Genomic DNA, 72089 nt, shown 5'->3' with positions numbered 1-72089 from the left:
AGAGTTTCTTTTTGCCTTTGGTTTTCATCTTCATGCGGGAGTCACTCTTAGAGTTCGTCTTCGTCTAGGTTGTCTACATGGGTAGATGAAAAAGGCAGATCTTTAGTTCTTAGTGCAGGTCATCATCTTCGTAGGTAAGATTAATGCTTCTCTTTCCTTGCATGTAAAGTGAGTGATTATTTAGGTGTGGACATATGCAACGTCGTCTTCATGGGTAAAGATCTGCTTGACGACGTCTATCTCTATCTCATGAGTGATTCTTTGTGTGTGGACACACTCCTCATGAAGGTACCGCAGACTTCCACCCGTCTTTAGAGCAACACACCACCTTGCCTTACACTCAAAATCCATAGCCAAGTCGTTACCTGCAAACAAAATACAAAAATGCAGGAGTTAAATCAGGTCCTCATGTAATTTATATAGAATAACAATTTTCAAATTGATAAAAAAAAAAATAGAAGAATATCTCCTCGCATTTTGAATTGAGACATGGTTCCACCTTGCTCTTTATTCCATTTGTTTTCCCAGACTCCTTGATTCCAAAATCTTATTAGTAAAGAGCCACAAGAATACCATGCACAATCTATACCACAAGCATGTCATATAGAATGTAATAAAGTCATAAATTATGTAATTAACTACTAAGTTTCTTGTAGAGAATTTCTTGAGACACTCCATCCGACATCGATTGACCCAGCCCCAACTAGTGAGGAGGAGGACCTACTTGATGAGGAGCTACGAAACTATGGTTAACCAGTGGCAGATGATAAAGGGGGCCCATCGCAATCATCTTCTATGGATGAATCCACGCAATGAAGGAGACCCTTCTCCACCTCATACAATAGTGGATCTCGTCGATGCTAGAGGGGAGGGTCATCCCAGTCCCCTGCTATGGATGAGCAATTTAATAGAATCTTGGAGGCAATTGAGAAAATTTTTGAAGCCAGGCGACTGGTCGCTGAGGAGTGGAGGGCCTCAAAGCACAGCAAATCGAACAACATGGAGATTGATGCTTTTGTCGTGCAATATGTAAACGTGCAAGCTTTCATTTGCTTGATGAAGTTGAACCTCGCCTACCTTTTGATCAATGGAACAAAGCTTTGCAATTAATAGAGAATTCAACATTGCAAAGATTATTCATGGCAATCTTTACCGAGCACAGGAGTGAGTGGGCATGGAGTTTATAGCTCTATTTTTTATTGGTGATCTTTTTATAAGAATTTTATGTAGTTTAATTATTTTTACTTGTTTAGTTGTCTAACTTTATCTCTGACATTTATCGTACTTCATTTATCGTTGTCATTTTTTTGAAATTTATTTAGACATGAGCTAATTAGCTACTGCTACTTTGGATGAACATTGTATAATAGTTATTTCGGGAAATTTTTATGCTTGCAGATGATTATGGTAAATTTTTTGTCTGTGACAATGTGATAAATTTATGCAGTAATGACATTTTCATTTCACATACATATCCTTATTATGCTAGTGTATTAACTTTACTAACTCACGTGCAAGAAAGTTATTCAGAATGGCTGAAGATGACTTAGACGAGGATGCCCCTTGGCTAGGAGATGGAGACGCTAATGCAATCGATGGGCTGAACATAGTTTATATGGTGTGAATGACAATGCAAAATGGTGGAGGTCAAATGCCAATGCCCCAACACAATATAGGTATTCGGGGGGATCAATATATTCAGGGAATTCTAAATAGGAACCCTCAGACCTGCCTTGAAATGTTTTGCATGGAAGTTACCGCATTTCGTTATGTATGCGATATGTTACGGGAAACAATGATTATAACACCTATAGAGAGGACCTTGGTGGAGGAATCATTGGCCATGTTCTGTCTTCTTGTTGGTCATGCACAAGGTCAACGTGTTGTTAGGTATCACTTCCAACATTCAAGTAAGACTATCAATCGCCACATAAAAACAGCTATTTGGATACTGAATGAGTTATGAAGGATTGCGATTAGGCCAACACACACAGAAGGGGTCCATCCTTACATTGCGAGAAACCCCCACAAGTATCCATGGTTTCAAGTAATAACTTCTCAACTTCTAAACTTTGTATTCCATTCTTTTGTTTAATTAAAATATATATAATTTTTATGATTGAAATGCGTTATATGATAATGATTTTGTATCAATGTCTTGGGACGATGGACGGCACAATGATTTTAGCTGCTGCACTTGCTCGTCTTGGTAACGCATTTAGAAATTGATATGGTTGATTGCACAAAATGTCTTGTACGCCTATGACTTCGATATGAAGTTCATATATGTGTATACTAGGTGGGAGAGAATAGCCCACGATGCATGCATTTTCATGGATGCATTGAGTCGACCTTTGAACCAATTCCCATGGCCACAAGAAGGTAAATTTTATTTACAAGAATAAATAGAAAATGTTATTTTTTGATATCTTTTAAGTGTATTTATTTAGCAAAATCACTGATTTTGGTTGATTTAAAAATGTGGTTAGGTTATTATTATCTTATCGATACGACTTTTCCCTGTATAGAAATGTTTATGCCACCTTATCCAAAAGAAAGATATCACCGATTAGATTGTTATAGTGAAGATGATTTTTGGAGATATAAAGATTATTACAACTATAGTCATGCCTCTCTACGAAACGTTACTGAACAAGCCTTCTCTTTGTTGAAAAGGAGGTCTAGAATTTTGTATACCATGCCTCGATATCGCCCCGCCAGGCAAGGCATGATCGTTACTGTATGTTGTACACTACATAACATGATTAAAACAGTAATGCCTGATGATGAGTTCATTTAGGGTGTATTGAATTATGAATTATTGATCGTCAATGCAAAATATGGCTGAGGATGCGGATGTGGGTGAATCAGCTCATGTGGTTGACATGTTCAGTGAATCGGCCCAAGCAATGGGGGCAATGAGGAATGCGACTGCGTTACCGATGTGGACACATCAGATTAGCCAATGAATGTGTATTTTCGTTTGGATTGCTAAATTATGAAACATGAAAAGTTTGATGAGTGGAAGTAAAAAGATTTTAAAACTGGATGAAATCATATGTTAGGTGATAATTATTATGTATGAGTTGAAAAAGAAATTGCTTTGTTTTTACTCCACGTTTATACATACAACCAAAAATAGTGACTGTAAAAATTCACTGCTAGGCATAACCATTTTCAATAACTAAAATGTTTACTCCCAAAACTTGTGACTTGTTTTTGTAAAGGAATCTCACCAAAAGTTGAGTCTCACATATATGAATTGGACAAAACGTTTTTGGAACGAGTAAGTGCAGCAATAGAGTGGTACATAATGGGAAAATAACAGGAAGAAAACAACTAATATACGATTTTCATATATAAATGATTACATTAGTGTAGCATTAAAAGATTTACATTGTCATTAACTTAAAAAAATTTGAAACTAACTAATAATGCAAGAAATAAAACCCAAGACGCTATCAAAGTACATTTGTACTTCTTCATTGCTCGGAATTTTGCGTCTTCTATTCTTGCACGTTCATTTTGCTATCCTTTCATTCCTTCGTTTTGCTAATACTAAGGTGCCTTTACAACATTTTGGTTGTGACATTGCAAGATCAACCCATTTGAGAAATCCACATTGGTTTTGACCCTTATAATATCGACAATTCAAAAACTGCCGACTAAAACTTTTCGGGTTGGCTAATGTCCATAATTTGGAGGGAATGCCACAATAAGATAGAAGTTTTCGTCCTAAAATGATTTCATCTTCTGCCCTAATAGGATTTGAACTGTTTGTGGACACACAGCTACCACTTCCCATATTTCTTGCAAAGAAAGTCAAAACAAGCAGTGAACACACACTAGAAAGACTTCCACATTTCTTGAAAAGAGGATACAAACAAGTACTCAAAATTAATGCAATATGCACTGAAGAAAAATTTTTGGGAAGTATATGAAAATAAGTACTTGAACATTATTCCATATAAAGATGAATTTTGAGATTTTTTTTTTTAATTCCTCAAGATCAGTTTGAACAGGGAGGCCTATTTTTTACCTAGAAAATATTTTTCTTTTCAATCGAGAACTAATTCAGAATGAAGACATTTGTGACATTTGTAGTACGGTATCAACTCAGCTTTTAGTTTTCTTCGATTAAAGCTAGATCACTATAAAATATGCTTCAAATGCAAGCTTATATGCACACACATGGTTGTTGCAAGGGAGGGTAAAAAAGAGGTGATAGTTGATCACCAGCTTACAAACTGAAAAAAGATGTTGCAATTTAAAGCAAATCTGCCCCTAACACCAAATTTCTAAGAATATTACATGGGCAGTGCTCCATTTAGTTGTGTGTACCGATGAACTTTGAATCTTTGATTTTTATTTGTATTGAATCTCTTATGTATAAAAATTTCTATTAGGTATACCTCCTTCACCTAATGAATATTTAACACCAAGACACAACGAAGAAACAATGCTCCCCATCTACAAGTGCAATGTACACTCATTTTTCACCCAACTAACCTCAATTATATCAAGCATATAGGTTATGAGAATGTCCCTAGTATATGAGATAATATATAGAAGAGCATTGCCTATTAGGCATTTTAGAATCCATTCAAGTAACCATAAAATTTGTTTATGATAAAAAAAATAAATAAATAAATAAAAAAAAAAAAAAAAAAAAGAATCCTGAAATGCCACATGACTCAAGGCTAAGCAATGATTTGAGTGACATTCCTCTTCATGTGACCAAGGGAATGCCATTGATGCTCATCTTTGAGTATACAAAAGTATATTACGTCTTTTAAGGTAAGATAAGTGAACTGACCTCTTTCTCCAACACCAAAATCCCTAATGAACAAGAGGTTAAACTCAAAAGACACTTTAATAAGAAAATATCATGGGAAAAAATAACTAGCATGTTACTCCAATCTTAAAAAGAAAATATAGATAAAAGCCACAAAGTTGATCATCAGCAAATGAATTGCACTGCAACACATGCATAGATTGCCTTCAAAACCAAAATTAAATTTCATGCATACTACTGTAGCCAATGAATTCCTACAACCATTGACAAATCATAGCAATCCTTTGATACTAAAAAGACCTCAATTAAACTTGTCAACTACCATCTCTATACTCAAAATCGAACCCTAGATTAGCATGAAATGTAACAAGAAATATGGGAAAACTAACCCTAAAGTCCAACAGAAAATGACATGGGTTAGAGCATAAATCAAAAACTTACAAACGATGGGTGTCGGGATTGCGCAAGGAAGAGAAAATTGATGCTTGAAGAGGAATTACTTGGTGGTCGCGGGGCAGCGTGAAAGGGAGGTGGTGGGGAAATCGACTGCTCGAGGGACATGGGAGATGAACTAGGTATGCGAGGGAAGGGGTGGCGAATTCATCTATGCGTGGCACGGAGGGGGTGGGGGATCAGCAGTTGTGGGAGAGGAGGGTGTGGGGATATTAGCTACACGAGGGGTAGGGGTAATAGCAACTGGGAGGGGGAAGACAAAGGGAAGGGTTTTTGAAGTGAGGAAATCGTTGGGTAGCTGTTTCATGGGACCCACTAAATTTTCCTTCTCCAAAAAGTTATAAAATTCTCATCTCATTTTTATATCCAAACATATATTTATTATGGGACCCACAGAAATTTTTAAACCCAACTAAAAATCTCAACTCATATCATTTTAATACTATTCACAAAAATCTCAAAATTCTCATCTTATCTCACCTTCCAAACCTAACCTAAGAATTTGTCCAAACATGCCCTAAGTCAATATTTATCCATTTCTTATGTTTTAGGATATTTGGCTTTATAAAGAAACTAGCATTTTAGGTTGTTTATTGTTATTTTTTATTATTATTTTTATAAAATAAATATGCATTGTTTATTATTATTGTTATTAATCCTATTATTGTAATGTTTTTTAGCAGTATAATTAGAGTGATGTTTTATGGAAAAGTGAATTAAATGACTAAGTTGGCAAGCAACTTGTTAATGTAAAATGAATTTGTTGGCATATTCATATGACAACCTATGTTAAATTATGTTGTAACTTGTTCAATGTTAAGTGACTGAAGAAAACTGATAATATGATAAGGAATTGAAATCAGATTAACATGGCTTGAGCTAAGCTTCATACAGAAAGTCGGTTCAACCTACGCTCGATCCGTTACTCAAGCGAAACTCATACAGAGAGTTTGCTCAACACTCGCTCAACATGGCTCTCGAGCGAATCTCATACAAAAAGTTCGCTTAACACTCGCTCACTATAGCACTAGAGCAGAAGTTCATACAAAGAGTTTACTCGACACTAGCTTGACATTCGCTCGAGTAGTAATCCAAATAGAAAGTTCGCTCGACATGCGCTCGACTCATAGCTTGAGAGAGGCTTGGATTCAAGATGCGCTCGACATTTCGCTTGAGTGAATGTTCAGAAATTTGACTTTGACTAGGTTTCATTGTCGCATTCCAATTTTGCTATATATAGCAGCTCATCCCATTTCTTCAATTTTTCAAGCATAGATAGAGAGAAGATAGCGAGCTAAGAATTTTTGAGAAAGAGAAACATTCCATTTTGCATATTTCATTTACTCTTGAATTTAGATCCCCATCTTACTATGGTTGACATCAAATACTGCTAAATCTGTTAGAGTGAATTTTCTTTGGCTGGAAATGATTCTGGAGCTACTATTGAAGCAGAGAACGAGAGGTTCTCATGGTGAAGGTATACAAAGTCCTAAGTTTCAGAGCTGCATGTGTGTGGAGATCGATTGGGTCACTCATGATGTTGCAAGCGAAATCTAGCTACTACAAGGGTCTTGTGAGTGTTTCTAAATTAGTTATAACAAACTAAATTTATATAGTGGAGTTTAGGTGGTGACTTATACGTGGAGTGGTTTTAGATTTTGAATATATTATTCAAATATGTTTCCAGTTCATGACCAAATTGCTATGTTGATTATTTTTTTGTGAATTGTTTCATTGAATGACTTGATTGACAACATTTTAAATAATGCAATAAAATTGAAAAACAACTATTCATCCCCTCTAGGTGTTTTATTAAGGTTAGAATCACTGATTTTTCACAACTAAAACCCAACTATTCAACCGCTAGAAAAAAATCTGGTTCTAATCTAATAAACTAAGAAAAATTGATGAACTTAAAGGTCACTTTTCATTTATAAATTATAAAAGTAATGTTATGTATAAGTTTCAAATAGATAAGTTTTGCATAAGTCATTTACAAAAAATTGGATTATACTAAAAATAATAATAATAATTTTTTTATAATTTTTAAAGGTGAGTTCACTTTTTCATAAAGAGCTTACGTGAGACTTGTCTATTTGATATTTATAAATGACATGACAATTTAATTTTGGGTGGATTCTCTCTTTATAAACATTTCTAATACAACACAATCATTTGGTCATGTATTAAATAAAAGGAATGCTTATATAAGCCTTTCTATGACCAAAATGGGTAAAACTTTTGGAGCTATTGTTTTCAAATAATTCTAGTACCTAGAATCCCATACTGCCTACACACAACATTTCTTTTAACTTTTTTCCCTTTTTCCATAACAAGTATGTGTTGTATAGAACAACTAAATTAGTTAGCATAAATAAAATTAAAAAATTAAAAAAATAGAAAAATTTAAAATATACATAATATATGATGTGAGATGATTAGTAGTATTACCCATTATTTTCACTTATAAGCTATAAGTACCGTCCAAAGCTCTCCTTGATATGTAGCAATGAGGAAGATTAGGAAAAAAAAATGTAAGTGCAAAAAGAAAAAGACAAAAAAAAAAAAATGTATGAATGAAGCCGACAAGTAAAAAATAGGAGTGTAAACAAATATCGAAAACTGGTTGAACCAGGTCTACTTTGGAATTGATCCGATGCAGTACCAGTTCCTAATAATCAAAACCAATCCTAAATTGATGTGGTACTAATTTTCATATTTTGAAAACCGGTTTAAACCGAACCGGATTGGTATACTATATATTTTCAATTTTTTTTCATATTATATTTTATATATTATATGCTTAATTGCTTATTAATATAACATGAAATTCTAATTTTATAACATAAAATTAATATAACATTTGATATAAGTTAGACACTACTTATACTAGTATAATTAGACACTAATTATACTATCTTAATCTTATTATTTAAGTGTATTAATCTCACTAATAAGTTAGACACTACTTATACTATAATTAAAAATTAATGAATTAGTAATTGTTAGTAATAAATAATAGATTTTAATAATTAAGTTTAGTATTAAAAAAATTATAATATTAAACTTATATAGTGCTACATGTGTAAACGGTAAACCGAAAAATAGGATTGGAATGGATCAAAAAAAAAATTAAATTTCTGGTTTCGGTAATAAATCGGTTTGTATTGATTCTTAAATTTTCAAAACCAATATATATCTATTTGATTCTAAAATTTGTCCAAAACTGAAACAAATTAGACTGGTTACACCTCTATTCAAAGTGAAATTTGTTCCAAAAAACAATATAATATAAATGATATGGCCTATTATTGAACAATGTAATATACATTCTAAAGTCCCTTCTAAAAGCAAGCACCGTTGGGATGAAGAACAAAGCGTGAAAAATTCTGTACTTTTTAGTGACCAGTGTTGATAAAGATACATAATTTGAAGGGGAATAGCAGCTCAAAAGTTAAATAAAATGTAGCTTGTCTTATTCTTTTTGCATTGGAAACAAAGCCAACCAAAGCTTAGGCTTCTTCGTTTATACTCGAGAAGAAGTTAATAACAAAACCTTCCTAAGTTGCCTAAATCATCATCTAAACATGTATCTTCAGTCCGTGTTGTCAATGTGACCAACTCTACAAGAAACTTATCTGAATCAGCAACTCACCATGTGTAGATTCATGGTCTACCTCTTGAACTCATGACAATCGACAGTGCAACAAAAATCGAAAAGGCACTAGGAAATCTTTTGGAAGTAGAGGAAGACACATTGTATAGGATTGCATATTGAAAGTTCATTAGAATCAAAGTGGAAATAGACATTACACGTTCTCTAAAACAAGGCTTACTCCTTCCCAGAGCTGCAAAAGTAGACACTTGGGTATCGATCAGATATGAAGGCTCTTATAATTTTGCTATGGGTGTGGGCGTTTAAGCCACTCCTAATTGTTTTGCACTTTCCTTAATACCCCACCTGTAAATCTCCCATTTGGTCCATGGCTATGTGCACAAAATCAACACCAAATGCTCGATAAGCAACTTAAACGGCAATGCAGAATAGTTTAACCAACATGGGAGGATCTCCTAGAGCAAATAGCAGTAGAAGTCTCCATTAGGGGTGTAAATGATCTGGTTTGGTTCGGTTTTGGACAAAATCTATGACTAAATCAGTATTGCCAGTTTTGTTTTTTTTTTTTAAACCGATTACATACCAATTACCCCATAAATCGGTATTTCCAATTTTACTGGTTCCAGTCCAGTTCAGTCTGATTTTCTGGTTTTAATATATGAAGTATATTAGTATTACTAATGTATATATTTTATATTTAAAACATATGATCAAATAAATATTCATGTTTAAAATTAAAATGTTATATTATAAATTATAGTATATTATTTCATACATCACTATATATATTATATATAAAAAATTATATATAATATAAAATATATTATATATAATATTAAAAATTAATAATATTTATAATATATGAACAGTTCTGGTCTAGTGTTGGAAAGTGTAAAACTGATTTTGGACCGGATTTGGCTCATTTTTAAAATGAATGAACTAATTCCAGACTGAATCGATCAAAAGCCAGATTAAACCAACCTGTCTGGTTCAGTTTGGGCCAATTTTCTAATTTTTTGATTTATTTTTATATCCATAGTCTCAATAACCCACAACAAACTCATGATGCAAGCAGAAGTGTAAACGGAAAAGAAATAGTTGTAGAAAATATATTGGAGTTCATGGGAAATGATTTTTCTATTCTAAACTCCATGTGCACAGCCACATGAAGCTTCCAAACAATTACTAGAAAAACCCCAAAGTCATTGTTACAATTGCTAACTTCCCATCGAAAACTCGGCTAAGGGAGCTGCCTTTTGAATACCAAGCATTACGTGGCAGTGATATGATGGTTTAGAAAATTTACTCAACATAAGTAAATATCACAACAACCTCAACTAAATATTCGGCCAAGAATGAATTTAACTTTATCTCCGTAAACTCTCAAGCATCAATCACAAATCAACTTCAAAACTTCCCATAAACTGGTGCTAACATCTAAATTTATTCCTCTGCATCAATTGCTCTCCCTCCTCAAATTAGTGAGGCACAACAAATCACAGGAAGCAATAAACCTCTTTGGTGCTCTCAATGGAAAACACTGCAGACTACATATTTGTGCAACCAAACACAGCCAGCCCAGACCCAAACCCACAATGAAGAGCCCCAATTGCATCTTCTCTAACTACATACTCCAAGTGTAAGAGGTTCCCCCCTCTAAGACCCAAAGTGCAAGTCTAGATGCGGGGAGCTCGAGCTGGTTAGACGGCCCATTTGCCAATTAAGGGCCCCCAACCTCGATCGTGTTGGAAGTCCCTAAAGACAAGAAAGTAAAGGACATGTCGTCTTGACCTCCCCCAATGGTGCTTGGCATCAGAGGGCTTGTACAGCCAGGCTGGTGGTAAACACTGTGAGCCCTTGATCCCCTGACAAATGAGTCGGAAGGAAGCTGATGGAGAGCACCTGCAAGTGAGTAAAAAGGACAAAGGTGCAAGTGAGTAAAAAGGACAAGAAGTCACGCCTCATTTATTATGCCACCCCAAAGGGCCACACTGCATTAAAAAACTTTGACCAAAGGGATAGTTGAGGACCTGAGGTAACATATGTATCTGACACACAACTTGGGAGATTGGCCTCAAGCAACCTCATATAAAAGGCAATCCACATGTACGAAGAAGTCTCTCTGAACTCTTTATTCACTTGCACTAAACTCTAAAACGGTACTGACTTTGGCATCAGAGAAGCCTCCACCATGGCCATCATCACATGGTGTTTTCTTTGTGTTCATAGGCCCAAGACTGAAGACTCGAGTTGTTGAGAGCATGACCCAAATGCATGCGAAATCTTATGTTAACAATGGTGCCGTCTGTGGGATCTTCTTAGACTTTGCGTGTCCTTCGTACTCCAGCAACAAGTCGTTCTTAGGTGGCTCGGGGATAGAAGAAAGTAGCACCAATGAACATGGAAGCAAAAATCATGGCAACAGAACAACAAAAAGAGAAAGAGGAGGAGATGCTCGATGGGACCACCAATGAGCTGAGAGACAACATGGGCCCAAGCGAGTGTTTAGGCTCTGGTAGTGCTTGAGGGTGAACCAACGTTCAGAAAGAAAGGACGTGTAGCACATCCTCCCAACCCCACCCAAGTGCACCCCATTAGATGGGAAGATTTGGGACGAGGATGCATTGGTTCTGTTGGACCTGAGCTGCCCAGAAGCCATCACCAGGATCAGCACCGGGATGACTCTCAAAATGAGGGACACCATGCAACGGCTCCTCATGGAGCACTAGGATGTCTTCACTTGAAGTCATACGGACATGCCTGGAATTGACCTAGAGATCATGCAACACCACTTGAGTGTGGACGCCAAGGGCCCAGGGAGTAAGACAAAAGTGCAAGAGTTTCAACGCAGAGAAGAGCGCCGCCATCGCCTTAGAGATCGACCGATTACTTACGATGGGATTCATATGAGAAGCCTGCTACCTAGACTGGTAATCTAACGTGGTGGTGGTAAAAAAGCCAAACGATAAACAGAGGATACGCGTGGACTTCAAAGACTTGAACCAGGCCTACCCAGAGGACAACTTCCTACTTCCCCAAATCAGCCTAATCATCGACTCAATGGCAGGTCATTGTATGCTGAGCTTCATGGACACCTACTCCGGATACAACCAAATCCACATGAACCCAGACGACGAGGAGAAGACGTCATTCATCACTAATCGGGGGCTATATTGCTACTTAGCCATGTCGTTCATATTGAAGAATGCAAGGGCCACCTACCAATGGCTGGTCAATCGCATGTTTAAAAAATATATTGGGAGGAATAAGGAGGTCTACATGGATGACCTATTGGTCAAAAGTGCAACTCTCGAGCAACACTTGGACGACCTTCAAGAAGCCTTTCCGGTGCTGAGGCAATACCAGATGAAGCTAAACTTGGATAAATGTGATTTCAGCATGGGTTTCGGGAAATTCATGGGCTTCATGGTGTTAGAGTAAGGAATCGAGGCCAACCCAGAGAAGGTGGAAGCTATACTCAACATGCCCGCCCCTTGGAAAATAAATGAAGTCCATAAGCTCACAAGCCGAATAGCATCCTTTAATCATTTTGTGTTGAGGTCCACCGATAAGTGCCTTCCATTCTTCAAAGTTTTGTGAAAGACTTAAAACTAGAATGAAGAGTACAACTGGGCATTCGACACTCTCAAAAAGTACCTCACCAACCCTAATTGGCCTTGGTATGAAATGAAGATGGAGTCTAGATAAGGAGTGGAGGCCATATAACCTCGTATACTATGCCAGTCGAGCCTATCAAGGAATGGAGGATGTTCAAGGTCGGGGACCTCATGCTGAAGTGAACAGGAACTATTACTCGAGATGAGGAAAAGTTGGGTCCTCAGTAGGAAGGCCCCTACGTGGTTGTCACCAACAACCACCTGGTGCCCACTGGCTTTGAGATTCCTGAGGGAGTGGGCTGCCACACCCATGGAATGCGGAAAATTTTACGGACATTTTATTTTAAAAAACTTTGTAATTTTAGTTTACATTTCTTTGTTGATAATGCAAACTCATGTAATGGAAGTGTGATTTTTTAGGATTAAAGTGTGTAAACTCCCAATCTCCACCAACGGAAATCTCTATTGGCAAAATCGTAGTAATTACTTACCTCTATGCAGGGCACTAAAGGGACAGGTGTAGTGCCCCAAGTTGATCTATCCCTTTCGCAGACAAGTGTGGGCCGACCCTCGGCCACCCAACAATTTACCTTTCACGTGAGTGTCAACAGATGGGAGAGAGTCCAGTTTCAAACTGCCTGAACAGACTACCTTTCTGTGAAGGCCAATAAGAGGGACTAGCCCACGTGACGGCCCTACCTCCCCCATCGAGGAGAGAGGGTCCAATCTCATGGATGCCCAAATAACTTACCCCAACTTTTGCCAAGATGAACAGTGGGTTCAGCACCAGCTGGATCCTCACTTACCTTTCCTTTGACTTCGACAGGGTGGGAGTGGGTCTAGTCCCAAACTGCCCAAATAGACTACATCCTGGCCTGGGTTAATTGGTGGGACCAGGCCCCATGGCGGCTCTACCTTCCCCACAGAAGAGAGTAGGTCCAGTCCCTCGACTGCCTGAACAACTTACCCCATCACTATCACGGCAAAGTGCGGATGATAACTTAGCCATCCGACATCAAATTCCCCTCAGGATACCAAAATTATAGGTGTAATGCCTAAGGCTGCTTGATCCATCTCGTGGCAAAGTGCGGGCCAATCCTTAATTACCTGATAACTTACCTTTCTCATGGGCTTCAACAGGCAAGAATAGGTCCAAACTCAGACTTTCTGAACAACCTACCTCCTCGTGAGGGTCCACAAGTGGGATCAGCAGTGGCCCGACCTCCCCCATGGAGGAGAGCAAGTCTAGCCTCACAGTGTCTGAAAACTTACCTCAACCTTCGCCACGACGAAGAGTGATTATAACACTAGCCTGACCTTCACTTACCTTCCCTATGACGTCAATAGGTAGGAGTGGGTGCAATCCCAAACTGCCCAAACAGAATATCTCCCTACAAGGGTTAACAGGTGGGACCTTCCCCATAAAGGAGAATACGTACAACCTCTTGGTTACTCGAACAACTTACCTCGTCCTCGTCACTGCAAAGTGTGGACCATTTGCCCGAACAAATTACCTCCTTGGGGAGGGGGGAAATGAAGGGGTCCAAAAGGAAGGTTGTGGTCTAAGGCACCCCTGCCATTCCCTCAACAAAGTGCTGGCTTAGTCCTCGAACTACCCAACACAACTCCAGAGCGTTGTCTCCAACAACAAAACACCTTGAACCTATGCTACGCTTCTTGATCAGGTTAGCAGGTGTCAAAAATTATTTACACTAACTGGTTTGACTCTCATAGTATGGATAAACACCTTGAACTTACCTTCCCTTGGAGGACCAACAGGTCGGTCCTACCTTAAGGTAGCCCGACCTACCTCACAGTGAAGTGCAGGATCAATCCCTCAACTACATGACATTACTGAAGGATGATTCAATCTAAGTGCACTGCTCGACCTCCTCTGGAGACCTACGTCGAGTTTAACCCTCTAACAAGGTTAACAAGCAGGAAAGGTTAGGAACTACCCTATCTCTTAAGCACCCAAAGGGTCTTCCCAATCACATCCTTACACAACCTACCTAGTTGCATTTGTGCATGCTCTACATAGGGGAAACCATCTCTAGCCTAACCCCAAGTAAGAGTTAAAGTAGCTAATAGTAAGTCTCTCCTTCCCTGCGAGATGAAAGCCCAATCTTGGAGTGGTTGGGGTTATTCAACTACAAAAAGAAAGAGGTCATTGGCAAATAACCTATGGTGCCAACACTGACCTCTCCCCTGATGTGCCCACTCGTAGCGCACAGAATTTGTGCGTTAGATACAAGCAAAAGGAAGCAGAAGAAACAAGCCTAAAAAGGGGTGGGCAAGGGGAGCCAAGTGATGTGTCCCCACAGATTTGCCTTAACCTCTGTCCCCATAGACTAGGCCAACGAGGAGATCAAAGTTCTTAGTGGACCCATCAGGTTGGTTTGTGAAAACTAGAGCAAAGGCAACGAATTGAGGGGAGAGAGAGAGAGAGAGAAGAGAGAAACAAAAGGGAAAATTACACCAAATTGTTGCATACAGGGAAATACCTACTCATTTATCATTAAAGCCTTTACAAAAGGGAAGAAAATTGTTACGTCTTCATACAAGACTTTACAAAGAAGAAAAACAAAAAGGTCAACCGACGGAATCATCTGAGAGCACTCTTGGGATTAGGTCATTCCCTATTAGGGTGCCATGCTTCAGGGCTGCACAGTCAGAAGCGAGAGTCAAGGGGTCCAACTCTCGCAGATTGCTCCCAAGGTTAGAGAGCACAAGGCCCTTTATCCTTTCCAAGCCGTTTAGATAGTTGTAGTTCTATGTGTTGTCACAGATTGGATGAAAGTGTGACAATTCCTGATGCAGCTAGAGGAGGGCTGCTTCAGTGTGGTCGAGGCGAGAGCATAAGTCCTGGTTGGTCTCCTCATGGGCAGCGATTGCCGGACTAGCCTCAATCTTCTCAAACTCCAATGCCTTTATGCTCTTGGATCGCTTCTTCAAAGATTCTATTTTCCTCTTATTGGACTTCATGACTTCCTTGAACTTCTACATGAGTTGCTTATAGGACCAAGTAGAGGATTTGTGCTACTTGGTTAGCTTTGCCTTCGTGGCCTGGAGCTTCTCCAACTCCTCTTACTGGTGATCAAAGGACTCTTGAAGGTTGTCCCTCACCTTCACCGAGAGTGTGACCTCGAGATGATGTGAGACGGCCTCCTCTTGGGACCTCACTAGGGTAGCCTTGAGCCAAGCCTTTTATTGGCGAAGGTGGAGAACCCTCTTCTACCTCCTTCACCTGTTGAATTGCACCCTTACAAAAGTATCCTCCCATTCTTCCTTGAGTCACTATCTTCTTTGGCACAACGTAGGGTCAACTGAGACTTGCCCTCTAACTCCTCCTGATCGTCCAGGATAAAGGCCACAAGTTGCTTCATGCCCTATCATGGAAAATCTAAGTTAGACCAATAGGGAAACATGCTAAGGGAGTTCAGTAAAGCAAGCAACAAAAGATAGCAAATAGCTAACCCCCGAGAAGAATCCCTGTAGCCTCTAAGCTAACGCATAGACACGGTTAGAGCAAGCTATGGAGTGACGTCACACTCCTCCACGAGCGGGGTCACGGTCTTAACTCCCTCTCCAGTCATGGCCTTTAGACCCACCTCTGGCCCTGCAGGAACTTCCTTGACTTTGGATCCCTTCGACGTGAAGGTCAAGATGGCCTTGGTGGAGGTCAAAGGGGCATCAGTGCACACCAAAGCTACCAAGGCCTCTCTACCCTCTACAGCACCAACCCCAGTGCTTGTCTCCACTGATGCCATAGGCAGGACAGTGTGAACAAAAAGCGGAGGAGCCCATATGCCCGACACAGCGGTTGGAGCTTTGGTGGCCCCATTGATGCCGTTGAAGCTTCAGTGTCAATTGCATCAACCACTACCTTCTCAGCCCACGACATGGCCCACGCAATCTCCTTCTCGATTTCTGTATCACAACCCAAAACAAGCTCGGGTGACGTAGTCTCAACCTCTAGAGAGTGGAGATGGGGTAATTTAGGATGGACACCTGGTCAAGAAGATCCTCCCCCTAGAAAGATGCTCCTTGAGTGTAGAGAAAGGCACCCCCTTGAACTTGACGTCGGCTGAGGGGGGCACGACCAGCGACTTGTGCAGAGGGCAATCCCAAAGGACTCCAAGGAATTGCGAGGCGAGGAATTACTTGATAGGTGAAAGCTCTACGGCTCCTCCATTGCCCAGTGGGGTTGGAGCACCAACCCCTTTGGTTGATTCAAGTCGGCCATAGGATGGTTGGCAAGGACTCGCTGGTGAAAGGTTGCGCTGCCCTACTCCTAGGGAGGAGCAGGGGTTGTCTCAACCTGGGAAGGTGCCACAGACACCACCTTTATTGGTGATGTGGCCATTGAACGAGCACCCCTACCGAAGATTGTCCCTTAGGAGGGATGGGCGCCTAGTTAGAATCAGACCTAGCCGGGGATTCCCTCCTAAGTTTCTTCCCTTTCCCCTCCAATGGTAGGCTTGGGGAAGTCTTACGAGCCTGGGGGCCGGCCTCCCGTCATGGTGATGGTGCGCTTCGCATAACACAGGTAGGCTGGGGGAGGTAAATTGTGACGCCCCCAAATTCCGTTTGGGATTGGACGTACATTTGAAGCGTCGAGACATGTAATACAAAGTTACTTGCCCCCGTTCATGACATATAAGATGCAATGTTCCTAACATGCATCTAACATTATGCAATATTCGCAGCGGATAAATTATTTCTTTAGCAATACTGTGCACCAAATTGAAAATATCCCAAATGCTTAAAACATACTTGATATATAAAGACTCATTGAACAACTAAGATTATAACACTAGTCCAAAATGATTATGATTCAAAAAGTACTAGAGATGCAACTCCATCATACAAGTAGTAATTTACGTTAACTACTATATTAATATTGACGTCGCATCGTCGCTCAGTCAATTGTGTCTAGTTGGTCAGTTCCTGATTCTCCTTCAGGTCCTGTAACAAGATCTACCATTCGGGGGGAATGGTAGTTGGGCTACCACAGTGAGATTTGATTACAAATCTCAGCAAGTTAACAAAAAACTTCCACACAGGCTAATGATGCATGGATGACAGTAAAAGCATAAATGCATAATCAAATTCATAAGTAATTAAAGCATAACTTGGCATACAACATAGCATAATTGACATAACTTAAATTGAAACATGAACTGAACTTGACTTGACCTGAACTTGATCTGAAACTTGACTTATCATGAACTTGTTCTGAAACTTGACTTAACATGAAAAATACATACTCCACAGTTGTTGTGGCCCCATGTATTCTACGTGTAAATACATACTCCATAGTTGTTGTGGCCCCATGTATTTTACACAAACTTGACTTAACATGAAAAATACATACTCCATAGTTGTTGTGGCCCCATGTATTCTACGTGTAAATACATACTCCACAGTTGTTGTGGCCCCATGTATTCTACACAAACTTGACTTAACATGAAAAATACATACTCCACAGTTGTTGTGACCCCATGTATTCTACGTGTAAATACATACTCCACAGTCGTTGTGGCCCCATGTATTATACGGAAACTTATTCTTTAACTGCTTAAATACATACTCCACAGTTGTTGTAGCCCCATGTATTCTACGTGTCACAATTGCTGTGTCTCACGTAGTATATGCGTCACAATTGCTGTGACCCCATACATAAGTAATCAAGATGAAACGTGACTGAAATACGAAAGGACTGAAACCCTGACGTAACATAATGTGACTTGAACATAACTTGAAATACATGACCAACTTGAGATAGAAACATTTCGTAACATGACATAACATATAATAGACAACATATTTAACATGAAATACTTGCAACAGTGAATATTACATGACTTGACATACATGTAATAGATGGCGTACTTAGCATGACGTACTTGTAATGTACAGTAATACATAACAGAATATATTATGTAATAGATAAAAATTGATGACAGAATAAATTCTGTATAATAGACAATTACGTGATAACTTGGCATGGCATGACATATATGATAACACATATACATACACTGTAGTTCCTTTACTTAGCACACATACACAATAGACTGCTAGTAAGTTAAAAGCTAACTTACCTCAATTTCCGCGTTTCTTATAAAACCTTAAGCGCGATCACGAGGAACTGTAATTAGTGATTCTAAGAGTTAGCACTAAATCACTAATAAATTAAAATATGGAAAATACTAACTTAAAGAGTAAAATTTCTATTTTACTCTCTGTATATAGGAAAATGACCGTTTTACCCATAACTTAAGGATTTTGCATACTAACTCCAAAAGTCACCAAAATTTACATGCCTCATGTAAATTTTATCCTCAATTCATATATCAATTTAGAAAAATTTAAAACTAATCACGACTATTAAAACTCCATAGGGCCGAAATTCTCATATGCTATTTCTATTGCTTTTTGTTTCCAACTTGTTTTGATCAACCTTTTAATCTATGACTTATAAATATGTGATCTTCAAACCAAACCATCACATGATTTAAAAAGATGTCCTAAAACATATATAAGGTTCTAATTCAAGATCACATGGTTAAAAATTAACCAAAACATAAATTTAGCCAAGAACATCCACACTTTGGCTTATTTGAATATCTCTTTACATAAAATTTCATATCTTTGAAACTAACATCAAATATATTTAAAATAATAATATAACATGTATATAAGATGCTTAGGATCCTCCAATAAAATTATCAAAGTCATTGGAATAAGTTTAGACCACCAAAGAGTTAAACTTTCTCAAAACAGAAACTGTTTTTCCTCTTCCAGTTTCTAAGTTTCTAAATCTAAGAAAATCTTTCATCAAAACATTTAATCATGGAAAAATCCTCAACCAATAGTCATATATACATGTTAAAAATACTCCATAAAAATTTCGGACCAATATTTATCCATTAGCTTGGTCAAAAACTCCAAACTATAACATATTCTCCAGTTTATCTCCTAGAATGACTTTTCTATAGTTTACATAATATTTGACTGACCAAATGATCTTCAAATGAGACAAATAAGATATCCATGTAAATTAAACTCAAAAAGGAACAACTTATATGAAGGAGACTTTATGATAAAACACTTACAAAAGTTTCGAAATGGGCGTGCAAAAGAACTCCTAAAAGCTATCCGAGAGAAAGTGTTTGATATTCTTTTAAAGGAACGTGTAAATGAATATAAGTTCGTGGGTGATGGCTGGAGATGCTTATGGACGAGATAAGGAAGATGATAAGGCTGGAGTTGAGAGTTGAGTGTAGTTTTCTCCTACCCAAAATATCTATAAAAGATTATCTCAAAATATTCTATCCAATAATATCTACAAAAATCAGTTTAAGATATTTTCCAAATGTGGAGTAAACTTGAAAGAGTAAGGTGACTAAAATCTTTTCATGTGTATTTTAAATCTCTATTCTTAAGATATTTTCCAAATGTGTATTTTGTTTAGGTGTCATGATCTCACACCTTGATTTCCTTCACAATTCCATCTAATGGTTTCTCTCTGTGCCAAGTATCTAATACTATTCATTATGTGTGGTTAAGATCTTGCCAAGTGTCCAAATAAAATTTTGCTAACCTAATTTGGATATTTTACACTGTGATTTTGAAAACACTGCGCTTAGTTGTTTACTGAGGTTACTATTCACTCCAAAAATAAACGTAATAAACTTAGTATTGAAAAATCCTAAATATTCAATTAAGCCTAGTGGTATAGACTATAATGTATTCTGACACTTCTAACTATCTCAAATAATTAAAATCGCATTTCTGGCACCATAGTGAGTGATAACACTAACTATGTTGACAGGCTAAAACCTATACGATTAGTGGATTCGTGAAAGCTTATAGAGTCTTCACGAGGTTCCTAAAGTCAATAGAAATTCCACAATTGAATTTCTAGCGGACTGTTACATAAATACCGCCGCAAGTTGTTGTCGGCCAGCAAGGCATCTAAAAAGACTTCATCTGGGTGGGCTTTCGCCTATGCACATATGATCTTGATGTGTTCAATCTCTTCAGGTGTCATCGAGGATTTAAAGACCTTGTCATCTTTCACAACCCCTAGATGGCCAGGTCAGAGTAAACTCCTATAGTCATTTGATCCTCTTGTTTTCTAAGTCTTGGGTTGTTGAAGGGTTGTCTGATTCTCTTACCAAGCATGCATTGGAGTAAGATTTAATTCTCTATGACTCTGAAATTTGTGATTGAAGATGGTTTTGAGAAAAAATTTCAAAAATTTCTTTTATGTCAAGTGAAGTTTTGTGGGTACTTTGGTTTAAATCTTTGACCTTGAACATAATTGTGCACATAGTCATTTTTCTCTTATTCCATTTTGCTTATGAAGAGAAGAAGTTGAATTAATTGAAAGAGGGAAGTTCGATTTTGCTTTGCTCTAGAATCCGTTGATGGGTCATTGAGGCGAAATCCTAGTTGAGACCAAATATTAGAGAAATGATCTAGGCATTTCTTTGGCATAACCAAAAAAGCTTTCCCATCCGTCCTAAATATCATGTCATTATTACATGGTGTGTTTCCATAGTCAACCCCCTTGAGCCGTCATAAGCCTTTATTTATTCTTTGAACTACATAAATCATGCCCGCTCTAAGCCTGAAAAACAATGAATCTACCTTTGATAGTTTGAGAAAATACTTTGGTGGAGAGTTACATTTAAAAGAGAAAATTTGTTTCATGATGAACTGTATTATGTTTGCTCTGTTTGATCAAATAAGAAGAAATATAGTAAAAAAAAAAAAAGAAGTGAAAAAAAAAACCAAAAGAAAAAGAAGTCACTAAGCGGAGTATGTATTACCTCAGATTTTGTTAAAGGAATTGTTGGTATTTGTTGAACCCAAGATTTCAAGTTTTGTGTAATTATATATTTACACATGGATTTTGATGATAACAAATGAATTCAAAGAATAAAGAAGTCTCAAGCTCAAGTTGTCTACACAATGGAGTCAAGCACATCAAGGAAACAAGCATGAGCAAGAAGGGAACAAATTCACATTAAAATTATAGAGTAATGTTGTAAATCTCTTCAAAATTTGAAATTAGGATTAATGCTCAAAATTAATATTTTATCATAAAGCATTAAAATACATTTTCCACATGTGCATGAATTTTTTTGAAAATTAAATTTAAAAATTTTGAAAGATGATTGATTGTCATCTTTTGCATGTGTATGCCTTGATTAAAGGGTTAAACTTTGAAAATATTAAAGATGATTGATTGTCATCTTTCACATGTGCATGTTTTATTTGAATATTTTCAAAAGTGATTGATGCTTTTTTTAGACTTATACAAAAGGTAGATGATTTTGTTTGAAAATTTTGAAAAGTAAAGTGTGCTCATTTTGTCATATACAAAAAGTAAAAAATTAGGTTTGAATTTTTTTGAAAAGGAAAGTGTGCTCATTTTGTCATATGCCAAAAGTAAAAGATTAGGTTTGATTTTTTTTGAAAAAGTGAATGATGTTGTCTTTGACAATTGAAAAAGAAGAACCTTTTATTTGAATTTTTTGAAAAAGTGAATGATGTTGTCTTTGACATGTGAATCTTTTTAAATTTGAATATGAAGTCTCATATGCCTATAAATAGATCATTTGAGAGCTTCACATTCACAACACCAAGAGCATACAACATTCATTCAAAACTTTCATTCTCTCTTCTCTAAGCATTGAGCCTTAATCCTTGTTCATTTTGAGAGATATAGTTTGCGCTGTATTGTTCTTATTTCACTCATTGAGGAGTGTTTTCTGATAACCTACCCACTATCAGCTCTTGTATCAGAAAAAGGGTGTGTATAACCCTTGTGTGTGTAGAAAGTATTCTACACGGGGAATAGTTGAATCACCACGTGTAAGGTGATTGCAAGTGTAGAGGGTGTTCTACACGGATCCTTTGTAGCGGTATTGTTCAAAGGTGTAATAGGTTTCTATCTCCACCTGAAGGAGGTTGAATAGTGAATTTGGGAATCCTCAAGAGGTAGCTTGAGGCGAGGATGTAGGCAGTGGGGCCGAACCTCGTTAACATACTGAGTTTGCTTCTCTCTTACCCTTACTCTTTATATTTATTGTTATTTCATATTTTGTTTATATTTTATATTATATATTTGATTTATAATTGTTATTTTTTTTATACAACTCAATTCACCCCCCCTCTTGTGTTAGTCATCTGGGTAACAGTATTGCTTCAGTGATTACAGCAACAATAATGCCACAAGTATGAGCATATTGCCAAGAAAGAGCTATGATTTAAATCATGTGGGTATCTCTTTTAGTGTTCTTTTCACTAAGTATTTTTCCAGTTTGCTTTAATTTTCCATATCCAGTTCTTTCTTAACCCTCACCATGTGGCCTATCATTACAACCTTATTAAAGACCTTTTGATATCTGATTTTTGGTGTTGACTACATTAGTGGAGATGATTTCTGAAAACTGGACTTATGGGGTTAAGTTTTGAGAGAATTCTTCTGATTTTAGTTGTTCTACTTTTATCTGAGTTTGCAGGTGGTTTGAGGTTAAATTGACTATATCACACACACACACACACTCAAGGTCTTAGTTTTAGGTTGAAGTAAATGCCTAACTCTTGCTTGACAAATTGTAAAATTTTTGATTGATTTTCTTGCTATCTTTGATGTTAAAAGAGTAAGATACTAGTGATGAAATCTAAATTCATAAAAACTTGGTGAGTGATGATACTTATCTTTGGGGTCGAGTTGATATTGCCTAAAGTATCAATTGCTTTTCTTTTTGTTTGAGGACAAACAAAGTTGTAAGTTTGAGGGTATTTGATGACTTGCAAAATTTCATATTGCAGATTTACAATATCACTCAAGCGGATGCTTTTGGCCGCTCGAGCGAATTCAGACAGATTCAAATGCTCGACTGCCGCTCAATAGTGAGCTCGAGCAGGTTGCGGGAAAACAAAGATCGCTCGAGCATAAGCTTTTGGCTGCTCGATCGAAGTCAGACAGAGTTGAACGTTCGATGTGCGCTCGACAAGCCGCTCGAGCGAATTTAGGCAGAGTCGAACGCTCGATGCTCGCTCGACACATCGCTCGAGCGAATACCGTATTTTTCCAGATCTAAGGTTTTCTGCCGTCAGAGCATATAAAAGGGATTTTTCACCATTTGGCTGTACTTTTGAACTGGAGAACATTTTTGGGACAGGAAAACACAGCTAGAAGGATTCAAATCATCTGTTTTGGTGAGGGAATTCCATATATTGCACGTACGTTGGAATAATACACGAGCACAAATGGGAGAAAAGCATTGAAACATTTCCTTGAGTTTTTGAAGACGAGTTGCGGCTGCGAGGAGTATTTTTCAGCGTTCGTGCAATATATGGAATTCCCTCACCAAAACAGATGATTTGAATCCTTCTAGCTATGTTTTCCTGTCCCAAAAATGTTCTCCAGTTCAAAAGTACGGCCAAATGGTGAAAAATCCCTTTTATATGCTCTGACGGCGAAAAACCTTAGATTTGGAAAAATACGGTATTCGCTCGAGCGATGTGTCGAGCGAGCATCGAGCGTTCGACTCTGCCTAAATTCGCTCGAGCGGCTTGTCGAGCGCACATCGAACGTTCAACTCTGCCTGACTTCGCTCAAGCAGCCAAAAGCCTCCGCTCGAACTATTTTGTAAATCTGCAATATGAAATTTTGCAAGTCATCACAGAGCATTCCCGATGTTCGGCTTGCTTGACGGGGAACTTCCACCCCTTGCCAAACACAAAGAAGAAGTGCCTTTGCCATTCTAACAACTTATTGTAATGTGGCTCCAAATAAGCCAGCACTTGGAAAGAACGAAAACTGCAAGTATTCCCACTCTTCTTCAGAAGGTTGTGGATGAGGAAAAACTATCAAGCAGTAAGGTCATCAAATTTGGAAAAGAATAAATTCTTTTGTTTTTGAAGAAAAGATTATATCTCCTAACAAGTTGATGCAGATCTCTTACCAAGATTTTGAGGACTATAGGATTACAGTAAGTCTATTGTGAGTGCAACTTCTACTGCATTAACAGATCATCATTGGTGCCCTCCTCTTTATAACACTTATAACAAGATCAACTGGGATACTGCCATTGATAAGGTTCATTGTAAGGTGTAGGGGTTACAATTGAAGGCTACTATGAGATCCTCTAGCTATGAGTTTATTTTCTAATGCTAAATTGGGTGAGGCTCTGGCTTCTCTCAAGGCATCTATTTTGTGTCAAGAGCTATATCTATAACAAGTAATTCTTGAGGGGGATACACTGTTCGTGGTAAATGAAATTAATAGTCCCAAAGAGAAATGGAGCTTAGTGGGGATGCTCATCAGAGAGGTAAGGAATATGATGGGGAAGGTGGCTCACTGGCTTGCTAAACATGTTACTATAAGTATGAATGTAGTGGCTCATGTATTAGCAAATAATACTCTTGAAATTCCTGAGGAAAGGATATTACTAGAGGAAATCCCTCTGTGTATTCAATCTTTGCCATGAGAGTATGAATAAAAGCTCTATTTTCCTCAACAACAAAAAAAATATAAGACTTTAGTTGTAACTTTCATGATTCATGTTTCCATTATTTTATTTCATTGTTGTTAATAGCTGCGCATGTCAAACATGTAATGGTCCATAAATATCACATACACACACTCTTTATTTTATCGTCTTTTCTAACCAAAAAAAAAATGTTTGATTCACAAACTCGTAAAAAATCTTGATTCACCATTATCAAAGACATTATAGGCTACTATGTGGACTTTGGTCCACCCATTAACTGTACACGAACCGCGACATTGTTGCCCAAACTCCATGACTTCTGTTTTTATCTCTTCATCCTCTTTCATACTAATTAATGTTAGGTAGAGTCAAGTTAATATAAATTACGTATATTTATTTATAAAAATAAATAAAATTTATTATTAAAAAATTAATTTTTTTATATAAGTTATATTTATTATTTTTAAAAATATATATATAATATTTATACACTAACTCTATCACTGCAAATTTTATTTTAGATGACTGCATGCAACCAATGGATTTATATACAAATATTTATAAGAGCCTATACCGGTGTTAATACTTTTCTGTTTGAATAAAAGTGACGGGCAATACATAACGATATATCACACATGAGGTATTTAATATTTGATATCAAATTTATCTTTTTGCGTATTAGACCATCTAATTAAATTTAATAAAGAAAATTAGAAATCGTACGAGTACTTAAAAAGCTTGGACGTGGAGGATAGAGTACGAGTACTTAGGCCTGGTTTGCCTTTTCAGGCACATTTCAATTCATCTTATTTTAATTATTTTAAATTTTTATATAAAATAAAATAAATAATTTAATTTTTTTAATTTAAAAAAATATATTTTAATAATATTTTATTTAATTTTTAAGTTTAACTTTAACTATGAACTCATAAATGAAATAGCCATAAAGAGGAAGTATGATTGCTGTTCGATACATACAATTTAATAGATTTTCAATATCATTCCTTGGTAGCTGGGGATTCCAATCTTCAAAAGAAGATTCGTGATAGGTTTATTATTCTATTACTATTTATTTATTGTTCAAATATATTACAAGTTTTTTTATTTTTTTAACATTCTTAATTATTAAAAAAATAAAAATATAATATAATTTTATTAATATTCACTTTCTTAATTATTAAGTAAAATTAAAAATAAAAAAATTAAATATAAAAAAAATAATAAATAAATTGTAATCAAGCAGTAATTCAATCATTTTCTCCCAAAAGACTGCAAGGTAGATCTTGTGAAAGGACGTTCATGTTCCTCGAAATGCTGAACACCTAGCTCTACCCTACAGAATCACCGCCAACGATTTCGTGCTTTCTAATTACTAGTATTGATTTTTTTTTATATATATTTTTAAAATTATATTTTTTTAAAGATTAATTTTATATAAAAAGATTAACTTTCATATTAAATTATGTATTTTTTAATTAAATAATAATAAAATATTATTATTTTTTATTTTTTAAATTATTATTTTAATAAATTTTACAATTAACACAATGTACTAAAAAATATCAATTCTATATATCTAAATAGGGTTTTGCTACACAACCACCCAACACCCCAACACCTCACATTTTTTTTAATTTTTATTATTTTATTATTTATTAAATATTTAATATATAAATAATGAATAAAATAATTAAATTAATTTAAAAAGAATAAATTCAAAAAAAAATATTAAAAAATTAAAAAATAGTGGGATGTTAGGGTGTTGGGAGGTTGTGTAGATTTTTTCATCTAAATATTACTAATTCTATCTACCAAAATGATCAATTTTATCAATAAATATTAATATATACTAAAAAATACTTTATATTATTAACTTAATACAAATTTCATATATAAAAATCATCTTAATACAAATTTTATATAGTTGATTTTAAAGGATAGAAGAGAGAAAAAATAATAAAATAATATTTAAAGAGTGAATGGTGCTTATTCAAACTTAAAGAAATATTATTTATAATTATGCAAAATTTTGAATATGCATAATCTATTATAAATTAATTTAAAGAGATATTATATAAATATGAAGATAATATAAAAATACATAAATTATTGCCAGTGCTCCAACCCCCACCGAAACATTTATCAACCATCGTCCTTATTCGTAAGTTTTGTAGAAAATGATAAGCTAGAGTCCAAACAGCATCTCATCACATGCACGTTGGGACGGTGCGAATAATTGCGAGCAGCTCCCATGTCCATGACGTATGATCCCAATCCTTTATTTATTTTTATACCTACTTCACCAAAAACAAGAATCCATACTGCCCGCCCTACTTGAATGCGCTCTTTGTTAGAGATGTTAATACGTCATGTGATCTATTAACTTAAAATAAACACGACACGATAATAACGGGTTATGATTTAATCTTAATAGATTCGGATCACGAGTTGACCCATTAAGACACAATTGCTTATCGAATTGATAACGGGTCAATCTGTTTTGACATGTTATGACACGTTAAGAAAGTTAAAGTTACAATTATACTTTTATATCTAAAAGTAAAATTGTTAGAATTTCAATTTCGATATTTTTATTATCTAGATTGTAATTTTAGGCTTATAGTTAGTTTTATAATTTTTGTAGATATTGTGATTTTAACACGTATATAAAATTTTGTTAAATTTAATCAGATTAAAATAGTTAATTTTGGACATATTCAACCCATTTATATAAATAGTTTGAAACATGTTGTATTGTGTCATATTAACCTATTTCGTAATATTTACTAACGGGTAAAAACGGGTTGACACGACATGACCCGTTATGTTAATGAGTCGTGTTAGGGTTTGAAATTTTAACACGATAAGCTTAACGAGTCAGGTTAGGATTAACCTATATAGTTTAATATACATGCTTTGACACGATACAAATACGATCCGTTGACACGATTTGACACCCTTAGTACTCTTTGTATGACTTTTAATTATTCGATCTCTTGTTATCAATGTTAGCATGATGACAAATTGACAGTATATGTGCGGTTAAGATCTATTATTATTTCCTCTGTCATTTAATCTTTAAAAGTTTAAATATGCAAATAATATCAAATTTTATTCGCTAATTATGATTTAATGTTTGATACCCGAGCAGATCGAGCTTCAACTTGTTATGCTTTGGTTTCATGTTTCATGCACTTCTTACCCATGTTAATGATTACTACTACATAAATGCTTGTTTTTAGATCATATTTTTCGTCTTTAAGAAGATTACTTTTGCCGCAAAACACGCATCGATGGATACATATCGGGCGCACGAAAGAGAGTACATTACATGGGATAATTACCATATAAAAACTTGGTGCAACCTTATCGAGTTATCGGTAGATGGCGATGACTGCGCGCGCCTGTCATGCACGTCGACTCCGTTCATGAATTTATGTGATTTCTGTTTTTATCTGTAGAACATGATCAGCACAAGATTGGACCCAATGGAAAGAATAATACTTTCAGGATAGAATTGTCAAGTTGCTTTCAGATAGGCTTATCCTTCTTGGGAGTCCCAATTTCCAATTTCTCAGCCGTTTGTATCGTCACAGCTAGCAAGAGCTAACACCCACAAAAAAGGGTGTACCTTTTTTGTTTCTTTTTCTCTGAGCCAAAAACAATATCATGTTCACACCCGCAACTAATAAAAAAACTTCTAGAATAATTTTCCAAGAAATATGTACATATATATAGCTATGAATGGAAGAGATCAAACTGTAAACTGTCATGTATATATATATATATATAAACAAATTTATTCATCATCAATTTTCTCATCACCCTCTCATTAATCTATGATGATCTAGTATACGTATTAGATGATCAATTTATAAGTTAAATATAATAAATAATTTTTAATCATCTATTATCATATTATATGATGATGAGAAGACGATGATGCAAAAATAGATGATGAGTAGAAGAATTAAGAAGTTCTATTATCCATTTGACCTCTTCATTTGACACATAATAACAATCATTTACTCTAAGCGGTGACACTTTCTTTCTGGTGCCACTTAATTGGGATCGAAGCTTCAAAAACAAGGGAAAAAATAATAAAATAAAACGGGTAAAAAGAAATAAGTGGGAAAAGAAAAAAAGGAGAGAACGAAAATTTTGCCAAGTCTTTAACGAGATAGGTCGGTCTTGAGCATGACTTTCCAAGGGTTAAGAAATTGTTTGTAGTCTCAGATTTAGTTTATAATTTAGATGGTTTTGGGTTGTAATATTGTAAGTAGGCCTACAGGGAATTAGTCTTCATCTATAAATATTGTTGGCTCAATAGATCCTATATTTCTTCAGTCCATTAAAAGAGTTTTCATCTTTTCTATGCAAATGGACAATAATGTAACAAATAATGTGTATATATATATACACACACTAATATATATCGATTTAGAAAAATATTTTAGACATAAAGAAATTATATAAAAGTAAATCTATAAGTTGATGTGGCTTGATGTAGTACGTCAAATCGTAAAGTTACTTTTATTATAAAGTAAATCTAATGGATCCCATGAAACCACATCAATTTGTTAATTTATTTTTGTGTAATCGATTTCTTTATGTATGTAACAGTTCTCATTTATTTAATATATATGTACACTCCATATTTTTTAGGTGTAGATAAGCTTTTCTCTCATAATACTGCATCATCCAAATTATAATACAATAATATTATATCATTAAGTTAAATTTATGCAATGACAAACATATATATATATAATTAAATTACTAATTCGGTTTATAACTATATATAATATGCCATATATATAATTTTCAAAGCATCATGAAGTGACAGTTGAGCGTATAATTATACGGTTTGGATCGAAGAACTGTTAATGTCTAAGAACAATATTATTGCTCAATTATAATATATATATATATAGAAATAAGTAATTATACTTTTCTTCATTGTAACATGAGTAGTACTGGAAATAGACACGTTAATTCAGCATGCATATTTTTTTATGGATCTGGATCCTACGTACATGCAGAATATTAATGGTTGCCTGATTCTATAAAGAGCAATATTGCCAATATTTATTTTAGATTTTGTAAATATTTCTATTTATATCTATCAAATACTTGGTTAGTTTCTTTCTAAAATTTTTTATATCAGAAAATAATAAAAAACCAAAATAAAATGATTTTAAATACGAAAGAAAGAAACAAAAAAACGATCAGAATCAGTCATCTATGGAGAAAAAGAGTAGTGACATCACGCAAAATATTGAAAGAAGAGAAGCATATATGGTGGCACGGGATAGGCGGAGAAGTGCCACAATCATACGTGCCTGCTAATGGCGCTCCCATTCGGACAAGTTTCACATACTTTCTTAATTAGGATGACACTGAAAAACATTTATTTCGAGAAATCGGATAGGCATAAATGATAAATCAGAGAAAAATATACAGCCAGAGATTTCTTGGGTTTTGTTTTTTAACGACCTGGTCAGGGGGGCATCTATTTTTATTATCTTCAGATCGGAGGTGATGATGCCCCTCTTGCATGTGTTATAAATTGAGGGCCTTGGGTTGTAGCTTTTACACCAGCATCTCCAGCTAGTTGCTAAAGAAATACTTCACACGCAAAAAGGAAACAAAAACACACAAGTTCTGCGCGCCATGGCTGCAAACTACTCAGTACCTTCAATGGTAAGCATGTATATATATATATATATACCGGCAGCAGCCTTTATTTCGCTTCTTCTTTCCTTTGTTAAATTGCTTTTTCTCTCAATGGGGAGTCCAATAACTTAAAGCTATATATGTTTATGCTTCAAAGTTATACGTAATTCAGGACTTCATAATGCTCATATATTACATTAAAAAATAAAGGAATTTGAAATCATGATCATATATATTCAAATACAAATTCTTTAATCAGCCAAATGAAACCTTAGGAAATTCATTAGGATACTTTCATCAACGTTATATTTTAGGGAAGAAAAAAATATTATAATTTTATTTATTTGGGAAGAAAAATATGATTATTTTTTAATTCAGTGTGATTGATGCACCTCACATCTATATCATGATTTCTTATAACTTCTATATTAGTCTACATGGATCTCTGTCTCTCTCTCTTGTCTACAAGAACAAAAAGTACTGTAAATTTTTTATTGGTTGTTTGTTTTAAAGAAATACGCTGTTGTTTGTCAAATTAACCCTTACATATTGGCTGTTGATTGTGCCTTCAACCAATATTTAAGTTGACAGCAACACTTTTTTTTTTTTTTCTTTTTTATGTTCTTTCCTATATTTTTGCCTTCTAGCATACCAACAATTTGGACAGTTTTTTTTTTTTTTTTCAATTTTTTATTTTGAAAAGAAAAAATTGAAAAGGGGGGGATTTCAAACCCAAATTTTTCATTTGGAGAACTGGATCATATACCATTAGACGATCAAACTCTTGGCTGTCCTTTCATAGAAGTTTGAGCATCTCTCTCTTATACTTCTTTGCCCGTCTGAAGCTTAATTTTGTATATCAGATCCTGGTCCCAACAGGAACAACTAAGACCCCAGGATAACAATGAGAGTAATATGCAGAAATTTGTGGAAATCTGCTAGAATCTTTTCGCTAACATCTTCCCAAGCACTTGTTCCTAGTTTCAGGATATTAATTTTGTAACATAACAAGTCATTAATTTTGTAAACAGATAATGGAGGAGGAAGGAAGGTTTGAAGCTGAAGTTGCTGAGGTGCAAGCATGGTGGAACTCCGAGAGATTCAAGCTAACCCGGCGAACATATTCAGCTAGAGATGTCGTGGCACTACGAGGTAACCTAAGACAAAGCTATGGCTCAAATGAAATGGCAAAAAAGCTATGGAGAACTCTCAAGACCCACCAAGCCAATGGCACAGCCTCCAGGACTTTTGGTGCACTTGACCCTGTCCAAGTGACTATGATGGCAAAGCACTTGGACTCCATTTATGTGTCAGGTTGGCAATGCTCATCCACCCACACCAGCACAAATGAACCTGGCCCTGACCTGGCTGACTACCCTTATGACACTGTCCCAAACAAAGTGGAACACTTATTTTTTGCACAACAATACCATGACAGAAAGCAAAAAGAGGCACGAATGGGCATGAGCAGAGAAGAGAGAGCTCGAGCCCCTTATGTTGATTACTTGAAACCAATCATAGCTGATGGTGATACTGGATTTGGTGGCACTACAGCAACAGTTAAGCTTTGTAAGCTTTTTGTAGAGCGTGGTGCAGCTGGAGTCCATATTGAGGACCAGTCCTCGGTGACCAAAAAATGTGGCCACATGGCTGGGAAAGTACTTGTTGCCGTGAGCGAGCACATCAATAGGCTTGTGGCTGCAAGGTTGCAATTTGATGTCATGGGTGTTGAAACAGTTTTGGTTGCTAGAACTGATGCAGTGGCAGCTAATCTGATCCAAACGAATATTGACACAAGAGACCATCAGTTCATTTTAGGTGTGACAAACCCAAACCTTAAGGGGCAGAGTTTGGCTACCATTTTGGCAGGAGCAATGTCCGCTGGCAAAACAGGAGCTCAACTTCAAGCTATTGAAGACCAATGGATATCCATGGCACAGTTGAAGACATTTTCTGACTGTGTTGTAGATGCCATCAAGAATATGAATATTGGAGAGAATGAAAAGAGAGTGAAACTAAATGAATGGATGAACCATTCTAGTTATCATAAGTGTCTCTCTAATGAGCAAGCACGCCAGATTGCCGAGAGACTTGGGCTCAAGAACCTCTTCTGGGACTGGGACTTGCCTAGAACTAGAGAAGGGTTTTATAGGTTCAAGGGATCTGTGATGGCGGCTATTGTCCGTGGCTGGGCTTTTGCTCCACATGCTGATATTATTTGGATGGAGACTTCAAGTCCTGACTTGGTTGAATGCACAAAGTTTGCAGAGGGGGTGAAATCCATGCATTCAGAGATCATGTTGGCTTATAATCTTTCTCCTTCTTTCAATTGGGATGCATCGGGAATGACCGATGAACAAATGAAGGAGTTCATTCCCAGAATAGCCAGGTTGGGCTACTGTTGGCAGTTCATAACACTGGCAGGTTTCCATGCTGATGCTCTTGTGATCGACACATTTGCAAGGGATTATGCAAGGAGGGGGATGTTGGCTTATGTGGAGAGGATCCAGAGAGAGGAGAGGAACAATGGGGTTGACACACTTGCTCATCAAAAGTGGTCTGGTGCAAACTACTATGACAAGTACCTCAAGACTGTCCAGGGAGGCATTTCTTCAACTGCTGCTATGGGCAAAGGTAAGTCATCACCTCATTCCATGAAAATGTGGTTTGGTAGAAAGTGACAATCCTTTCGTAATATTTGCATGTTTTATATTTTATGTTTCTTTTTTTTTTTTTTTTTTTTTTTTTAAACACAGGTGTGACAGAAGATCAATTCAAAGAAACATGGAGTAGGCAAGGTGCTGTGGACATGGGTGATGGCAGTGTCGTGGTCGCCAAGGCAAGAATGTAGACGAGTTGCCTTTAGTTTGAACTTGGTCGAGGTTAATGAGAACATTTGCAAGTTCCTATATTTTGGAACTTGGGTAGAATAAAATGATGTAATAATTCCAGACAATTTGGATCATTCTGGACAATTTTTGGCCACTTGGAGCATGTTTACCTGTCGGTTTAATTAGCTCAAAGCTATTGTTAAGTGTAATTTGGTTCATTCCACATGTTTAAAATACTATCGTGAGTAATTCATGAGTTCTGTTATGATATTTTGCTTCACATGGATGCGTTAAAAAGTGGTACCTATTTTCCAGTTGGATTTTGCTCTCGAGTGGATTTTCATTATTTGATAAGAGAGAGACTTTAAAAGTGGGTGGAGTTTTCTGATAATCCTCTTAACTTGGATTAGCAGTACCTGCATCTACTATCTACACCTACTAGATTGCTGGATTTCTCTAACCGGTCTCTCAGATCTTCAAGGTGTATTCCACCCCAACTCTATTGATGTATGAGTCCCATAAGTCGATACCACTGTGACCTTTGTAAGTCCCACATGTCAATTCATCCAATCTATCTATTTGATTATATTTTTGCTTAATCCAAACCAAGACTCAAAGATATTGAAAAATGATGGATATCATTTAGCGCTCTGGCAACTTTACATAAGGTAGAGTTTGGATTTTTGGGGGTGATAATGAAAAATTTGATAAATAAGTTCACCCTCACTGCCACTCTATGTAATCAAACATGAGATTCTCACCTGATCATACGGCTCCTCGTTCAAATCTTTCGAAATCGTTGGATCCCTTTTCTTGTTTGAAAATCTTCTCTCTTCTTCCACTTAGTCCCAAAGAGTAACTGGGACCAATTCTATCATTTTTCAATCATCTGGAATCTGAGCTCTTCTACTTCATTTTTATTTACTTATTTTTTTTATTATTTTTCCCTCTCTTTTCTTATTTTTATTCCCTTTCATCATTCTTTAAGTCCCATAGGTTTGATCTTGTAGGGATATCATTTAAATGCGATTCTAATGTTCTTTTATTAACTGTGACATTCAATTGTACGTAGCTCTTTACTATGACCTCCTATCACTCATTTACTATTCTATAGTGTATTTAAATTTTTTTATTATATTTATTATTTTCTTTTAAGTATATTTTTAACATCCTTAATCATTAAAAAAATTTTTAAAAAAAATATACAACTTCACTAATAATCACTTCCTTAACCATCAAGTAAAAAAATATAATAAAAAAAATTTAAAAATAAAGAGAGTAATAAATGGGCAGTAAGAGGTAATAAGCCTATTATTATCCTTAAAAAAATAATTAAAAAATGGCTCTCTTTTAGCACTTCTTTACTTAGCTTGACTAAATGAATTCATTGGATCCCTTGACCCTTTATTTTTATGGAATAAGATCCTGTTTATTTCACTTATGTAATATAAAATGTGTTATTTTGGTCATTTTACATTATATTGACAAGTAAAAATGACTAAAATCACAAATTTTAAGCTAAATGAGTGAAATTGAGAGAATTGGCATCCAAATGAAATGAGATGAGATAAAAAATTTATGAATAGTAATCAAATAATTTTTTAACATGAGTAAAATTGTTGGAGTTAAAATATTTTATTGGATTTTGAAAAATGAGAGAGAAAAAATTGAATAAAAATATTATCAATAAAAATGAGAAAAAGTTTAAATATTGTTAAAATATATATTTTAATATTATTTTTGTTTTGAAATATGAAAAAATTGATTTTTTTGTGTGTTTTGTTTAAAAGTTTGAAAAAATATTAATTAGATAATGATTATATGAAGTTAAAAATTTGAAATTAAAAAATTATTATTTTTATAGATGAGATGAGATAAGATGTGACTATTTTGTAATCCAAATAGGATTGTGTTCTTCACACACTATAAATTCTTTTTTTTTTTTTTTTATAATTTATTATCCATAGATTTGGATCGCCCAAAGTTCATGCCCCAACTTTAGGATATAGAACAAAGAAGATATAAAGACATAAATAAGTCTCACAATATTTATAAATATTCAAATAAATTTCCTGTATCTTTCTATGATATGATATTAAATAATTGAAAATTATTTATTATGTTTTACTTGTAAGTTTATTATTTAATGCCATATTAAAAAATATTGAGAAGATAATGATAAAAAGGATGATAAATATATTTTTACTAAATATTCAATAAATATTACGTGATGATACACAAAGTATTTTCCTTCTAAATCCTAAAATTTGAACAAAAGCTATGTAAAAAGAATCTTAGGTACTGATTGAATAGTTAGTTAAGATGAGTTGAGATGAAAGTTAAAAATTGAAGTAAATATTATTAAAATATTACTTTTTAATATTATTATTGTTTTAAAATTTTAAAAATTGAAAATATTTATTTTATTTTATACAAAAATTTAAGAAAATTATAATAATAAAATGACATAAGATGAGATTAAACACTTTTTGTATCCAAAATCCTAAATCTATTAGCCACTGCATATACTTGATTTTTGGTTCATTCATCTAATAACATGGTGCTAAGTAGTTAAAAATTAAAATGTGTGTCTATATCATAGTTTTGATACTTATCATCTTCACATACTATATAAAATATTTATTTTTAATTTTTTGGTTTTATTTTTTTAAATTAATTGAATTTTTTTATTTGTCGTTTATATTACTATATATTTAATAATAAATAAATAAATATAATATATGGTGTATTAGAATAATGAGAGAAAATTTTCCTAAGATTTTAACTTTTAAGCCTTGTACACTTTAAAAAAACTCTCATATCATTTTATCTCATTTTAATCATTATAATTTTTTCAAATTCTCGTATAAAATAAAATAAATAATTTAATTTTTTTAAATTTTAATATAATTTTTTAAATTTTAATATAAAAATAATATATTATAATAATATTTTACTCTCATTTTTGAAAACTAACGAGGGCTTAAAGTTTTAAAGGTCCATTAAAATAAAAATAAGAGAATATGGCGCTGCGTGCACGATCGAGCTCAACGTTCTTCAGGCAGCGTAAAAATATAACAGTTCTATAAAGCGTGTTTCCAGCTTAGCACTCTGCCATTCAGCGGTCTGTCTGTTTGTCTCTCTCTTCCTTGGCCAGTGCGAGAATCCATAGATCTGGCATCGTTTTCACGGATCGAATGTCGCTTTCACGCTCTCACTCTTTTTTCTGGGAGTCGAATCAGAAGTTAGGGCTTTCAACGAAATCAGATCGCATTAAGGTACAGAATTCTGAAAATGCATGATTCGAAGTTGTGTTTTTGAGTATTGATGGTTCTGATTCTGTCTTCGTTTGGCAGTTTCGGTATTATGTGTTCTGTATTTTACCAATTGGGCGCTGAGGATTTCACCCATTTGTGTTTACCTCTGTTTGGGTGCTGAGAAACTTGATGAAAATTTGAATCTTATGCTTTAGGTTGATATGAATTTCCCATTATCATAAGGAAAGCTTTTTAGCCCTTTACATGCATTTGTGCAGTTATTCAACAACGAAATTTCTCTTTTGCTTTTTTATTTTTCGTTTGTGTCAACAGGTCGTTCAGAAGTTAATGAGAGATATGCATGTGAATATATTAGAAGATGAAATCGTTTGAAGGTAGAGAGTGGCTGCAGATGATAAAGCTGTTGTGTCGAGACATGCGTGGAACTTGTTTGCATAGAAGGTTACATACGGGTCGCATGGGTGTTGAACATGGAGAAATAGAGAAGCCGTCACAAAACCAATATTTTACCCTAACGTTTTTGGATTTTCCATTTCCTCAGGAGAGTGCTTGGGGCGGGGGGAGGGGTGGATGAAGTGGTTTTTGAAACATAATGTGGTAAATGGTTCTATATCTGTTTGGCGGGATATGTGGTAGCCTTTTGGTCCTCTTTACCATAAATTTGGACATGAATTCTATATGTGGAGTTACAAAGCTAGCTGTTCAAAGTTGAAGAAACTAATGATTTAGAGCATTTTACTGGGTTTTCTTCCCAGAATGGGAAATACGCTTCCATTGATGGTTGGGATGTATGGATTAAGGCCTTGGTCTTGGTGGTATGCTCCCTACAGGTCTAAGGTTTGAATCTTCTTTGGTGCAAAAAATTTCTAGGGGTCATCGGACTTGGGAAACTCCCCTTGAATTATCCGAGGGCACTTGTGAGAAACTTCTTGCCAAGAGCCTATGCACCTCTGGAATTAGTTGAAACTTTATTCTTGGACACCCAGTGCCAATAAAAAAAATATTTGGGTTGTAATTGAAGATGAGATCACTTGTATCATATGTTGGAAGCTTATTTTATTACCTTCCTGGAATGGGAAAATACCCACTAGTATTTGGGAGGCAGATAGGCACAGGATGCCTCATGTCTCATGTTAGAAGCTTATTCCTATTCTGGTGCTGTATCAAAGAGACCCATATATGTGCTGGATTGTTATAAAGACTTGGCTCTTGGCCCTACCACTACCAATGATGGATTAGCTAATTGGGGTTATATCATATCATGTACTTTTTGTAGAATTAGGCTGCAGAGAAGAGGTTAGTTCTTTTATGAATTTTCTTTGCAGGAGAATTTGGATGGAAGTGCATGGTTGCTTGATAGATTAGAAGCTGCGGTGAAGATTTGAATTGGGATGTCAATGCTTTGAAGGGTCAGAGTCTTTGAATCTTTAATCATTCTTCGTAAACTTGCATGCTTTGCTACTATATATCCCTTCTTGTTACATAGAAATGCAACAGTGCATAAAGGGAGGTCAAGACCGGGGAAAGTGTGTTTCAAGAAGTTAAATGGATGCTGGAAGCAGCCTTACAAACTGGAAGGAAATTTAGGAACAGTTTTAGAAGTAGAGTTATTTGTAGTCTTTAGCATATTCATTTCTCCATTTTTAATGGGTCTTAGTTGCTGTTTATGAAGTTATGTAGTTAGTATGTAGTTAAAGCTGCTAAGCTTTAGGGGTTGGCTTAAGTGGTAAGAGCCTTGGTTTCGGTGGTATACTCCCTCCAAGTCTAAGGCTCAAACCCTTGGGTGTAAACAATTCTAGAGACAATCGAACTGGGTGAACTTCCCCTTGAATTACCTGCTGCTGTGGGTCCCGTTGCCTCCAACGCAAGGACCTGCTGCTGTGGGTCCTGTTGCCTCCACCGCAAGGACCTGCTGCTGTGGCCGTGGGTCCTGTCACTTCCAACAGACTGACTTGCAGCTGTGGGTCCTTTCATCTCCAAAGCCATGACAGCTTTGTAGGTCTGAGATTCAATTAGAATATCAGATATAATTTGACTCTTCCTATCTGATCTGATCTTGGTCAGATCTGATGAGATCTACAGGTCTGTCCACAGATCTTTGCAATTGTGGATGGTTTTTCGGTTTGTTGTTGTTGTTGTTCCTTTTTTTTTTTTTCTTTTTCTTTTTTTTTTCTTTTTTCCGATTGTGCTTCATTTGTTGGTTATTGGTTGATTTTTCACTTGTGAATCCCAGATGTTGGCTTCTAGAATCCGCTGGCCATGTCAGCAGGGTTGGATAGACAGTACAGCCGGGGCATGAGGGCCAAAATAGCCACCCCACAAGGGGACGGGGGGTGGGGAGGGTGGTTACTTGCTCACATAGGGCGGGTAGCACCCCTACTTAGCATGTTCAAGAATGAATGGATGATTTTGCAATAGAAGCAACATGATCTAGTCCCCTGTAAGTAAAGCTCTTCAATTAATGTTGATGCAATGTGCACAACTGAGTCTTTAGTGTCTTGATGCCTAGTTTTTCAATGTCCTTGGATCTTGTGCATGTTTGTGAACTAACATGATGCTATTACATTTGTAATTTTTCCCTAAGTTTGTTTGTTTCTCTGCTTTCTGTCTTCTTTTTGGTAGCTGTGCACCTAAATCAATTTGAAAACACTGCTAATTTTCAAGCCACAACTGTCCTGTTCTTGGAACCTCTCTCAGATAGAGACTCTCATGCAATGCGTATCAGTAACCTATTGCCTGTTAACTGTGTCAAGATATATCTTCCTGAATTTGATGCTAGCATTAGATTGTCCCTGTGGTGAGATTTCCACTGCTAGAATCACCAAGAAAAGGACATACACACAACTAGATGCTCAGGCAGACTGCCCAAGTTGCTTTGATTACTTTTAACTGTTTAGAGCTAAGTGGACTTTGTTTCACAAGATTCATGGCTATAGACATTGACTGGTAGGTTTGTTCTTGGGTGAGCTTGTCATCTCGTGGCTGATAACGATGGTTAGGAACTAGGAGCAGAGCTTGATTAACTGGGCAAGTGTTAGCTAGGTTTTCTCCATAATAGCTGGTGTGAAGGGTGTAATGGACACGTGAGCTGAGTCTGTCATTTCTATTCCATCATATATTTGATGCACACACAAGTTGGTATGCTTTAAGTCCCTTCAGGTATTGATGAGTCTAAATTTGGTGAAACCCTTATTTGAATCGCATTGTACATTTGCATTGTAGTCAAGAGAATTCCAAAGTAATTATAAGAGTGATCATTTGTCGGACATATATTGAGAAGAAAGCCAAGCATCTTTGAAATTGAATTGTGCCTTCCGGTATTTTATACTCTGGATGTATACATGTTCTACACTGAAGTACTTGGGGCCATGGAACAAAATTGAGATTTTGCCTCTAATTGTAAACTTACTTTTGTAATATCTCTTTGTAGATCTAGAACTTCTCATGCAATATTTCTACCTATGTATGATAAATATAACTATTTCTAATTACTTTAATTCGATATGCATTTGTTAAAGATTGAGAAATCTGATCTTACCTCAAGAATATGCTGTCCTTCAAATCCAACTTCAGTTCTCTAGCATCTGCTATCATTGCCCAAATATGCCTGAAATTAGTGATTTAACTCACCCAAAACTATTAAAATTACGGATGGTGAGGAAGTAAAGGAGAGAAGCAGCCTTGCAAGCATTCTACAACCCAATTCAGAGACAAACAAGCAAAAGCGCATGTGCCAACTTCTTTTATTTGTTATCTCAAAAGTAATAGAATACACAGATGCAATTTAATTGAAAAGGGAAAAGAAAGAAAGAAATAATACAAATTGTAATAGTTTTCTTTTTATTTCGAATATATATCCTGGAATGCTTGTATGAGCATGCAGATTGTTTTTGTGTTTTCCTCTTTTTTTCAAGGCAGACCGGACAGATGAGATGCGATTTCTGTTGTCATTTCCATGGTTTCACAATCGAGAGGACGACGACGAGTGCAATAACCAAGAGCAATATGATGGCAATCATCATGCACTTTCTTGACTTCCTCTGCAAAGTCTTTGCAGATTGGAGAGCTTCTGTACCCGATCGCAGATGGTCCACTGTATTTGTCACCTGTTGAGAATAGTAGCAGCAATCGTTGGATTGATTTACAATATAACAACTACCATGCAGCGTTATCAAGAAATCGAGGATTTTGAAGTTATATAATGATTGAAAAATAGGATTCCTGTACCCCCAACGGTTCAAAAAGAGAACAGACACTTAAAAAAGAGTGAAAAGCATGCTATAAACATAAAAGAGAGGAGAATAGCAGTATAGATGAAGCATCTTGAATCACAATATTAGTCCTATGTCATAATCGGCAACGGAAAGCTCCTATACAGCTTGCAATTATACTTTGGTGTGGTGTAAATCCCTGCAGAAGTGGCTATCGACCTAGGTCCATGCCCTCTTCCCCAGTTGCTCGTGGGTTCTTGATACGAGAATGCACGGCAGTCAAAAGTTATTGTTCCAACCATCTTCATTTGCTGCGTTCGGCTCTCAAAACGAATAGTTTTAGGTTTAGAAAAGAGAGGCTAATTAACTTAATTTTTATCTTTTATACATTATATGTACAAACAGTGAGATGAATGTTCGAGTGAGACAAAACAAAATGTCGGAAAAGATCTTGGAACGGTAAAGAGCATTGGTCTGATGTGTACGATGAAATCAATATTCAGCTTTTTGGGCAAATATAAAAAGGGAAGTTAGCAAAGCCTACGAAGAAATAAACGATTTGGTGAAAGTCTAATACATTGTAACCAAGAGAGATGATATCAACACAAGGTTTGTAAAAAATAACAAAATCTAATAGTATAACCCCATCTAGCTATGTGATGGTCATATGAATGTGTCAGCGGTCAGCCTTCTTTTTTCTTTTCTCGTGGGGGGCATGCCCAAGTCTAGCTCACAGAAAAGCAAATTTATAGTGGAAACTAACTTGTCTCTATTTTATTTTTTGTGCCAAAAAAAAAAAAAAACGTAGGAGACAGCTGCAAAGATGAGGTACATAGGGAGTGGGCAAAAAATAAGAGAACATTTTTCAGCAAGCAATGAAGTTACACCATTTACGAGTACCAAATCCTTCATCCACAAAGCACACCACAACCATGAAAACAACTTAAAACAATAAATAAATAAATAAATAGAAAGGCACACCAAAAGGTAAGAACCGCTGTAACACAGGCGGCTTAGTATCGTAGATGGTTTGGAAATTATCACTACTGGTACCGCATGGACAAGAGAGAAGGGGGCCGACTCAAGCTCCCTTGCCACTCTTCCAAGGTTGGATGACACCAACAACTATAACAGCTACTATTATTAAGAGAATAATAATGGCAATGCACATCCATTTTCGGGAGTTCTTCTGCAATTTCTTTGCACTTTGAAGTACAGTTGTCCCTCTTTGGACATGTTCGACTGCATTTGTAACCTGGATAAGATTCCCATTAACACCCAATACCCAGCAATATGTATTCATTCATTATACATAGATATGCACATGATATAAAATTAGGAAATAACCTGGGTTTCAATGTTATCCAAGATCTCTCCTTGAGCCTCGACTAATACCGCCATATCAAGGTAAACCTGTCGAGATATTTAAATGTTACATAAGACATCTACTTTCCAGTAGCGAAAACCTATTTGCCGCAGATATATACCTGATGCAAGTCTAGCAACTTTTTCTCAATTTCTTTCACAGCATCATGTCTCTCCTGAATTTCTTCAACAGTATTTACTACCTGCAATTGTGGCGCAAAGCAAACTTGGTATGATAGCTAACTTTACAAGTGCAGAACATTGAAACTGCAAAAATAAAGAACCATGCTCTTTTACCCTTTATTATTATTTATTATTATCATTATTTTTTTTACCCCTGTGCCCTATACTAAAATAAAGTTAACCGCAGTCGAGAAGGTGGCCGGAAAATTATCCGATTCACTGAATTTAAGCTTCAAATGCAATATAGCTGAAATATTTAATTTCATGCCTTTGCAAAAGACTCGCATACAGACTTGGTGGGGTAGTGGGATCCAACAGATCATCCAAATGACAAAGGGATTAAGAGACCATATCAAAAGAATGCAAAAGAAGACACATTAAAGTTTGCATGGGTAAGTAGATAATCATAGCACAGATCCAGGGAGGAAAGACCATTGGACTGGAGATCTATTTGTAACCTAGATCAAAAGCTGGCAGGAAACTCTCTGCAGTTGTATTGCCATGATAAACTAAATACTATTCCATGAAAACACTCAACTTGTTCTATCATTGACGACCAGTGACAGGAAGCTGATCAAGGAACATGCACCCAATTGGAAGCATCATGACTTTCTCCAAGCCCTACTTTCATGTCCTATTCATAATCCTTACCTTTATTATCTTATTTAAAACGTGATATGAAACAAACCTATTCCAGACAAGGATATGCTTATTTGGTGATCTATGTAATTAATTGTGTTTGCGGTTGTTAAGGAACATTCTTTCCAAATATAAAAAAGGAAAAAAGATATTAAAAAGAAACATACCTGTCCTCGTCCCATTTCATGGATTGCCTCCTGAAAGATTTTCTCACTATTTCCAGTTTCTATCAGGTGGTCAATTGTCTAGCAAATGTAATTAAATTTGGCTTATTAAAATAAAATCCAAATTTATCAATGGTCAAATTATAATATGAGGATTCAGGCTCACCTCATCATCTGGTCTAGTTCCTGTGACTGCTCAATCAAATCAATAAAAACATGATCACCAACTCAAAAAGAAAATGATAAGCACTATAACACAATTACTTCAACATGTAATTCTTAATTTTGTCATTTTGCAGTTAACATAATCTGTCAGATGAACTTTCCTAACCTGTAACAACTCGTCTCTCCACAACCTCGCGATATTCATCTTGGATTCTCTGCCTAAGCGTCTGAAACATAATATACAGATGAGAAAACATAGTGTAAGCTAAGTACAACAGTAAAAAGCATAACACGTTGGTATACCTGAAACTCTGTCATTAGGTCCTTAAACTTTTTCATCAAGGAACTGCCATCAATATTAATTCATATATCAATATTTTAGATTACCATTCTAAAAGAAAATAATTAAGAAGCTGTCTAAGATATAATGATTGGCACTCGCGGCGAACTTTGTCATGTTCATCCTTGCTCTGTCTACAGCCGTTCCCTTTTCACAACCAGGCTTTTGTCGATTGGCGATGTTCTGTAAAGAATGAGGTGCTCAATATATCATCCCAGAAGAGGGTGACTACCCTCAGTAGAAGCTATCAGATTTAGATGGAAGCCATTAAAGTATTACTTCTTTGCTAATTGCTTCTAGTTTTCCTTTGACACTTCGTGCAATCTTTCCAACTTCATCAATATCTTTCTCCATCCGCTTCTTAATAGCTGAATATAGTTCAGCAGAGAATATTATTAAGAGTGTGAATATACAACAGATGAGCAATTAAACAACTAGCTTAAGTGAATAAAACAAATATCACTATCTAGTGCCTAACTAATGGCTCACCACTTAGCCAACTTTAAGTGAAATAATAATGAGGTGAAATTTAGCTCCAAATACAAGTCTTCCAGCTGCAAATGATATGGTCAAAACATTTACCTTTCATGGTGGATGCTTTTGTAACAGACTTTGACTCCTCATTAGCATCCTGTAAAAAAGCCCACATTTACCGTTTTAATCATACCATAGAGAGAGAGAAAGAGAGAGAGAGAGAGAGAGAGAGAGAGAGAGAGAGAGAGAGAGAGAGAGAGAGAGAGAGAGAGGGGGGGGGGGGGGGGGGGGGGGGAGTTTCTATTTAATTTTTGAGTGCCAGTCACATATCCTTTCCGGGCATTATTTGCTCTCTCTGGTCTCTCTATAGAAGCAAGACCTGACAGCTCAAAGATTTCACAATTGTTCAACATCTCGCCTATAAATTCAAGGTGGAGTATCTTTGCAATGGTGCTGTGCATAATCAAAATCTCCATTTGTCTTTCTTTTCAACAGCATAGGAAAGGTTTAATGATTGGTTAGTCTTCTAAGAACTACTAAAAAAAAGAGTATGTTGGTATGGTTGATATAGAATCATGAAGAATGATGTCACATGTTACAGTTGTTAACAAAAGCTGGTGAAACCAATTTAAATCATGGAACAGATTAGTCAAGCATGCCATTTGGACCAGAAACTTCCCCCTTGGCCGAACAGGTTGAAATCTGGATTTGAGAGCACCACTCATTATATAGAGTAGCCAAAAGCATAAATTTAGAACTATTGCAATATTATTAAGACTTTTTAATGAAATTTTTAAATTTGTTTCTGACTTTATCTCATCCTTCTTTTATACTCGCAGTTCTCATCATTCTATCATGCACAAGGTGGCTTAACCAAGAAGTTAATGAGCTGGACTGGATGCTGCCATTTAGGTTCCCCCACTTGGCCTTCGGTCTGGATGATAAAACCTAGGTTCTACTACACTTCCCCTCATAGTTCTCATCATTATATCATGCAAAAGGTGGCTTAACCAAGAAGTTAAAGAGCTGGACCGGATGCTGCCATATGGGTTTCCCAACTTGACCTTCACTCTGTATGACAAAAACTAGGTGCTACCACACTTCCCAGAAGGAGCCATATAGATGAAATAAAACTACATAATTAATTCTGAAGTAAATCAGAGTCAAATTAGTGTTCTACAACAAATGAAAGATTATAAAAGCAAAGCAAATTGGTTCCTGTAGCACCACAGCACATACAAAACAGTAACTAAGAAGGGGCAAAGACATTTTACCTGTATTAGATGTCATTTCCTTTCCGGATAATGATACACTTACAATTTTTTCACAACTATTTTACAATTCATTTTTAATCAACCAATACAATCATGCCACTGCATTAAAAATAAATTTCAATATTACAAAATTACACTTCATTTTATATAGAGTTGTAAAGTAGTTGCAACATAGTTGTAAGTGGATCATCTTCCTTTCCAGAAAATTGCTTACTCTCAATGCAAAACCATAATAGCATTTAGCCCTGGACGAGAATCAACATACCTTTAGTTGTTTAAGAAGTATGGACACTTTCTGCACCTGTTTCTCGGCCTCTTCTACCTAATAACAAAGAATAGCAGGAATAAGAAGGGAAGGAGGAGCAACTGGTTAGAAAGAAAAAACTATTATTGATAACACTAAAGGATTTTCTTTCAGGGTAGAAAACAGATTTTGAAAGGGAATCAAGCGTGATCTGATTTCTCTTGCTCTTCCCGACCAATGTAACCTATCAGTCAGTATATGTTTCACTAAAAACGCGACAAAACTCAACATGATCAATTGGGTTTTTGGTCCATATAAGTTCTGCAAAAGAAAATAAAGCATCATGGGTAGGATAAACCTTTTTATTGAAAGCAGCCATTCCCATATCAGGGTTGTTCCCTGGGACGCGTGTTCCCATTTCGATATCGCTTTCTCTGGAAGGCTGACCCTTGGCATCACCAACAAATGAATCCTTAACCAAAGCAAAATCACAAAAAATAAAATTTCTTTAACATATGTTCTATAAGAGCAAGCATCATATATCCGACTCCAAATAAACAGTTAAATTACAGAACAAAACTCAGATCATTTCTAACTTCAACAATCCTCCCATCTAAATTCTATCAATTTCTATACTTTTCAAGTGAATCAGTTTTTAAAGTTGTAGACAAAAGTGTCAAATAAATTACTTACAAACATAATTATTGTTAACAGTAGTAGCATTAGCTAATTTTCGGGTTGCCAATTCAAGTTAGAAAAATTGAGATGTCAAAGGAATCACGAGGGGTATTCCCAAGCGGCTCAAACTTACAAAGAAATCACAAGGGAAAAAAAATAAAAATAAACAGACAATAGATCCGTCATCCCCCATAAAAGAGTTCTAAATCCAACCCAGTCAATACAAATCAGGCCGTCAAATAAACAAAGAGCATGAAATTCCAAATCTAAAGAGCAAAGCCGCCACTTTGATATCCCAGTAATTGAAATGAATTTACCAACAACAAGACTGTGATATCAATCCAGCACTATCGCAAAACAATCAAATACACAAACATATGACATAGTTGGAAAGAATCAACGTACTGTGAGCAGGTCGTTCATCTTGAAAATCAAGGGGAGAGAGAGAGAGAGAGAGAGTCAGAGGAGGAAGATGTTCAAAGGAAATGGAAAGCCGAGGAATGTTAGAGGTGTGGGTTAGGATTAATTAATAAAATTAATAATAGCGATCCAACGTCATGTTGTTTGGCCGGCGACTTAAAGGAAGACCAAAACGACAGACAACCCAATCAAACGTAGCAAAAAATGTTATTAACAAACAAGCAGATGTACACGTTGGCAATTAGCGTACACAGTGGTCCAACAGGTGAAGCCGCCGATGTCCAAAGTTAGCAATTCAATTAAGAGTTTTACTGTATATAAATAAAGTTTTGTATTAATATGTATATTAATATTAAATTTTTTATATTTAAAATTTAAATTAATATTATTTTTAATAAAATTTATTTTTTAATTAATTATATTAAATTAATATATATTAGTATATAATTATACTTATAATTAAATTTTTCTTTCAATTAAGCTTCACAGCTGTGTGTTCTTACAGTGAATTCAAACTAATACAAGGTATAAGTTTTAGTTGTACAAGTCTCTCGCAATCTTTTATTAAAAAAAAAAATGAATCCATAAAAAAAAAAAAAAAAGAGAATTTATTTTTATATTTTTTTATGATTGGGTCATTCAAAAATAAAACTATCCAAAATTTGTATATTTCAACGAATCATTACCTGTAACAAATTCCTCTAGGGTGACATGTTTCCGAGGGCTGGCGTCGACTTAGATTGGGGCCCTACAAGGGAGAATGTGTGTTTTCTACGAGGGATTCAAACTTCGTTTTTGTCTTTCTTGCATCACCCCTTATTAAGACTTTTATTGGAAAAATGATTTCTATGGTAAGGGGTTGAATATGTAGATACATTGTTGATTATATCTGATGTAGGAAGACAAATGGCCATGGGGTGACGTGTGTTAAGGGGACATCCCCATCAGCCACTCTCGTTCAAATTCACTTTTTTACAGGAGTTCTGTTGGGTTGGTTGTCAACCTGGATTAGGGCCATGTTTGCGGTCTTTGTAGGGACAAGGCTAATCATGCCCACCACATGATTCCATCAATTGGTGAGAATCTGTGTAATTATCTTGCTCTCCTTTTTTAGCTTAAATAGTTATGGTTTCTTGCCACTTGGTTGTTGGCTTCTTATGTATCATTTGGAAGTATCTTCTAATGGAGATTTTTAGTTGGCTATTAACGAATGATCAATTCTTTCCCATATAATTATATTCAAATTGTCCCTAAAGTAGGGAAATGACACATGTTCCTAAAGATGAACTCATTTTCGTCATCTAAGTCATCCTTTCCTAGTAGTCAAGGAGTACTTCTTCTCTAAGAAGATGAGGCAAGAGATGAGTTTGACCTTTTGTTAGATAACGAGGAACCCTTCAAGGAATTCGACAATATATATTCTTTCTCGAGCCATTGCGATCAAGATTATTATGACATAGTCCAGAGTAAGGCCATTGAGTTCTATTATATTTCATTCATAATTTGTATCTTTTTATTTGTCATTTACTCTCTTCTACTTAGATATCCTTCACAATTCAACACTTACATAGAGTTATAGGGGTATCCAATATGGCTCTAAACTTGATGGAGAGAACACTAGTACTTATGGTGCCCGGACAAGCTTTCTCATGATCCAATCACGGTGGTTAACTGTGACATGGGAAAGCTCGTCTCCTTATGGGAGGAGTGAAGACTGAAGGGTTGTCCAGGAATACTCAAGGCTGACTGAAAGTAAGAGAGCATCAAGCAAAAAGCCTTTAATACCAAGGATATGAATTTTTGTATAGTCAACCTATATAAGGATCATTCCTGGTTATGTGCCTAAAGTGCAGAAACTCTTGGTACAAAGGTGAGCTTTGATGATTCTTAAAGATCGAGAACTCTCAATGTCCAACAGTAGATAGTCCCCAGACCCTTATTAATGGTAAGGACCTCCAGGCCGGCCAAGATGGCTCTTATTTAATTTTCTTTTTCTTTTTCAATTGTTTCATTTTCCTTTTTGCAAACATATTTTGTCATAGTTACATGTATATGATAGTCTTTCGAATGAAGAAACTCTTTTTTGTCCTTTAGCTATGATTACTTTTTGCTAGTGCATGGTGATCTTTATATGTTTAGTCCTAAGGTATATGACCCGATGGAAAGTTACCTCACATTCAAGGACAATTTTCAGGTTAGTTGGCACAAGGGCATTCATTTGATTTTCCTTCCCTAGGTTGACCTTGGGAAAGGTTCGTAATTATAAAGAGGGCCTTATTTGATTTCTCTCCGCTTTTTGGCCTTCGGGATGGCGTGTAGGTGGCCGGAGAGTCTTCACTTGATTTGCCCCCTTTTGCTTGGTTGTTGGCCATGGGTAAGGTTTGTAATTGCCCGGAGAAGTGCCATCATCATTTTTCTGGTGTTAATAAAGACATACCCATCGAACACTGGCTTATTTCGTTAGCTCTTGTTGCATAGCTTCCGTTTTCTAACCTTACAGGTCTTTAAAACCAAATAGTTTAGCATGATTCTTTATTTGTGGTGTGTAGCATTCTCTCTTTTGGATGTCACAACAAATCTATTGTGATTATGTAATGAGAAATTATATTTACAGTTACAGAGTACATAAACGCTATATTCCTTTTTAAAAAAAGTGAATAAATATGAGATCCATAATATTTTTTTATGGTGAATCTTATTTTTTTTCAAAATGAGTGCACGTCGCTTAGATAACCTATAATTATATTTAGATTAATTATTCTAAATACCATAAGAAAAATAAATTTTTGCAACTAAAATTTTGCAATCAAAAAAACTATTTCCGACGAAAATGAATATATTTTTATCGGAAATAATCATTTTGGTTACACAAACCCGTTTCTCTTTTAATGAAATTTTAAAATTTAAATCTTATAACTTAAATAATGCCATATGAATTGTGTGTGATGTAAAAAATTTTAAATAGTATCACCTAATAGTTTAAGAAATGCAATTTTCCATTACTTGAAAAAAAAAATTCTCAAAACACACATATATTCATCTATAAGGTATTTTTCCAAAGTTGCATTGTAACGTAACGAAGAAGATAATATGGTGCATATGAGAGAGAGAGAGAGAGAGAGAGAGAGAGAGAGAGAGAGAGAGAGAGATAAAAATAAAATAAACTTAAATCCATTCGATTTGGGTAGACATGAATTAACAAATTTCCAATCTTGTAGTCAAAGTTTTTAATTTAAAAAAAGAAATGATTTTTGTTTTATTTAAAAAGTTGCTGGTTGGAATGAAAGAGAGCCGGGTCAACTAATCAAGTTGAACGATCTAGAAAGTCATACCTAACGGCTAACTAATTGAATAATTGGAACATGTTAATCCATAGTCTCTGTCTTTTTCGGTGGGTCTAGAAACCCATGACACATCCATGCTCATTATTCATGAACTTAGCTTGAGCTTGGTCCATTTTGATCCTGCGGTGGGGTTAGGCCCAAGAAAACGGCTACACTCATTTCAGCCCGAACCAGGTGGTTCCACAGGAGGGGCTTCCTAGTCACGTCGTGTTTTTCCTGGTTGTCTTCAAAGACAAAGTTGCGTATAGTAATTTTTGAGATGGATTTGGATATTGAGAAGTATTGAGAAGAGTTATAAATAGTAATAAAAAGTAGGTAAAAAGTAATAAATAATAGTAAAAATATGTGAAAAATAATAATAAAGTAAAAAATAATAGTGAAAAGTATTGAGAGTACCTCAGCCTGCAAACTCCACTGACTTGGCAAATATGTGCCTATTTGCGAACTCCATTAACGTGGCCAAATGCCACGTCAGCATTTATATTAAAAAAAAAAAGAAACAAACCAGAGGGAATTACATTCAAGCTTGGCAGGGTTAGCAACGGGAAATACATTCAACCAAACTATTGCAAATCTCCTCTCTCATACCTTTCATCTCTCAGTTCTCATAAAAAGTATTTAAACTTAGCAGGGGAAATCATAGTCTTCTCCGTTCAAGAGGTAGAGCATCGACAAAATAAAAGCCAACCCAGGAGATAATCTTCTCAAATCTCATAAATATAAATATTTCTTGTATATTTTTGTCTCTAGATTTTTAATACCTACCGATGGAGTATTTCTATGGAGTGAGAAGGCTGGAAAAGTTAATATAGAAGGAAAATGAAGGAGAAGAAGAGCATTGAGGAGGCCTTCATAAGGTTGTTCCTGTTTTAGTTCGAGAGGGGGAAAACATAAAGAGGTAGTAGATTCAATTAAGAATGGTTTTAATTTTTCCTTATTATTTTAGTCACTAAAATCATATAAATAAGAAGGTAAAGAGTTTGAAAATTTTGTAATGAGAGAGAGAGAGAGAGAGAGAGAGAGAGAGAGAGAGAGAGAGAAATGGGTAATGGAAGACAATGCAACAGATATAGATGATTTGGAAGTGCGTTGAATCGAGTACAAAGTTGTCGGTGGGAAAGCTATGTTTTGTTTCTAATTTTTCCTGATTATTTTAGTCACTAAAATTAGATAAATGAGAAGGTAAAGAGGGTTCTGAAAAATTTGTAATGAGAGAGAGAGAGAGAGAGAGAGAGAGAGAGAGAGAGAGAGATGGGAAATGGAAGAGAAGGCAACAGATATAGATGATTTGGAAGTGCGTTGAATTAAGTACAAAGTTGTCGGTAGGAAAGCTATGGTTTTTTTTAAATTTTTCCTAAATATTTTAGTCACTAAAATCAAATAAATGAGAAGGTAAAGAGGGTTCTGAAAAATTTGCAGAGAGAGAGAGAGAGAGAGAGAGAGAGAGTGAAAAATGGGTAATGGAAGAGAAGGCAACATATATAGATAATTTGGAAGTGCGTTGAATCGAGTACAAAGTTGTCGATGAGAAAGTTGTGTTTTTTTTTTTTTTTAATTTTTCCTGATCATTTTAGTCACTAAAATTAGATAAATGAGAATTTAGTAGAATAGTCTATACGCAAAAGATACACGGGTGTATGATCTAAATGATCTGTTGTTACTGAATTACGTAGGTAAATCGAAGATAATTTTCCATAGATAGAGCTAAGAAAGCTCTATGAAACGATATTCATGATTATTAATCATATATGAGTGTCATCATGAAAATTTATTTCTTTTTCCCATTATTTGGACATGAATATGATCATGAAGGCAAATACGTACCTGATCTTGAACATGATGGCCCGCTACTTAAATAATGAAAGTGTTGGCAAGACAAATTAGACGTAAAAATGTGTGATGCATGATGTACCATTTGCATCTTTACTCGTGTGTACATGCATCTTGCTTTCATTCTTGACAACCCCCCACTTGTTTTCATTGTTAAGGTGGTTTTATTTGGAATTGTGCAGATGAAAAAAAAAAAAGACGCATCCCGCATAACATTTCTTATCACTAATCAATCAATCACGGTATTGTACACCTCTTTCAACAGTTGGTTTGTGTTTATTTTATGTATAGTCATTGGCCACTTGGGTTTATTAACATTATGTTACTACATGTTAGGACATATCACGACCACTTTATTCAGGCGTTTCAAACTACATGCCAAGTTACTACGGTCCAATGTCTTATGCGTGGTTACCACCTTTTATGCCTACTCCAAGTGCCAACGCATATCCATTGAGCAACCAAGTGATCATTAGATGATAGTTTTAATTTTATGAACTTGAATATTTGGTCTAATTATTTATTTTAATTTTTTTTTTTGGATAACTACATCAACATTCATGGAACTCTACTTCTGTTGCTGCTTCAAGTACTGCTGCCTACTTGCATAGTTCCGCCATGGAATGATGGGACCTCTTCTAACTGCCTACCCATATTTATGGAGCAACTAGGTGATTATTTCTTGGAATATTTATTGTAGTTAGTGTGTTTTAATTTTTTTTTCTATACAATATTTGGTTTAAGTATTTATGTTAAATTTTTATTTGGAAAACTGTAACAACAAACATGAAACTCTACGATTGCTCCCACGTCTAGTTCCGCAACTAATGCCAGCTCTAGTGTAGCTGCTAGTTGAGTGTAAAAAGCAGCGCTAGTGTAGCCTCTAGCTCTTATTCGGCTTTACCAGCATTTGTTCCTTCGACGAATGCCAATCCATATCCATGTGGTAGCGAGGTAATGTATTTGATTTTCCATATGCATTTTCTTTTACATTATTTAGAATATATATTGTCATATAATATTTTTTTTCCTAATTAGTAGAAAAATAAAGTGCAGCAAAGTAACTCTATTGAAGAGATTAGTGAGGCCACATTAGACTCGATAGATTGTGAAGAGCAATCTACTGCCTCTTTGGGTAATACTGTTGAGACCAAAAAGGCTGACAGTTCTGTGTCACTTTATGTCTAGCAAACTGATGGGGGTGATATCGCTGAGGAGCCAAAGCTAGAGATGTGCTTTGAATCGGATAATACATTAATCACTTATTATAAACATTATAGAAAACAAGAAGGTTTTCTGGTTATAACACGAAGGAGTAAAAGAGAGAAAGATGGGACTATAAAATATGTTACTCTGGGATGTGCTTGTGTTGGCAAAGCATGGAATAGGACATCAAATGTCTAGAAACCTCGGCTAACAAGTAAGACAGACTGCAAGGCAAGGATGAATGTGATGTTCAAGAATGGGAAGTTATGTATCACATCAGTTTTTAACACACACAATCATGTACTCGATCCAAGAAAAATAAGATTCTTTAGATGCAACAGAGAAGTTAATGAGTTAGTTAAGAGGGTGTTGGATACAAATGATCAGGTTGGCATACAGATGAAAAAGAGTTTTCAAGCTCTTGTGACTGAGGTGGGTGGGTTTGAGAATGTACCATTTGGAGAAAAAGATTGCCGTAACTATATTGATAAGGCATGAAACCTGCGTCTTGGTAAAGGTGGTGCTCAAGCACTATTGGAATATTTTAGAAGGATGCCATACAAGATTGATGGTTTTTTTGGCATCATGGAGGTGGATGAGAAGGATAGGATGAGAAATGTGTTTTGGGTAGATGCCCGTAGTAGAGAGGCCTATAACTATTTTGGAGATATGGTAACATTCAATACCACATACCTGACAAATAGGTATGGCATGCCATTTGCACATTTCGTAGGTGTAAACCACCATGGACAATCAATCTTTTCGGATGCAGGCCTTATTTCAAGTGAGGATGCAGAATCATTTGTATGGTTATTTAAAAGTTGGCTTGATTGCATGGATGGAAAAGTGCCAAATACTATTATTACAGATCAACATCACGCAATGAAAAATGCGATCGCTATTATTTTTTCCAACATGCAACATAGATATTGTTTGTGGCACATATTGAAAAAGGTCCCTAAGAAACTTGGTTCTTATAGTCAATACCAATTTGGCTTGAAAAATAAGTTATTATCTTGTGTCTATGACTCCCTTACTATCGAGGAGTTTGAGAATTCTTGGAACATCCTCAAGGATACATTCAATTTGCATAAAAATGCATGGTTGCAAAGTTTATATGCAGAGAGAAAGTTTTGGGTGCCTGTATATTTAAAAAACTCGTTTTGGGCTGGAATGAGTACAACTCAGCGCAGTGAGAGCATGAACACCTTCTTCAACGGCTATGTGTATGCCATGACAAATCTTAAAGAGTTTGTTGATCAGTTAGACAATGCATTGAAGAAAAAAATTGAGAACGAAAACCAAGCAAACTTTCATTCTTTCAACTTCATCATTCCTTGCATATCACTCTTGGCTCTTGAGAAGAAGTTTCAAGATGTGTATACAAATGAAAAATTTAGAAAGGTACAACAAGAAATTATGGGAATGATTTATTGTCATTTCAAGAAAATGGATGGAATAATTGCAACTTACTCGGTTGATGATGAAGTTAAGGTTGAAGATTTCATTAAAGAGGTTACTTATATTGTTTTGTTTAATAAGGTTGTGTGTGAGGTGAAGTGTCTTTATGGGTTGTTTAAGATGTGAGGGATAATCTGTAGACACATTCTTGCCATATTTTCAGCATGGAAAGTCTGGGAGTTGCCAGAAAAGTTCATATTGGACTGATAGAGAAAGGACATAAAACGTAGGTATACTATTATTCCAAGCAGTCATGACATTGCTGATCAGAGGCCAGAAACTGTTAGGTATAAATGTCTATTGAAGATTTGTGATGAGGTAATAACAAATGCTTGCACTCAAGATGGGCATACTAAGGATATGGTATCAAAGTTGTATGCAATGAATGAGGTATACTGCACCTAGAAGCCCCACAACATAGATTCCAATGTTAGAGTAAGTACTGTAAATGCAGTCATGGAAGGAAGTTCGAAAAAGGTGCTAAGTCTCCATGATGTTAGAGGCAAGGGAAGACTCCAATGTAAGTGGAGGATGTCAATGATGGAGAAATAAATGAAGAATAAAAAAACTAAGGCTGTGATAAAGAAATGAGATAAAGGGAAAAGCAGATTGGTGAGAGTACGGAAAAATAGATTTGAGCATTTGATAATATACTATTATTTGTGAACATTGCTTATTTATGCTTTCAGAGGCATGGATTGGACAGCAAATTATTGGAAAGCAGTGGAAATCAACTTGGCGGAAATTAAGAAAATACACAAACTCCTATAATGGTAGATCAAGAAAGTGTACAACAAGAAGTGATGGGGACACAAGAAAGTATACTAAAGCTATACTTCATTTATTTCTTATATTTGTAAGTTTTTTATGTGGGTCTTATTTTGTCTGCTATTACATACACAGATGCAACTAGGAATAGATGGGACACAACCAGAGACGGTAGATGGAACGCAGCCAAATAGCATATTATAACAAGACTTTGTCTTTGAGTGTTGGAGTATGTTGTGTGTTAAAGTTGGTTTGTAAACAAATGCTTGTTGGTAATGATTTGATTTTTTTTTTTTTTTTTTTTTTTTTTTATGTAGTAGATTTTGTAGCACATATGTTGATAAATATGCAACTACCATATCACCTTCGAAACCCTGTTAATAATGTCTATCTATAGAGTAGATTTTTTTACACAAAATACAAGTTTTGTATTGAAAGTCTCAATAAATACAAAAAGTTTCCATAAAATACAAAGAGCTTCCACATATATTAAAATACCTACTTTGTTAATAAGCAGTGGAAAATTAAAGAACAAAAAAAAGTCTACCTTTTACAAATAAAGTCTAAGTCTAGACTTATAAATGCTAAGTTCCTATCAAATACAATTACAAAGTATTCATCACTTTGAGCATATCAAATACAAATAAATAACTATAGACATTAGCCATTGCCTACGAAGTAGTGTGCGTGCATGTCGTATATCGGCTTCTTGCCTGCGAAGCTAGGCTTCATCGTTGTAGAGTGCCAACTCCCTCTTGTCAATCTCTTCTTCTCTCTTTCGAAGCTGGGCTTCATCATTGTGGCGTGCCAACTCCCTCTTCCCTATCTCTTCTTCTCTCTTTTTAAGTTCTTTATCTTTCTTTAATATTTCTGCTTCTCTCTTTACAAGGGCTTGCTCTTTGTATTCACTACCATTTGCCCACTTGAAATATTTGCAGTGTGGTAACCCCTGTGTGTCACATAAATAATTATGTTTGATGTCAAAATTTTTAATAAAATATTAATATGTAAATAGAAACACACAAGTACAATTAATTGCATTTACCTCTTTGTTGTACAATGGACACCCAAAGAATGCCCGTCCAGGATTTCTTGGAGTATTTGATATTCTAAGTATAGCTTCTTTCCTACAACTACACATTGGGACAGTATTCAATGTGCTATTAACGAGCGATGCTGAAGAAACTAATGATGACATCCTTAATTCTTTTTCTTGATGGATATGTAGGACTATAGGTTTGGAATTTGATAATTGGTTTGCAAGAAGATACAACATGTATTTATTGGTCAAATAATAAGAAACGTAAGCTTTTTACTTTATACTCACCTTCTATGCTCTTTTAACAAGCACAACCATTACAGCTTTTAGCTAATAACAAGGAATCTATATTTATAATGGCAAGAATAGATAGGACTATAGGTTTGGAACTTGAAAGCTAGTTTGCAAGAAGATATAACATGTATTTATTGGTCAAATAATAATAAACGTAAACTTTTTACTCTATACTCACCTTCTATGCTGAAGTTAAGATAACTTCCTATGAAAAAGATTGGGTTTTGAGGCCGTATATGGGTACCCACTAAAATCTGAAGAAATTAAACAATCAACTAATCTTATGCTACAGATAGAACTAGCAAAAAAATGAGCAGGGATCTTTGAAGTAAGGAAAAAAAGAAAGTAAAATGCTATCATGAGAACCAAATATTCTTTATTAACAAACAAAAGCGTATTTCAAATATAAGTCTCAGGGAGTGTGCATGAGGTTTGACAACAAGCTAGAAAAATTCCATGATATATTTTATGATGAAATCTAAAACTTTTAATTCTTGGCCCATCAAACAAATGAATATAAATCTGTACCAAAGGTTTGTCCATAAATCAGTCAATATACTTGTGACTTTCTTTATCATGTTCACAAACACCTTCTATAAATTCCTTATTTTCATCACAATAGCCATTGTTTACAAGAGCAACAATTTCCTTAGTTACATCATAGCAATTCCCAACAGGTTCATTACAAAGAAATCTACATATTAATGAGTAAAGATCGAGTGAAGTGTGTTTCCACCTCCACCATCCCGCCGCCCAGTTTCGCAATTCTTTAAACCTAATTTCAATATTTTCATGACACCACCATGCATAAACTTTAAACAGACAAAACTCAAAAAGGGAAAAGAAAATCAAAAACTGAACTTTGAGTTACCTAGGACAACATCCAACTTTAAGGAAAATCCTCCAGTATAATGAAGCAGGTCTATCGCGTAAGGGTTAGGGTTGGGAACATGAGTCACACAGAGGAGGGCAAAAGAGAGAGAGAGAGCAGGAGAAGAGAAAACCAATTTCAAGATGTGAAACACACCGTTTCGAGAGTAGCTTTATAATTTTGAACCCAACTAAACACACCGTTTTATTTACTCCAAAACGGAGCATTTGATGTCACGTTGGAAGCCGTTCGCGTGGAGGCCTCCTGTATGACTGCAGTTAGACTTTTTCGAGGAGTAATACTCTTGCTAGTATTCACCATAACAAAAGGGTTAAATTTACAATTTCTACAAATTTAATCGATTTCATTTATATAGATCTAGAATAGGAAAATGCATTCCAATATCACGATTGTTATTGTTATATTCATGCAAAAATCAATGGCCATGAAGCAATTTCTCTTATATTTTGAAACCACCAATAGAAATCATGTAGGAAAATGGATTTTAGTCTGAGTTAAAACAAATGTGTGAAATTCATCAACATTGAATACTTCAACTACTAATTCTTTGCTAGATAATATGATTTTCTTAACTTCCAAACAAGCTCAAATGAGAAAAGTACACAAAATTTAAAGTAAAATCAATCTCAGTTTCCTTGCATTTGGGTTTTCCACCATAGAGGGGAAGAAAAGAAGAAAAAAATAAGATGGGAATGGACATGATGGGAGGGAGAAAAGATGGAAGAGGGGTGTAGGACCTGTGCTCTCTCCTCGGCCTTTCTAGTAGAAAAATGGAGTGATTGAGATTTGAGATTATTAGTGCAAGAGAGGGTTCGGAGAAAGGGTTTGGGGTGTCACCAAACCATTAGATGTCTCACTTGGCCACAATATCTAAAGATAGTTGTTTCTTAGCACACCTCAACATAAATATATTGTCAAGAATGGCACAAAAACCTATCATCAAGCATCGAGTCTTGAGATAACTAGCCTGATTTGTATTAGAGAAGGCGGTAAATGATCAATTTAAAACTCTTTTATAACTAGTTTACAACTTTCTTAATAGAGAATAATATTGTAAAACAGAATTTATTTTATAATGAAATAATATGATTGCATTAGTTGATTATAAATGGATTGTAAAATAATTATAAAAGATTTTCTAAGTTTATGGATACCCTAAAGAAGGCATGCAAACCCATGCCACTAGAAGAATATAGACTAGCCCAATCCTACTAGTCGATTGTACTATAAACATAATGTAGGATTCGTTTGACCTGATCCACCGAGGGCCGGACTTCTACATGAAATGTGAAACATGGTTAACACTGAAGGCTAGGCAAGATCTAAATAAATGAGCATAAGGTATTGGAAAACACCTACAATGCTACGTATTGAAACAGACAGATCAAAACACAGAGTCTTAGAGCCAAATTGGCTAGTCTTTGACAACTGAGAAAGTAAGATACCATCAATGGTAGTAATGACTTAAATGCACAAAAATTAGTGTAACAGACCCAAGCCCTTCATAGAAAATTCAAAATAAAGTACTGCAAAGACACATTAAGAAAAAGAAAAAAAGTTGTTTGCATCATCTAAAATCATTGCAAAAAGCATTATTAGCATTGCAATTACTTTTTAGCATCACTTACGAATCGACGTTAGATAATCAATAATACTGAATCTCAAAAAACTTTTCTCATCAAAATGAAATATCTATTAGATATTTTTTTAATGTCCCACATGACACATGTATGACTTTTAGTCTCTTATTAAAATGAAGTTATCTAATCTAATCTATAGAATGTTGGTTGATATAATTAGAGAAGTAGTTTCCTATTTTTACTCTTTACTTTGATGGGAAGTGCAGTAGCAGTACTTACCAAAAGGAAATAGGCCCTCTGTCTACCCATTTAGGAATCATTGTACGGTTTCCATCATATTTTTGTATGAATGCAACTTTTCATTTAAGAGAAAGGGCTAAGAAAGAGAATCCTATCTCCTAGACAATTCTGCATTTTCAGATCAAGAATTAATTGAAGAAATTGCTATGGATTTTGGTATGTTATTTATATTTGTGAAAAGCATGATAGTCAAGATCTTGGAATTTATAAAACATTAAGTTTTATGCATAATTTTCATTTACATGTGCTATAAGAGCACTCCCAATGGATTTTTTATCCTATCCTTTAAAATATATCACTAAATCTCACTTTTTCTATTTTACATACTGATTTTTACAATACATCATACATCAGCTTATCTATTTTTTCTTCATATCATTTTAATATTATACTTTTTAATATTTTATAAGAGAAAAAGTACAATAAAAGAAATCAATTTTAATGAAAAAGTACAAGAAAAGATAAAAAACAATTAAAATATGTTTACATTTGTGTATAGTTGCTTCTACATCTAGAGGCAACACTGTACACAAATGTAAAATAGAAAAAAAATAAAGCATCCGTTGGATGCATGTTTTAGACCATTTTTCTTTATATTTTACATAAAAATGGGTTTTACAAAACCCATTGTGAGTGCTCTAAGAGCACTTGTTAAGACTTTCATGATTTTCCATTATGATCTATTTGTTGGAATCAATTATTTGAGGAAGATTTCATTTAAACTTACTCGGTTATATTTGATATGATTTAGTTTTGATTTTATTTTTCTCTTCCGCTGCGACTATTAAAGTTTTCTGCAAAATAAAATCTAATTTTTATTTACATTATCCATTACTTATCATTCGGTGACTAACTAATTCCTAGAAGAGTGCGATTTTATTTTTGCTGTGTGATTCGTATATGATGCCATGATAGTTTGATCATTTCATGAGATTTTCAAGGGATGTCGTTGGCTTTTATTGAGCAAATCATATTTTTCTATTCATTTCTTTAATTTCTATCCAACGTTTATCTATTGATCTAGACCTAGTGAACTTGTTGGCTGCTTTAATTTATTGAGCAAATCACATATTTTTCGTGCATTTTCTTTTCCGCGTGATGCTACATGTCTATCTTTTTATTAAATTGATAATATTGCCCATAATTTGTTCTACAAGTATAGAACAAAGTGCACGAAACGTGTATCATTTACAAAATCTGAATCATGTCTAGAATTTATGAGTGACATTTCTTGTATTAATATGTTATAATTATTTCCTATAGTTTATTTGAACATGAAATTGTTACATATATGAAACTGTTTAAATGATGACATTATGTGATTGATGATTAATTGTTTTGCAAAGTGATTATTTCAACTGGAAATCCTATTTTATGAAATAGTTTGGTGATCACCAAAGTGACCCAACTAGAAAGTCATAGGTTTCAAGTTGTATTTTAGATCTTAATACTCATATCCCAAGTATTAAGAAAATGACTTTGCAAAGTTTTTGAATAGATATTTATATGCATCTTTAATCATGATAATATTTTGACTTGGCCCAAAGGTGCACCACTTTTCTTGTGATTAATATACTAAGGTAAAATAGTTAATGTGTATCCTTAATGGAGAGTTGGAATCGGATACTCAAAGGTAACGGACCTATCGGATTATAGATACATTATTAATTATTTTTAATAGGTAAAAGAGAATCACCATAATAGTCAAAAGTTTAATTTTGTATGTTGTAATTTTCATCCAAAGATGTGTTACAGTAGTACTATTTATTGTTTATTATTTAACTCAAAGCATTAATGTGTGAACATATATTTAATTGTAGTTTCAATTCCTGTTTCATTTCATTAGCATGCTTCATCTGTTCCAATCCTTAATGGAACAAATTTCTCAGACTGGTTTGAGCAAGTCCAGTTTCACCTAGGTATACTGGATCTTGATTTGACACTCCAAATTGAGAAACCACCTGTTATTAGGAAGGAAAGTAATGCGGAAGAAAAGACTTTAAGTCATTCTTCGGAAAGATCGAACAAATTGAGCATTATGTTTGTGCGAATAAGTATAGTGAACAATATTAAGTTAACACTTCCTAAAGGTGATACTGCTAAGGAATTTTTTAGTATAGTGGAAGAACATTTTTGTTCAGCTGACAAGTCTCTTGCTGAGACATTAATGGCTGAACTCACCACCATGAAGTTTGATGGTACTTGTGGGATGCATGAGCACATCCTTGAGATGTCAAATATAGCTGCTAAACTAAAGGCTCTTGGAATGAATGTGGATGAATATTTTCTTGTTCAATTTATTTTGAACTCATTTCCTCTTTAGTATGGGCCATTTCAAATTTATTACAACACTATTAAGAACAAGTAGAATGTAAATGAATTGGCCAGTATGCTTGTTCAATAAGAGACAAGGCTTAAGTAATAAGGACTTCATTCAGTTCACCTTATAAGCAAAGGAGTTAGTAAGAAGTGGAAGAAACCTGATAAGGGCATAAGGGTAGAACTACCTAAGATCAATGGGTCTCCTCAAGGTATAGAGGCTCATGAGAGGGGTCAAAACAGTATCAAGTGCCGTTTTTGTAAGAAGTTTGGGCATTTTCAAAGAGATTGCCACAAACGTAGTGCATAGTTTGAGAAGATAGGTAAGTCTTTAGCTTACGTATGTTTCAAATCAAAGCTTACTGAAGTTCCTTTTAATACTTGGTGGATTGACTCAGATTCCATTGTTCATGTTTCTAATTCGATGAAGGGCTTCCTCACAATCCAAACTTTAAACCAAAATGAAAGTTCCATAGTTGTGGGAAATGGAGTCAAAGTTTCAATGGTATGACATTTCGTTTATTTCTAGACACTGATTGTTATCTAGATTTATTGCAGACACTTTATGTTCATTGTATGTCTCGTAATTTGGTTTCTATGTCTAAACTTGACCTTGAAGGTTATTCATTTTCATTTCATAATAGAAGATTCAGTTTATTTAAAAATTCTTCTTTTGCTGGTTTTGGTAGTTTCTGTGATGATTTGTATAAACTAAATCTTAATAGTTGTTTTGTTGAAATCCTTCTAACTCTGCATCATAATGTTGAAACTAAATGTAACCTGATCAATAAAAGTTCTTCTTACTTGTGGCACAGACATTTGGGTCATATATCCAAAGAAAAAATGGAGAGATTAGTAAAGGATGAGATTTTGCCTAACCTAAATTTTACTGATCTTGATGTGCATGTAGATTTTTTTAAGAGAAAACAAACCAAAGACATAAAGAATGGTGCTACAAGAAGTGAAGAACTTCTTGAAATTGTCCATATGGACATTTGTGGGTCATTTGACTTGCCATCTTTTGGTAAAGAAAAATATTTTATCACTTTCATTTATGATTTTTCACGTTATTGTTATATCTATTTATTGTATAAAAAATCTCAAATAGTAGATGCCCTAGAGGTGTACATTGTTAAGGTTGAAAGGCAATTAGATAAAAAGGTAAAAATTATCAAATCAGATAGAGGTGGTGAATATTATGGTAGATATGATGGATTGGGTCAATGCCTTGGCTCATTTGCTAAACTCCTAGAAAAGCATAGTATATGTGCACAATACACTATGCCACGTATGCCTCAGCAGAATGGAATAGCTGAAAGGCATAATCATACATTGATGGATATTGTTAGAAGTATGTTAAATAATTCCTCTTTACCCATTTCATTATGGATGGAAGTCCTTAAGACCGCTGTTTATTTATTGAATAGGGTTCCTACTAAAGCAGTTCCAAAGACTTCTTTTAAACTATGGACAGTAAAGAAACTATGTTTAAGGCACCTGCATGTTTGGGGTTGCCCAACGGAGGCTAGGATTTATAATCCACATGAAAATAAATTGGATTTCAAAACCATTAGTGGTTACTTTATTGGCTATCCAATGAAATCCAAAAGGGTATAGGTTTTATTGTCCTAATTATAGTACGAAAATTGTTGAACCGGGTATTGCGAAATTCATTGAGAATAATGAAATCAGCGGGAGTGAACAATTACAAATATATATATATATATATATATATATATATTCAAGAAGTTAGGATGCAAATCCCACTACCCATAACTTCCAAAGAAGCTGTTGTTCCTACAATTGTAGAATCATTTGACAATGTTGAATAACAAATTAATGATCAATCACTCCCCAGTGAGATTATCACTAATGAACCGATTATAGAAGAACCACAACAATCAACATTTAGAAGGTCTCAAAGAGAATAAAGACCTACTATTTATGATGATTATGTGGTTTATTTACAAGAATTTGATTATGATATTAGGACAAGTAAAGAGCCGATTTCATTTTCACAAGCCATTGGCTGTAATAATTCTAATAAATGGATTGATGTCATGAATGATGAGTTGAAATCAATGGATCAAGACAAAGTCTAGGAACTTGTCAAATTGCTTGAAGAATATAAAGCAGTTGGTTGTTAATGGGTCTTTAAGACCAAACACAACTCAAAAGGCAATGTGGAACGACATAAAGCTAGATTTGCAACCAAAGGTTTCATTCAGAAAGGAAGTATTGATTATAAGGAGACGTTCTCTCCTGTATCCAAGAAGGATTCACTTAGAATCATTATGACTTTAGTTACTCATTTTAATTTAGAGCTACACCAAATGAATTTGAAAATTGCTTTTCTTAATGAGAGTTTAGAAGAAAATGTTTATATGGATCAACCTGAAGATTTCTCCATAAAGGGAAAATAGTACATGATTTGCAAATTAAATAAGTCAATATATGGACTTAAAAAAGCTTTTAGACAGTGGTATCTTAAATTCAATGATACTATTACTTCCTTCGAACTTAAGGAAAACACCGTTGATTGGTGTATATAACTGAAGGTTAGTGGGAACAAGTTTATATTTCTGATTTTATATGTTGATGATATATTGCTTTCCAATAGTAATCTTGGTTTATTGCACGCAACCAAGAAATTCCTCTCTGAGAATTTTGAAATGAAAGATATGAGTGGGGCAACGTACGTGATTGGAATAGAAATATTCTGTGATCGCTCACGTGGTTTGTTGGGGTTGTCTCAAAACTGATATATTGAAACAATCTTAAAGAGATTTGTTATAGAGAACTATTCAGCTAGTGTTGCCCCAATTCAAAAAGAAGATAAATTTAGTCTCATGTAATGTCCACAAAATGAATGGGAACATAAACAAATGGAAAGAATTTCTTATGCTTTTGTTGTAGGAAGTTTGATGTATGCACAAACTTGTACTAGACTAGACATCAGTTTTGCAGTTTATATGTTAGGCAGATACCAAAGTAATCTTGGAATGAATCATTGAAAAGCTGCAAAGAAAGTGATGAGGTACATAAGGGAAACAAAAGATTATATGCTTACTTTTAAGAGATCTGATAATTTGGAGGTGATTGGCTACACTAATTCAGACTTTGTTGAATGTGTTGATAGTAGAAAATCAACTTTTGGTTAGGTATATCTGTTGGATGGAGCAGCAATTTTATGAAAAAGTGCTAAACATACTATTATTGCTACATCCATAATGGAAGCTAAATTTGCAGCATGCTTTGAGGCCACGGTTCATGATTTATGGCTGCGAAATTTTATCTCAGGGCTTGCTATTGTCTACACTATTAAACAACCGCTGGGAATTTATTGTGATAATTCTGTAGCTGTATTTTTCTCTAAGAACAACAAATACTTTAATGGTGCTAAACACATGGAATTAAAGTATTTTGCTGTTAAGGAGGAAGTTCAGAAATAACAGGTGTCTATTGAACATATTAATATTGAGCTCATGGTTGTAGATCAACTAACTAAAGGGTTACTACCAAAAAAATTTAAAGAAAATGTTAAAAGGATGGGTCTTGATTGTAACCCTTGATGCCTATTATGTTTTGGATTGCAAATGTTTGTTTATGTTATTAGACATTTTGAGACCTCATTAATCATGTTTTTGATTTTTCCTGTTTTCTATTTTGTACATACATCTATGAGATTGGATAAATGATAACATGAAGTCTTTTATAAAAAAAAATTTTGTTGGACCAATTTTGGATACTTCTCATTTATGAACCATGGTTGATTGGATTGCTAGTGTTATAATACATGGAAGGGACTATGTCGCCTTATTAATGTACAACCACCATGACTCATACTAGTGATTCATTTGACCATAGTATTTATGATGATCAATTTAAGTTAGAGATGGATTAGTGTCTTATGCGCATAATGTTGACTTCATTAGGGCTAAAATAAAGTTAGTCATATGGGCCAAGTGGGAGAATATTAGATATTTTTTTAATGTTCCACATGACATGTGTATGATTTTTAGTCTCTTATTAAAATGAAGTTATCTGATCTAATCTTTAGAATATTGGTTGACACAATTAGAGAAGTAATTTCATATTTTTACTCCTTACTTTGATGGGAAGTGGAATGACGGTACTAAACCGTCGGCAGTTACCAAAATGAAATAGGTCCTCTCTTTACCTATTTAAGAAGCATTGTATGGTTTTCATCATTTTTATGTGTGAATATAACTTTTCATTTAAGAGAAAGGACTAAGAGAGAGAAACCTATCTCTTAGAGAATCTTGCATTTTTAGAACAAGAATTAATTGAAGAAATCGCTATGGATTCCGGTATGTTATTTATGTTTGTGAAAATCATGATAGTCAAGATCTTGGAATTTATAAATCATTAAGTTTTATGCACAATTTTCATTAACAATATCATCACAAATATGTGCACATTTACGGCGAAATTGGTTGACACAGTCAATAGATGATAAGAACGATGCAAAAGACATTTCAAACAGTAAAAAAGCCCTATTTGTGGCGATCTATATCGCTACAACTAGTCTCAAATGTTGTTAAAAAAAAAAAAACCAACTATGGTTAATAACTATCGGTAGAAATTTTTCAACGATTTTTTCTCCTTAGAAAAAGTCATTTATAATACGATTTTTGGTTGCAAATAATTTTATACAATGATTATATTACCACAAAAAAAAAAAAAAATGTTTCATTGTGAATGTGGCACAAATTTGTTTTGGTCGCAAATACTTATTTGTGTTGATTAAAATAGTACACATCTTATGTTAAATTACAATCCATAAAACAATTACACAAAGTACTTGCTTTATGTTCTAAGCAATTATATCATATTACAAACTATAAAAACTTTTATATACATTAGATTACAATCCATAAAGCAATTACATTATATTCTAAGTGTGCAATTTTAGACTTCTCAAGGTATACCAAAGTACAAAACCTGTAAGCATGTATTATCAAGTATAATATACTAGCAGAAATCTCTGTATCGAGTTCCTATAAAAATATTTGATGTCACCCTCAAATCATTATAAAACAAAAATGCTAAAGATATCAGAGAAAATAAAAGGGGGATGGCAAGAAGCATGTACATGAAATGTTTATCTAAAGAAGTCTAAAATACTTGATAGCATAAATATGTATATATACATGGCCTAATCTAAGAATTTATCCCCTTTTTCACTTGTGTTAAAAGATCAACTATGTTAAGGTTTGGTCTAGTTTATAAAATTGATCAAGATGTGAAAGAGTAAGCAGGAACTTACTTAGAAACAACAATCAATTGGCAATGAGCAACACCTACATCAACCAAGTCAACTAAAAGTTTGAAAAAGCCTGAAGCGATTAAAAGAGTAAGCAGAAATTCATAAATTAATCAAGCAAAGTATCAATACAACTAATGAGAAGAATGTCATGAACTTTAAGAAAAGAAAAATTCTTTCTTATCATCCTCAAATCACATACCATTTATATTTTATTTTATTTTTTTCTCACTAAATATGTAGTGTATAGATGAAAATTAGAATAAATCAATTAGTTTAGTAAGAAAAAATTAAACCAAAAAAAATTTTAAAAATTAAAATAAGTGTAATATGTAATATGTGATAAGGCATCTTATCTTTTAAAAGCAGGAGGAGGACAAGAAGGAGTTTTGTACACCCAATAAATGGTAATTGGTAGCATATATATAGCACTTTTGCTTTATCGAAATTCTTCCTGCCACCTGCTTAAAATCAACGTAAGGGCTCGTTTGGGTGGTGAAGTATTCTCACTATTTATTATTTAGTTTATCATACTTTTCACATATTTTTTTACTATTTTGCATTACTATTCACTACTATTTAATGCTTTTTCATTATTTTTTCATTACTATTCACAGAGTATCTAAGATCATCTCATTACCCAAAGACAACCTAAGTCTAGGAATAAAGTAGTTACTCCTCTTTCAGCCAACCTTGTTGGTATTGAAAAAATTCAGCATCTTATATATTTATGTTCCTTAAATCCCATTAAGATTCATATTCTTGGAGGGCCTACATAAAATTCCAATTTTCTATTTCTTTATTAATAATTCTTCGTTTTAATTATTTATCATGTTTTAACCTTAATTTTACGTACATGAAAATTCCAGTCGAGTCTTCTAATGTACTTAAACTATTGTTTCTTTGATTCCCATATAGAACACATTAGGATTCAACAAGACTAATGAAATTTAATTAAATGAGATCACCGTAACGTCCGCGTATGTACGTTTCCTTCCCTCATCCAATATCCTTAATTAACTCTTTAAATACCAGCATAAATTTCAATCTCCTCGATCCCAACCTATCTATCTACTTCTTCTTCTAAAACTTCTTGTCAATCAACAATGGCTGCTGGCAAAACTTCTCGCAGAGGTCTCAAAATATGCTGTGCTATAACAGCGATTTTCTTCGTTCTCATTGCCGCTGTTCTCGTAGCCTTGTGGTTTACCATGTTGAAGCCTAAAGACCCCAGAATCAGCATTCACCTCGAAGGCCTCCAAAATATTGATTTGTCAATGCTGATGAATGTAACAGCGAATGTCACTTTGGGCACTGTTTTGACCGTCGTGAATCAAAACTATGGCAGCTTCAGGTATAAAAACTCTACCGCGTACGTTGATTTTCACGGCGACCTGGTCGGGGAGGCTCCGATAGGGGAACGATATGTTCCGGCACGCGGCAAGCTTAATGTGACAACTTCCGTGACTCTCATGAGTTGTAATTTGGTGATGAATCCACATTTTTTTGCTGATTTAGAAAGTGGGAGCCTGAACTTGACATCGACGGCTACTTTGGTGGGGAAAACGAGTCTGCTCAAGATCTTCAAGAAGCATGCTTCAGTTTATAACAGGTGTAACCTATCTTTTTTTGTTTTTACTAGGAGCGTTGAATCCATATGCGAGACCAAACTCAAGATGTAGTTTCTGTCATGGATTCATCATTTGCATGCATGCATGCATGTTGTAGAAGTATAACAGATCGAGATATGTATAGCCCGATACATAATTTAATTATGTACTTGTGATCTGCTTTTTCTCAAGGAATAGGATTTATTTCCAAGTTTTAAATTTTAATTTATATATTTAATATGCAATTTATTCTTCTTGTTTCGTGTTCATACATAAATAAATAAATATATATATCTTTTTAAGATATATAAAAAAGATGGAGAGTTTCAAATCCAAGTTTTTGAATAAAAAACTTGATCATATATGTTATCACACCACCAGGATCTTCACTTTTATATATATATATATTTAAAATCAACAGAAGACTATTTAATTAATTTTCAAAACTTCCATATACGGTGGATCGATTCTTGAGGTTCCGTCTCAAATAATTAAAAAAAGAAAAAAGAAGATTCTGGTCTGATCGATCGACTTTGATTGAAGTTTTTTGTTTGGAAATTTATGCATCTCCCGATCTGACTCCATATTCAGTCGTTTTGATAGTTAATTAGACGTGTCATGGGGTTTTCAAACCATTTCGGGTCCATGTTAATTAATGGGCCATTCGCAGAGAGAAAAAAAATGCATGGGCCCGATTAATGGTCCAGCTTCCTATAGGCATCTAACCATGGAATCATGAAGAGAATAAGAACTCCACGGGCCACAGATAAAAGCCTCCTTGTAGGATGCAGGAGTAATACAAAGGGTTTGAAATTTAAGAATAAAGAAGGCACATATGCTATATTTGGTTTTCATATATTAATTAATTATATGCTTATATATGTGCACATTTTATTTATGCATGCGTTCCGTAACCCGGCCGTTAGAAGATTTTGTCTTTACATAATTAAACACGATTGTTCATAGAGTAAATTTGAGTTTTGTGAAAGATGATAAGATTCATGTAGGCTTAAAAGTTTTACTACATATAAGTAAAGTCGCTTATTAATCTGCACATCAATACTGATTTATTCATATTTAAAATTTAAATTAATATTGTTTTCAATAAAATTTACTTTTGGACCAATCACATCAAATTGATATACAGATTAGTACATAATTATATTTGTAAGTATATTTTTCCGATCCAGAATGCTAATTATGCATCTTAATTAGGCATTTTTTTTTTCTAAAGTTAAAGATTTCACAAACCTGGCCTCGTCAAATTACGACCCAAGTTGCGATCACTACTCAAACTATAAAAAAGACTGCAATGCGCGCGATAGGCCAATTTCTCCTAAGAAAGATAAAATAATTATGCCTAAAAGGTTAAAAATCCTAAAAAAAAAAAAAAAAAAGACAAAATAAATTTAAATTTACGAAGATTTATTTCTTTAAGAATTTAATATTTTTTTTAAAAAAAAGAAATTTCAAAATAAGAAATTTTAAAATTTTGTTATGTATGTTAAAAAAAAAGGTTATTATATTTTAATTTTATAGTTTTTTGTTTTTAAATTTCTTTAATTCTTGAATTAAAATTTTTTATTTTATTATGTTATATTTGATTAATTTTCTAATTTTTAAAATTTTTAATTTATTATGTGTATTTATGCCAAGGTTTTGATGAAATGGGCAGCTTACAATTTTTTAATAGCGTAATGGGCAATTGATGAAAGCTGCATATATAGGTATACATAGTTTAAAGAGAAATGATATTTACAGTCGTGGTTGTGCAAGCGGCGTGCAGTCGTTTTGAAAAAAATGAATTAATATGGACTCACATGAAAAAAAAAAACTAACTTTTTAATCGTGGACCCTATTCTTTTTCAAAGCGTTTGCACGGCGTTTGCAATTCCACGACTGTATGTAACATTGCTCTAGTTTAAAAGAGTTTTGTATATTTTTGGTGGTTTGTATGTTATTATTATTCCTTTTTGCCTTTTTCCTGGCAGCTTTCGCGCGTATTAGATTGGTTTGGTTGACCCTAATAGATGATAATTAGTTGCGAGATTATCATTATCGATCTTAACTTTAATTAAAACCTACCCTCATGATCATCATCAATATATATGTTCTAAAATTTGTATACATATGTTTGGATATAAGAGATCGATCGAGATTTAATTCTATTAATGTTTAATCATCATTTGAATGGTTGAAGAGAAAGTTTATTTATTTATTATTATTTGACTACCAAATCTCTACGAAATCTGATTATATATGGATAATGGTTCTGATCGATCTTAAGCAAGTGTTCTTTTTCAATCATAAATGCGCACAGGAACGTGCATGCGTGTGAGTTTATGATTTTGAAAGATATATAATAAGATTTTGAGTTAGCAAGATTCGAACTCTCGATCATATATACCATTGTTTGAATTTTAAAAAATAAAATAAAATTGTTTTATTATATGGAGACAGTACCGATCAAATGAATCAAGTATATGATTCTTTGAAAGGAAATTAACAATTAAGATTGAAGCTTGTATTTGGTCTAGCTACACCTTCGATCAACTTAATTAATTTATAAGCTAGGCATGCATGATGACTAGCACTAGTACTACTGTATGCGTAGGTATATATTGCTGTTGGGTGAGTAAATATATCATATTGTAGACTACTTGGTATATGCTTCCTTCCTAACTCGCACCCTTATTTCTAATTTATTGTACGTTTTGTAATTACCAAATCATATATATACATATATATATATATATATATATATATATGTATATATATAACTTCTACCTTCCACACCGTAATAGATGAAAAAATTGATCTATATATATATATATGTTAATGTAACTAATTTACTAACAATATTATAAGTTATCATGAATGGAGTTGATACTCAATTATTGTGTCAACCCTAGTTAATTCGTAGTAATAAATGAGAGTATTAAGTAGTACTAGAGAGTTCTAATCCTCTTATGAGGATCCCATGCAGGCCATGACTTTGCAGTAACAAAGAGGATCGATGACATAGTTGTGGGATCTAATTATCATGAAGAAAAATTTGATCTCTTGGATAAATAATTTGACTCGAACTTAACTCACATATTTAGTTATTAGGATTGAGTTAAGGTTCATTCATTTCATGTAATCATGGTCTTAATTAATTAAGACAATTGGCTAGACACAGAATTACTACACAAAAGGAAATAACAGTAAACATA

General features: G+C 34.6%; 2 protein-coding genes and 1 long non-coding RNA gene across 5 annotated transcripts; 2 read left to right on the top strand and 1 right to left on the bottom strand.

Moving 5' to 3' along the window:
* Positions 1-30463: 30463 nt before the first annotated feature.
* Positions 30464-33789, top strand: LOC122303824 (isocitrate lyase). Its single transcript, XM_043115798.1, has 3 exons — positions 30464-30705; positions 31710-33312; positions 33435-33789. The coding sequence occupies exons 1-3, from the start codon at positions 30676-30678 to the stop codon at positions 33527-33529; spliced, it is 1728 nt and encodes a 575-aa protein (XP_042971732.1). The 5' UTR covers positions 30464-30675; the 3' UTR covers positions 33530-33789.
* Positions 33790-36506: 2717 nt separating this feature from the next.
* Positions 36507-41462, top strand: LOC122303823. The gene is made up of 4 exons (XR_006240832.1): positions 36507-36787; positions 37100-38196; positions 39021-39227; positions 40706-41462. It is a non-coding gene; the product is annotated as an uncharacterized LOC122303823 (long non-coding RNA).
* LOC122303822 (syntaxin-132-like) lies at positions 40501-47085 on the bottom strand. 3 transcript variants are annotated; one of them, XR_006240831.1, is made up of 14 exons: positions 46930-47085; positions 46205-46318; positions 45868-45924; positions 44437-44485; positions 44134-44222; positions 43964-44037; positions 43818-43860; positions 43681-43741; positions 43516-43541; positions 43353-43430; positions 42486-42566; positions 42346-42411; positions 41980-42253; positions 40764-40893 (listed from the first exon to the last, which is right to left on the bottom strand). XR_006240831.1 is itself a non-coding variant. In XM_043115797.1 (13 exons), the coding sequence occupies exons 1-13, from the start codon at positions 46945-46947 to the stop codon at positions 40735-40737; spliced, it is 915 nt and encodes a 304-aa protein (XP_042971731.1). In that variant the 5' UTR covers positions 46948-47085; the 3' UTR covers positions 40501-40734. The 3 variants fall into 3 exon arrangements, 2 of the variants coding, with proteins under 2 accessions (XP_042971731.1, XP_042971730.1); XM_043115797.1 differs by lacking the exon at positions 41980-42253 and having other exon boundaries at positions 40501-40893; XM_043115796.1 differs by lacking the exon at positions 40764-40893 and having other exon boundaries at positions 41839-42253.
* Positions 47086-72089: the final 25004 nt, after the last annotated feature.

The sequence above is a fragment of the Carya illinoinensis genome, chromosome 3 (assembly GCF_018687715.1).
Source record: "Carya illinoinensis cultivar Pawnee chromosome 3, C.illinoinensisPawnee_v1, whole genome shotgun sequence".
Taxonomy (NCBI): domain Eukaryota; kingdom Viridiplantae; phylum Streptophyta; class Magnoliopsida; order Fagales; family Juglandaceae; genus Carya; species Carya illinoinensis.
Note: the sequence above shows the minus strand (reverse complement) of the source record. Positions and strands in the feature narration are given on the sequence as shown.

Bases quoted from the DNA above. Each gene is read 5' to 3' on its own strand.
- LOC122303824 (XM_043115798.1), top strand. From the start codon at position 30,676: ATGGCTGCAAACTACTCAGTACCTTCAATG. The intron at 30,706-31,709 runs GTAAGCATGTAT...TTTTGTAAACAG, and splicing joins ACTACTCAGTACCTTCAATG to ATAATGGAGGAGGAAGGAAG. The intron at 33,313-33,434 runs GTAAGTCATCAC...TTTTAAACACAG, and splicing joins AACTGCTGCTATGGGCAAAG to GTGTGACAGAAGATCAATTC.
- LOC122303822 (XM_043115796.1), bottom strand. The intron at 43,742-43,817 runs GTATACCAACGT...ATTATGTTTCAG, and splicing joins ACCTAATGACAGAGTTTCAG to ACGCTTAGGCAGAGAATCCA. The intron at 42,567-43,352 runs GTATGTTTCTTT...CCACAATTGCAG, and splicing joins ATGAAATGGGACGAGGACAG to GTAGTAAATACTGTTGAAGA.